The 72,089-nt window shown below is 35.1% G+C and overlaps 4 protein-coding genes and 1 pseudogene across 6 annotated transcripts; 3 read left to right on the top strand and 2 right to left on the bottom strand.

Moving 5' to 3' along the window:
• Positions 1–5,166: 5,166 nt before the first annotated feature.
• On the top strand, positions 5,167–8,967 carry LOC132609706 (uncharacterized). 2 transcript variants are annotated; one of them, XM_060323817.1, is made up of 4 exons: positions 5,167–5,481; positions 6,652–6,789; positions 7,342–7,540; positions 8,518–8,967. In XM_060323817.1, the coding sequence occupies exons 1-4, from the start codon at positions 5,323–5,325 to the stop codon at positions 8,565–8,567; spliced, it is 546 nt and encodes a 181-aa protein (XP_060179800.1). In that variant the 5' UTR covers positions 5,167–5,322; the 3' UTR covers positions 8,568–8,967. The 2 variants fall into 2 exon arrangements, with proteins under 2 accessions (XP_060179800.1, XP_060179799.1); XM_060323816.1 differs by having other exon boundaries at positions 5,167–5,487.
• A 12,118-nt stretch (positions 8,968–21,085) lies between these two features.
• On the top strand, positions 21,086–26,085 carry LOC132609705 (uncharacterized membrane protein At4g09580-like; annotated as a pseudogene).
• A 1,457-nt stretch (positions 26,086–27,542) lies between these two features.
• Positions 27,543–30,360, top strand: LOC132609702 (uncharacterized). 2 transcript variants are annotated; one of them, XM_060323813.1, is made up of 3 exons: positions 27,543–28,304; positions 28,894–28,994; positions 29,988–30,360. In XM_060323813.1, exons 1-2 carry the CDS (start codon positions 27,678–27,680, stop codon positions 28,990–28,992), a joined length of 726 nt encoding a protein of 241 aa, XP_060179796.1. In that variant the 5' UTR covers positions 27,543–27,677; the 3' UTR covers positions 28,993–28,994; positions 29,988–30,360. The 2 variants fall into 2 exon arrangements, with proteins under 2 accessions (XP_060179796.1, XP_060179795.1); XM_060323812.1 differs by lacking the exon at positions 28,894–28,994 and having other exon boundaries at positions 27,563–28,304.
• A 15,974-nt stretch (positions 30,361–46,334) lies between these two features.
• Positions 46,335–62,558, bottom strand: LOC132609701 (uncharacterized). Its single transcript, XM_060323811.1, has 6 exons — positions 62,090–62,558; positions 47,778–47,845; positions 47,637–47,696; positions 47,263–47,403; positions 47,011–47,142; positions 46,335–46,730 (listed from the first exon to the last, which is right to left on the bottom strand). The coding sequence occupies exons 4-6, from the start codon at positions 47,400–47,402 to the stop codon at positions 46,511–46,513; spliced, it is 492 nt and encodes a 163-aa protein (XP_060179794.1). The 5' UTR covers position 47,403; positions 47,637–47,696; positions 47,778–47,845; positions 62,090–62,558; the 3' UTR covers positions 46,335–46,510.
• LOC132612262 (uncharacterized) lies at positions 53,994–57,754 on the bottom strand. The gene is made up of 4 exons (XM_060326565.1): positions 57,583–57,754; positions 56,199–56,848; positions 55,759–56,079; positions 53,994–55,316 (listed from the first exon to the last, which is right to left on the bottom strand). The coding sequence occupies exons 1-4, from the start codon at positions 57,752–57,754 to the stop codon at positions 53,994–53,996; spliced, it is 2,466 nt and encodes an 821-aa protein (XP_060182548.1).
• Positions 62,559–72,089: the final 9,531 nt, after the last annotated feature.

Here is a 72,089-nt window from a genome sequence, read left to right as displayed (position 1 = left end):
GAGAAGAGAGAAAGAGGAAGGGAGCGGCGGAGGAAAAAAAATGAGGGGAACCCTTTTTAGGTTTCCCTTATTTTGATGAAAATATATCGGACCCGGTCCATTTGTGGACCGGGTTTTAAAAGGATGGACTAGTGAATTAAAACATGTACTGGTCTAAAAATTGAGATAAAAAACATGGTCTAGTCCAAAAGATATTAGGAGTTAATCGGACTTTAATTTGGGATTCGGTAAGTCGAAATACGGACTGCGTGTAAGGAACAGTTTGTCTTCCAATATTTAAATAAGAGACTCATTTTGATTAACGATGTACTGAGAATGACATAATATCACATAATACCAAAATGTGTAATTATTAGAACTCGGGTAATAAAATTATATGATGTTATAATAGTCGTGCAATAATATTTTTTAAAAATTCACAGTAAAATAAAATACTATTATTTAATTATGCAAAGATAAATGCGATGCGTGTGCGTAAGCTGGTAAAATACTGAAATGATAAAAATTGTGAATAATAATAATAATAATAATAATAATAATAATATCAATAATAATAATAATAATAAGTAACTGAAATATAATAATGAAGCCCCGATTTTGATAAAAGGCTAATAATCATAGTAAATACAATATATATATATTTTTTAATTTTCCACAAAATGTTAAGAGCATAAATAGGTATTTTGGAAGAGAGGCGGGACAAAATTGGGTGTCAACAATCTAGGTACTCCGAAATCATCCTCTTCATATCTCGGATCTAAACCCGTGTGCTTTAGTTGCTTTTTGGTGTCCTTTTCACCGGTTAAATCTTCTTCCTTTTGATCTGATTTTTTGGGCTGAGGTGTCGCTTCCTCGACCGCGAACATCTCCCTTGCAGCGGGCTGTTCACCTCAGATGATTTTTATCCCCTCCGGGGTCGGGAATTTCAGCAGCTGATGTAATGTCGACGACACGGCCCTCATGCTATGTATCCAAGGTCTACCCAGCAATGCATTATACTTCATATCTCCTTCGATTATATAGAACACCGTTTGCTGGATAGTACCATCAAGGTTAACCGGCAGAGAGAGCTCCCCCTTTGTGGTTTCGCTTGCCATGTTGAACCCGCTGAGCACTCGGGCTACCGGTACGATCTGATCGAGTAGCCTTAGCTGTACGACCACTCTCCACCGGATGTCGTTGGCCGAGCTACCTGGGTCAATCAAAATACGTTTAACTTGCGTTTTAAAAATAAGTATAGAGATTACCAACGCATCATTGTGCGGTTGAATGATGCCTTCTGCATCCTCATTGCTGAAAGAGATGGAACCCTTGGCTAAGTAGTCCCAGCTGCGCTTTTCATGCACAATAGAAACTTTCGTCCGTTTCATCACCGGCCCTCATGGGGTATCGGTACCCCCGATTATCATGTTGATTATATGCTGAGGTTTTACTGGTTCGGCCCGTTTATGAGACTCTCTTTCCTTGTAGTGACCTTTGGCTCGTTCGCTTAGCGATTCTCGGAGATGGCCATTCTTTAGCAACCGAGCCACCTCCTCTCTTAGCTGGCGACAATCCTCAGTTTTGTGCCCATGGGTTCCATGATATTCACACATCACGCTCAGGTCCCGTTGGCTCGGGTCTGACCATAGTGGTCTCGACCATCTTACATCTGCGATACGGCCAATAGCCGAGACGAGGTCTGAAGTGTTGACGTTGAAGTTGTACTTTGATATTCTCGGCAAGTCTTTGTTGTCAGCCGAGCTTCTGGCATCGCTCCTGAATGAGAGACCTGGACTGCTGGACAGGCACTCAGCCCGTTTATCACCTCGCCCGGAGAAATGACTCGGGCCAACCCTAGATTTTTCCAACCTGAAGCTTGGTTTTTCCCAATGAGAGTATGGCTGATACCTTTCCCTCGATGGTCTGGTCTCCGGTTCATAATTCTTTCGCAATCTTTCCGAGCTTTTGTTCATATTTACTGGCCCCGGGGAAGCTCGAGTTGGTCATTCTCTACCCGGATCTTTGACTCGTATCGATTATGGACATCTGCCCAGGTCACAACCTCGTATGCCAGCAAGTTTTCCTTTAGTTTGAATGAGGCCGTCGAGCTCCGAGGATTGAGTCATTTGGTGAAAGCTTGTGCAGCCCATTCCTCCGGAACCGGAGGGAGCTCCATTCATTCCCTTTGGAATCGGTTGACAAATTCACGCAATAGCTCGTCATCCCTTTGGGCTGTATGGAAAATATCCGCCTTACGGGCCTGCACCTTTTTGGCACCGGCGTGTGCTTTTACGAACGCATCGGCGAGCATTTCGAAAGAAGTGATTGAATGCTCAGGCAGATGGTCATACCAAGTCAGTGCTCCCTTTGACAGAGTTTCCCCGAACTTCTTCAGCAACAAGGATTCGATTTCATCTTCTTCCACATCATTACCTTTTATAGCGCAAGTGTATGAAGTCATGTGTTCCTGAGGGTCCGTTGTGCCGCCATATTTCTGGATATCCGGTATCTTGAACCTCTTCGGGATTAATTTCGGGGCCGCACTCGGAGGAAAAGGCCTTTGAATATACCTCTTCGAATCTAGTCCTTTCAGAATAGGCGGAGCCCTCGGGATTTGGTCTACCCGAGAGTTATATGTTTTCACCCTCTTTTCGGTCGAGTCTACCCGCTACGCCAATGTTTCAAGCATTCTCAGAACTTCGGTGGATGAACCAGCTCCGGACCCATTGCTCTCAACCATCCGCGTCTCGTCCCTTCTAGGTTCAGCAACACCTTTCGCCCTTTCCGGGGTCGTCTTATCACTTTTGTTTTGCAACTGGGCTATTGCGATTCCTTGTTCGGCAATCGCTGCTCTCTGTTCCTGCAACATTTCAAAAATTAAACGTAAGTCAATATTATCATTCGGGGTATCCGGTACTTTCCGACCTTGAGTCCGGGACAAAGTAATTGAATTGTGAGTATTTAAAGGATCGGTGGCCGGCGGGACGACATTCTCCTGATTCACGGTGTTTTGTCGGTTGAGGCCCTCCCTCGAATTAATGGGGTTCGGATCAGCGGGGTTTGCTGGTAATCCTCGTGGCCCACTGTCTTCATTTTCGGCCACTATCTCATTGTTGTTGACGTGACCAGATTGTCCATTGTTAGCCATTTGGTCCGTTTTCACAGAGACGAACCAAAGATTTTTTCGATTCTGACAGGTAAGAGATCAGAAGCTAAGATCAAAGACCACTATTATCCTAGCCCCACAGTGGGCGCCAAACTGTTTACCCCGAATTTAGGTAATCAATTGAATTTGTATATGAGGTATAGGATATGTGGTTGGGCTTTAATCTATTTGATTGGGAAAAAATGAATTTAGATTTGTTACGAGCAAGTGAATAATAATCGATGGTTTACACTAAATATATATATATATATTAAATAATGTATTGAGTATTGTTTGATTGAATAAAGCTAAAGAACACAATAAATCCGGACCAAAATCAGAGAATGAGAGGGAGAGATTTTATATATTTTGCTATTACAATGTGCTAGATCTCAAGAAGCCAACCCCTAAAAGTAGGGTAATGGCCCTATTTATAGTTTTGCCTTATGGGCTTCATACAACATAAAGCCCTTTTGAATAAAGAAAAACCCTAAAAAAGGATAAGGTTGGTCGTACGGTCTGACACCCATACGGTTGACAGTACAATATGGCAAAACGGTCTTGACGCGTGGCAATTGTATAACAGATCACCCGGACCAACGGCCACGATCAAATCGGCTATGGAGAAACCGGACCAAACGGTTTCCTTCGCCTTCTTCAGATCAAGCACTCCTCCGGTTCGAATGGAAGTCTTCCTGCTCGTACTTTCTCTTTCTTCCCTCGATCTCTGATCTCATCGGTCTATCACATGTCCGATTTTTACTGTATACATTTATAGGATGAAAAATATTTATTGAAACAAAGGAGTGAAAGAAACAACGATGAAGAAACGTTTTCCCGTCATTACCTGAAATTTGAGGCAACAGTCTTTTATCTGAAGTAAATTAATTCTAAAAATTGAGTGCAAGTTAAATGACAATGCCCAAATAAAGCATGCCATGAAATTTGTAAGGAAAATTTCATAAATAGGTATAGTATACAACGTAATTACCAAACATAGCTACAGTAGTATATTTACGAAATGTAGTTACAATTGTTATATTAGGTAGAAGAGCTGTATCATACGGGTATCAATTCAGCTGTATCAGTTGAAAATCGCGCGAAAGAGTTGTGTCAGCACTAATTTGACAATAGCTATGTTTCGTAAATTTTTAACACTAAAGCTACGTTTTGTTTATACAGTCTATATGTTTGCCATATCACGTAATTTTCCCAATTTTTTTACTATCTTGTACCAGCATATATATTGACAACTAAAGTGGGCATGTGTCAATTGGGCCACTATTTGCATCTGCAGTATTATTATGCGGGCTAACATCACGTGCCACATAAATAATTGAATTCGCAAAAATTTCACACATTTGGGGAAAATAATATATCAAGGCATCTTAAAGAAGTTTGAGAAAATAATAATCAAACAAAAATAGTTTGACATCCCAAATAATAACACCTTCAGATAATTTGAAACGAAAAAAGTACTATGTTTCTATTAAAAATTTGGGTTCAGGCTTCACACGGACCTCTTGCAACTAGTATATAATAGGAAAAATAACATTGTATGTCTATTTGGAGAAGTTATTTACCCGAAATGGCCCTTTTATACATTATTATACACTTTTATACAAAGTTTACACATTGTCTGTAGTAAGTGTATAATATTATATATCGTGTTTATAAGCACTACTGCAAAAAAAAAAAATATTGGCTATCTGGATGTGAATTAAAAATATAGCTACGTGAATGTATTATTTTATGCTGGATTGTATATTATTGAAATTATTATGGACCCGCCTGGCCATGAGAATTTTTTCTTTTTTCACTTTATTTTGAAATCAGCGTTTGACTATGAAAATTAGAAATACAACTTGAATTTGTATATGAAATTTGAAAAATAACTAAACCTTATTTTCACCTTTTTTCACTTTAGTGACTTTCACTACATTCAAACAACCAAATATTCTTTACAAAAACTATAAGCAAACACAACTCCAACTTTAAAATTCCCCAAAAAAAGTGAAAAATATTTGGTTTTCACAGCCAAACGCCTTCACAGCTAAATTGGGCGTGTATCTGCTGCAGTTTTTATTATGTGGGCTAACATCAGATGCCACTTAAATAATTGAATTCGCAGATTGGGGGAAAGCAACAATATTTATAAATTTGGGAAAGCCGCGTTTAGGGTTAGGACTAAAAGGATGGCAGAGGTTGCTCGTCAGGGGAAGCGAAAATTGGAAGAGGAAATTAGTGTGAAGAATAATGTGGAAACAGAAGAGTATGATTCTGATGATGATATGTATGCTGGTAACCAAAGGATGTACGTTATTCCTATCATGTTTCCAGCCCAGGGTGCCAAGGTAGGGGTAAGGTCTGCGTACCTCTTTCCCTCCCCAGACCCCACTTGTGGGACCACACTGGCTATGTTGTTGTGTTTTTGATTTGTCGTGTCTTGTTGGTTTATGCAATTAGGGGATCATTTGGTAGCTGGTTAGAATTATGCATATATTAGTAATACATGATGTAGTTATGCGTGTATGCGGGTATTAGTTATGCATATATTTGTAATATGGGTATTACTTGTTCATGTATAAGTTATGCCCTGCATACAAGAATACATAGGTTTCTTCATAATTTATACATATATTAGTTATGCGGAAAAGAAAAACATTTATATTGATGAGAGCGAGGTAGCTACCTACGTTATTCGTATGGTGCTTTTTGCACTTGTTTTTTTTTTTTTCTTTTTATTTGATTTGTCCTTCTTGTTGGTTTATGCAATTAAGGGTTGTTTGGTTTTGGTTAGAGTTTATGCAGATATCAGTAATATATGATTTCGTTACGCATGTATGCTGTTATTAGTATGTTGCAGAATGGATTTTGAGCTAAAATCTACAACTAAAGTAGTTAAGCTAAGCTATACTAGATATAGGTAATTGATAAAGTTCCAAAAGGGTTACATAGCAGAATATAAGGGAGAAGCCCTAGCTAACTTATGGGTCTATAATGGGGTAATTGCGTTAATAAAGAAACCAAACTTAAGGGATTCAGGTACAACCAATGAAACTTGTGTACTTTTTCTGTAAATCAACTATCCACAGGTGTGAACTACACTAACTGCACTTGGTACAACCATTGCAAGCACCAGCCCATCTTTCTTACGTACTCTATAGGTCCGAAAGTCATTCTGCTTCATTGTAATACAAGTACTAGTTGTTTCATATATTAGTTATTCATGTATTAGTTATTCATGTATAAGTTATTCTATCTTCTAGCCTGCATAAAATAATACATAGGTTTCTACATGATTTATACTTGTATTAGTTATGCGGAAGAGAGAAACATGAATTAAACATTGTATTAGCAATGATATTTTTTACGTGGAAAGACAAAAAACCCACCAAACGTTGTATAACTTATGGTATTGATGAGAGCAAGGTAGCTACCTACATTATTAGTATGATGCTTTTTATAGTTGTATTTTTTTTGTTTGTTTTTGATTTATCTGTCTTGTTGGTTTATGCAATTAGGGTTTTGATATCACTTTGGATGTGGAATTGGGTGTGAGTATTGGAGCTCCAATTATTCCACACCGGGGGGGTGAAGAGCACGACCCAAGGTTTATTGAGATTTCCTGCTTAGCTATTGATGCTTACAATTTGCAGAATGTAAGTGCACTGACTTGTTCTTTTTTGGTTAGGGATAATAGCAGTTTTGGTCCTTTAGTTATTGGTAAATTCTAGTTTTGGTCCTTGTGATATATGACTCGACACATTTAACTTTCAATTATTAAAATGCGTGTTTTTGGTCCATTTGAGGAAGGAAATGTGTTATATTTGAACTATTTAGAAGTATACTGCCCTGAAATATGGTACATTACCATTTTCCAGAAAGAAAAAAAAACATAATGCCCTGAAATATGGAGGAACAATACAAGTTTACATAGCACATGGATAATTTTTTTTGAACAGGACAGCACATGGATAATTAAACACAGAAGGGTTAATAATCCTGAAAATATGTGAATATTCATAAACAAACGGATCAAAAGTGCATGTTTGAAGTAATTGGAGGTTAAATGAGCTTAGTCAAATCTTACAAGGACGGAAAGTAGAATCTACATATAATTGAGGGACCAAAAGCGCTATTAATCCTTTTGGTTATTAGAGAAAAAAAAAAAGTTATCTGCCCTTGTAATTTGGGTTTCTTCTCTTTATTAGAATAAAAGATTCGAATTTGTCGAAAATGTGACTGTGAACACATCACTTGCTGCTGGATATTGGTGTTACAACACCTTTCGAGCCAGGGATTCTGATTCTCCCAACGCTGTAAAGACATTTCAAGCATTGGGGTACTGGGGAATTAGTGGAAAGAGAATTCTTTCATTTTGCAGGCTTAAGAAAACATCCAGTGATGAAGGTAAACTTATTAATTTTCATAACTCCCCTTGTTACTTATATTGCTTATACATGCCTATGCTTAGTATGAACTTCCAATATTTGTGCCCTCTTGGTATTTCCTTGTCTCTTGTGGGGTTTTTCTTGCATTGGCATGTTTTTTTGGGGGGGAGGGATCTATGGTTTTTCTAGCATACAAGTCATGGATTTATGCCTATGCATGATACACAAAAATACAACTGGCCCAACCTGAGGTCCGCTGTATTACTATCCATTTCACTCCGTTGGACCCTTTATATTCCATATGCCAACATTTATTGCTAATGTTTTAAAAATTATGTTACTGCTATTATGTGTCCATTTCACCAAAAAGCTTTGAGCTCAAAATGCTGATCTGCAGTTATTTAGCAACAAGGATTTTGGCTAATTCACTATTAAGAGCATCCCTACCTTTGTGGTTGAGTAAGGTTTATGATGAACAAGGAGCGAACCTCGTATTCAAGTTGTTTAGAAAGCAGAATGTGTCGGATAAAATGTAGCTTTTCAGAAAGAGCATCGAGTTATCTAAATCATTAGAAAAGTTCATGTTTAGTGAAAAGTGTAAAAAGAAGTGGAGAAGTTCCTAATGTCCCTTTGTGAGCCCTTGTTTCCTTTCTTTTCAAATTGTTCAAATGAGAGTCAACGGGGACAATATCCTTCCTAATTAGGTTACTTTGGCAAACACTTTAGTAGGCGGGGTTTTTGTTTCACGTCAAATAATGTTATACCTAAAACATTCAACACCCTTGCCGTTGCAACTTGTCTTTCTTGAGAGCAATTTTTGCATTTTCTGGTTCTAGGTGTTTGCTTTCTGCAGGTTAGAACTGCGAAATTGTTTTATATACATACAAATTATGAGAAATTGATGTTTTAAATTTGTTTTGGGTCACCCCTGTTTTGCTTTTTTTTTTTTTTTTTTTTTTCAAGTGGCTAGAATCATTAACATTTTATTTTTGGCAGGTGATGAGTGCCCTCCCGATTCCAATGTTGACGTGAAAGCTACACAGTGAGCTTGTCATCTCTTTAAGCTCGTCAGTCTTACTCTTGTAGTAGTAATTATTGAAAATGTAGCGTCGCTTGTGCTACTATTAAGACCTGAAAAGATGTGTAGTGATGTGTCTTCTACTCTCCTAGTTGTTTTATTAAGAATGTAGAATTATTTGTGTTATTACTAAGACAAGGAAAAAGGTGCTTTGATGTTACGATGATGAAGCTTTTATCAGAGTAACTTGGGGTTGAGGAATCCTTTGTAGCATTGTGATAGTCATCATACGATCGTGAGGGCTCTCGCTCTTGATGGTCCTCAAGTTGGTTGCCGTTGCCTTTTACTTCTCATTATGGAACATTACATATTGATGGTTTAAAAAACATACTGTCGTTTTCTTTTCAAATTTCATACGCTTTTCATTTCATTTGACACGTCACTATTTTGACTAGATAAATATGCTGTCGGTACGTTGTTTTCTTGCTTTTCCTTTATCTTCCTCTCAATCTACTACTGCAATTTTCTTTTTAATGTATTTTATCACTGTTAGTACTTTAATTTACTACTCGCAGTGTCCAATTTATGTGTCATGCAGTCTGTCCCAAAAAAGAATGTTATTATCATTTTAGAAATAATATAATATTAAACTTTTTATTTTACTGTTAATGAAATAATTTTTAGGCACACAAGTGTCTATGGTATGTTTTAAATTAAAAGTTCAAAAACTCTTGTTTCTTTTTTTAAAAATGTGCCTGGTCACATGCTGCTTACTTAAATTGGGACCGAGGGAGTAATATATGATTTATAACATCAAGGTTTCCGAAATTAACTGTAAGGAAGTTGCATCCGTAATTCTATATCTGGCAAGCAGTGTTTAGTATTGTAATCTACGTTATGTTACGCTATGTACTTTGTTTTATTATAATACTAGATGGCATGTACCTGTGTTACATATAGTGTATCTATATGTATGTAGTTGTGTTTGGGTAGGATAATATATATATTTTATATTACTTAATAAACATAAATAAGTTTGCACTTATATATATATATATATATATATTCAAAACACGGTTAATATAACATTGTAGTTTGTGCTCCGTATCCAAAATTTTATTATATTAGTGTTTGTTACGAATACAAAGTTTGCAAAAATTTATTAATACTTTTTAAAAGAGAAGACTTGTTTAAAAGGAAACTATTTTCCTCTTTTTGAGACAAAACAATAATAATACTTAAGCATGAGTTGATATTTTGAATTTTAATTCGAATAATTTAAAGGTGTAAGATATTCTATTGTTAATGTATGTAGATTGGACCTAAATAATACTTATTATTTTTTATCAAATTTTGATTTGGATAATTCTAGTTCAAATTATTAAATTAATTTTACATGATTAAAACGAAACAAAGTAGAAATTTGATTTTCTATTTAAACGAAGAACTACTATTTTTTAATTTTTGGTGAATGTTCTTGGTTTAACTCATTTTACTTGTCGTGTTGTCCTTTGCACATTTTTTTTAAGGAAGCGTCAATTAGAACTGTAATTTGACTAACTTACCTTATTTATTATTTGATCTCCATTTAATATTATTTTTTCTTTTACGACTTTAATCTTCAGAAATATATATATATATATATATATATATTAGTAAACATAACAAATAAATGACATGACGGAATAACAAATACAACAGTTAAATAGCTAGACTAGATCTCAGGCTAATATAAGAAAAGAAAGGAAATTGTATGGTTTGGCTACCTAATCTTTTGAAGAAAAACATTAATATGGAGTCCACGTTTTTTGCTGTACAATGATTTCATTTGCTCTCACTAATGGGTTGATACGCATATGACAATGAATTCACCATTATTGACTCAATGGGGAATACTTTGGGAACTACATGGATATTGCTTGATTTTTTAATATGGGTTCCACTTTTTTTTTAATGAGTTTGGAGGTTGTGGGGTCCTCCTTTTTTTTAATAAATATATATATATATATATATATATATATATATATATATATATATTAGTAAACATAACAAATAAATGACATGGCGGAATAGCAAATATAACACTTAAAATTTAGATTAGATCTCAAGCTAATATAAGAAAAGAAAGGAAATTGTATGGTTTAGCCACTTAGCCTTTTGAAGAAAAGCAATAATTTGAAGTCCACGTTTTTTGCTGTACAATGATTTCATTTGCTCACACTAATGGGTCGATACGCATGCGACAATGAATTCACCATTATTGACTTAATGGGGATACTTTGGGAATTACATGGATATTACTTGATTTTTTAATATGAGGTCCACGTTTTCTTTTATATTGCTTATTTTTTAAAATGGGGTCCACCTTTCTTTTTCACTACATGGTTTGAAGGTGATGGGGTCCACCTTTTTTAAATTTTTTAAAATAGCATGAGTTGGAGGTGGACGACGAAACCACCTCCCCTCATGTTTCTACATAGTAGTAATTTACAGAACCGATGTTAAGCACACCAAATAGCCATCATCATCAACATAACTCCACGATCTGACTCATGAACTTTGATCTACATTTTTATTTGTCACGTTTCGCTTTTTGAGAGTCAAACTACATGAACTTTGATTTACATTTTAAAATGTATTTTTTCATCATATTAATATGAAAAGATTTGCAACATATAGTATTTCTCGTATAGGTTTTGAACGAAAAATTTTATTTTGTGAGTAACATAACCAACACTATTTATGTGAGTCTAGTTCATTATTTCATAAGTGGACTAGTGGGTCCCACAAGCTTGTATTTAATTATAAAATATAAAAGATATTATTGAAGTCCACATTTTTCCTTATTAGATGCTTAGCTAAAAGGGAATTACAAATTAAAAAGATCTCCAAAATCAAATTTGACGGCATCCGTTCCCCAAACGTCTTTGTTGGGACTTTTAGTTGCTGCAAGGGTGTTTTACTATAATTTTTGGTGAAGCAATTTAGGATTCATAACAATTAAGAAGAAAAGAAACAAAACATACTTTGCACAAAAAGAATATAGAGGGAGTACAGATTGCTGACAATGTGAATTTTGACGATGAAGGCACACTTCAACTTGAGGAGTATGCAATTTACTAATTTCAACTATGCACATTTTTTTAAGAATGAAAAACTTAATTTAATGCTTTTGCTATTTAGGTGTAAATATTTAGATTGTATATTGTAGATCAAAACACTAATGATTAAGATTGTTCCATATTGGGGCATAACGTGTTTGATATTGATAATGATTTTACTTTTAAGATTGGGATGAAATTTGACTCTGAAGAGGAATCATACGAAGCATACAATTCCTTTGCTGTAGCAAAAGGTTTCGGTATTAGAAAGGGAGCAAAAACATATAACCGAAGCAAAGAATTAACAAGGTGCTTATTTCTTTGTTCTTGTGAAAAGAAATCCCCTTTGTATTTTAATTATCAAGAAAGAAAACTTCAAAGGTTAGAATATAGATGTGATTGCATGGCTCATATAAAGTTTAAGATTTCAAATGGGATATGGGAAGTATTTGAATTTTCTGATGAGCATAACCATCTGATGATAGAGAAAATTTGAGGCATTATGTGATTGCATGGCTCGTATAAAGTTTAAGATTTCAAATGGGGTATGGGAAGTATTTGAATTTTCTGATGAGCATAACCATCTGATTATAGAGAAAAATTTGAGGCATTATGTGATTGCATGGCTCGTATAAAGTTTAAGATTTCAAATGGAATATGGGAAGTATTTGAATTTTCTGATGAGCATAACCATCTGATCATAGAGCAAAATTTGAGGCATTTCATATTGTCTGGCCAAAGGCTTATAGGTGCTACTAAAGACATTCTCAGTTCTATGGTTGATGCTAGCATTCACACTAAAAAGGTCATTAGGTATATTCAAAATGAAGCAGGTGGTATTGAAAATGCTGGATTTATTGAACAAGACACTCATAATTTCATACAAGCACGTAAGAGAAGTATGATTAATAGTGGAGATGCTCAAACTCTTCTGAATCGCTTTATGCATATGCAATCAAAGGATTCAAACTTTTTTTACTCTTTTCAAGTAGATGGAGATGGAAGAATGTGCAATTTTTTTTTGGAGATAGTATATCTAAGTTGCACTATGAGTGTTTTGGGGATGTGATGATTTTTCACACTATATATCGTATAAATAGATATGACATGATTTGTGCTCCAGTTGTAGGTGTGAATAATCATTGGAAGAATGTTTTTTTTTTTTGGATGTGCATTCTTATGTGATGAAACAACAAGTTCTTTTGTTTGGTTATTCAATACATTTTTGAACGCCATGGGAGGAAAAGCACCAAAAACCATTTTTACTGATCAAGCTCCTGCAATTGTAGAGGCCATGAAAGAAGTTTTTCGTAATACTTGTCATCGCTTATGTTAATGGCATATTGAAAGAAATGCTCAAAAGAATATACCTCAACTTTACTGGAAACCAGAATTTAGAGAGAAATATTCTAATAAGCTCTTATAGAGGTGCAATCGGAGTCGGAGTTTGAACCTGTATGGCAAGAAATGATTAAAGAAAGGGATTGTGGGAGTAATAATTATTGTTAAGAATAAAATAAAAAATTTAATTAATTCTATTTTAATTTTGTAAATTGATAAGTATTTTGGAGCGAATATTTTTTAGTGCATGACCAACTAATATGGAAGGAGGTAGTATTTTTTTTTAACCTTTTTGAGAAAATGAATATTCTTCTATATATAAGTGGGAATCAAAGAATTTGAAATCCTCATGTAGAACTTTGATCCAATGAAGCTTCCACATGTGGCATTTGTTTTTTCCTTATTCTCATTTTGCCCAGATTCATTTTCTAAGACAATTTTGTGGCCTTTATAATTGGTCACGTGGCTGCATTCCACTTGACCTTTGTAATTGGTTAATATTACAATAACTTTTTGTAAGTTTTTTTTTTTTGCTCCTTATTAAATTATTATTATTATTATTATTTTAAAAAAATTTTATAACTGAAGTATTTATTAGGTACGTATTACAATATCGTTTATCCTTAAACCTCCAATATTTTTCTCCTTTATTTAGCTAATATGTGCTTATAAAGATCTGCCCTAAAATTATTTTCCAATATAATTTTAAAGTCTTATACTTTATTAATATACTTTAATTATTATTTACTAATACTCTTGAGGGATCATTAGTTTAATTTGTGTAAGTATTCTAAACTAAAGTTATAAATATTTTAGTACAGATCTGAAGTTATTTGATTTTTCTTTTGTTGTATTAAATGACTCTAGAAGATGAAATATGATTTTTATTAATGCATTTTGAAAATAAAATACATTATTAAAATCTTAAATGAGTTTCAAATAAGTGCAAAATGAGTTTGAAGCAGGGGAGTTAGAGTGTAGGTGATGGTTTCGATTGAATCTGGTATCTTTGGTTCATAAACTTTGTATTTGTCTATAGATTACTAATTTAGTGTCAACTAACTTAAAAAATTAGAATTCAGAATCTATAAATTCCAGATCATTGCTCTCATCCGAATTGAGTAAATAATTTCATTACCAAAAGTAAAAATGTTAAGAGTTTGGGCCAGGACTTAGCACGGGTCGAATGTAACTAGTAAATAGATTAGTTCAAAACCTCAAACTCATAATAAAATGAGAAAATTTTGACAAAATACAAAGAAAATTATACAATTATAGCAGAGAGAAAGAGAGGGAAATGTAATAACGAAAAATCGTTCATTAAACAAAGAAGGGTTATCCATTGTGTTAGAATTTCCCTTTTTTTTTTTAATTACATAGGGGGTAGGGGAAGGGGAAAAAGGGGAGGGGATTACAACGTGAGGATTTGAACCCTCACCAACAAGGTGAAAAGTTTAGATAGTCAACTAACTGAACTACTAGATCCCTACTTAGAATTTTCCTCCTCTCCCTCTCTCTGTTATTTTTACAAAATATAAATTTGTTGCATAAAATTTCTATAATTTTTCTCTAATTTCTCATTTTTTGTTTAAAATTGTTCAAATTTTGTTGGGTTGTTAGATTATTGGAACTGCTTTTAAATTTCTCATTTCTTGTTAAGAAATCTGTTCAACACTTTTTTTGGCTTGTTAAATTATTACAAATAGGCAGAATAGCTTGGGACCCCCTTGAACTTGTCGATTTTTATTTGGTGTACACCTAAACTATGCGTTGACTTAATTACCCCCCTGAACTTGGTAATATGATAGTCTCGACCCCTCTAAACGCTGACAACCCATGGACGTGTGACACATGCGCTGCCACATGGATTTTTTTGTCCATGTGGCATTTTTTAAGGATAAAATACATATTTTTTTTATCTTTTTAAGTTCTCCAATTATTTAGATCATTTTTTTCGGGCCAAATCTGTAAAAAAAAAAAACTTGAAACAACAATATTTTGACCATACTTTTTTTTATTTGGCTAAAGATAATGATATTCTAATCAAGTTATTTTTATATATTTGACCAGGAAAAGAAGAAATACACAGTTAAAACAAATAATCTTTGTATATAAAAAGAAATAAATAAAATATCAACCAAATATTTTAAGAATTTGACCCCAAAAAAATAATGCAGAGTTGAAAGAAATAGTAATTGCATGAAAAGAAAAAAACACATTTTTTTTTTGTAGAAAATGCACCGTCTAAACTTCATTACTTTTTCTAAACCTTCTTTTTATTGGCTAAAATAAATAGAGTTTGAACTAAGTTATTTAGATTTGGATCCAAAAAAAAAAATAGTTGAAATAAATAATCATTATATCTAAAAAGAAAAAAAATACAATTGGGATAAAATATGCAATGAATATTAAGAAAAACCAAAAAGAAACACAATTGGAAAAAATAAATCATTATATTGATTATATAGCGATTAATAGTTGAAAAATACTCCACTTGGAAGCTGAGTTTTTTATTTTTGACCCTTCCAAGCGCCTAAAAGAGAGTGTGTTCACGCTCTTTGCCACATCAGCGTTTAGGGGGTCGAGACTATCATATTACCAAGTTCAGAGGGGTAATTAAGCCAACTCATAGTTTAAGTGTACATCGAATAAAAATCGACAAGTTCAGGGGGGTCCCAAGCTATTCTGCCTTACAAATATGTCCAAAATTTTAATCTCTGTTTAGAAATTGGTTCAATAATTTGTTGGGTTTGTGAAATTACTTCAAATTTATCAGAAAAATTTAATCTTTGGGTTTGTGAAATTACTTCAAATTTATCAGAAAAATTTAATCTTTGTTGAAGAAATTGATTCAATATTTTGTTGGGTTTGTTAAATAATTACAAATTTGTTGAAAAAATTAATCTTTTTGGTTAAAAACTTTGTTAGGTTTGCTAAATTATTAAAAATTTGTCTAAAAAATTAATATTTTTGGTTCAAGACTTTGTTGGGTCTGTTAAATCATTACAAATTTATCGAAAAAATTAATCTTTTTGGTTAAAACTTTGTTGGGTTTGTTAAATTTTTACAAATTTGTCTAAAATTAATCTTTTTGGTTCAAGCCTTTGTTGGGTTTGTTACATTATTACAAATTTATCTAAAATTTTAATCTTTGTGAAGAAATTGGTTAAATAATTTATTGGATTTCTAAGATAATTGTTGATTTATAGCCTGTTTGGCCAAGCTTCTAAAAACAACTTATTTTAAAAAGTACTTTTTTCAAAAGTATTTTTTTTTAAAAGTACTTTTGGCTAAAAGCTATTTGTGTTTGGCCAATTAATTTAAAAAGTACATTTGAGCAGCCATTAGTGTTTGACCAAGCTTTTAAAAAATGCTTCTATGTGTATTTTTCTTAAAAGTACTTTTCAAAAAAGTGCTTTTGGGCAAAAGCTATTTTTTTTAGCTTATGAAAAACTGCTTCTGCTACTCCCCAAAAGCACTTATTTTCTCCCAAAAGCTTGGCCAAACACCTCACTTTTTTTAAAATAAGCACTTATTGAAAAAATAAGTACTTTTGGGAGGAAAATAAGCTTGGCCAAACAGACTATTAATGGAGGGAGAGCTTGGAACACCATCTACACTGGCAACTACTTCATTGAAAACTGAAATTAATGCTAATGGCCTATTAAGTGTTTATCCATTTTCCATTTTGAATCCAAGATTATGATTAGAAGTCCGACAACTCCATCCAACGCATTATCGTAACTAGTAAATTTGATCGCAGTATATTGTGAATTTGAAAATGATCTTTTGTAAGGTAAGGTAAAACAAATGAGAAGGTAACTAGTAAATTTCATCTTCGTATTGATTTTTGCTCATATTAAAGTGGTTGTTGACCCATGAACGACAAATGAGCAAAAATCAATAAGAAGACGAAAAGGCATAGGTATAAATATGTATTAATTGTTTAGTTTAATTAGAGAATAAAAATGATTATGGTTTTGGAAAGACTTAATTAAGAATTGAAATTAATGAGACTAATTATTCAGGAAAATTTACATTTCCTTTCTTCCGTATTGTTGTCGTAGGTGATGTGTCGTGAAATTACGGCACATTCGACGTCAACTACTTAGTCTTTTGTGAATCTCCAAGTACTTTTGATGTCGTTTCTCGTGTTTTTGTGTCAATTTGTAGGATAACATGGCCCGGAGAGCATAACGGATCAAAATAGAGCAAAAATAGAACAATCAACACTTTCTAGCAATAGCAGATGCTGCAGCATGTTGTGCATGCAGCATCTGCGAGTAGCAGATGGTGCAGCAGGTTGTGCATGCAGCATCTGCGAGTAGTAGATGTTGCAGCATGTTGAACCTGCGAGTAGCAGGTTGTGCAGCAGATGCTGACAGAGAAATTGGCACAACCTGCTATGGTTTTGGCACAACATGCGACTAGCATGTTGCACTTGCGACACAACATGCGAGTAGCATGTTGTGCATGAGGGTATTATTGTCCAGATTTTGTTTCTGTTTTTGGAATGATAAAAATACTCTTTTAGGGTTTGTAATAGACATCTTTGGCACAACACACAAGTTCTTGGAGGCTAGGGTTTCATCTACACCATTGGAGGAGAAGATTGAAAGCACTTTAATGAGATATTTCGTAATCCTTTCTTCAATTCCTTATTTTGTATTGTATATCTAAGTGTGTAGTATTTATTCAATTACTTGAATCTTGTTTATGAAAATATTCTTGATTAAAGTTTGGTTTGAAACTCTTGTTATGCTTATGTATTGAATGATTTTTATTCCTAATGAAGTGGGTTATTGTTTCTTTAATTAATCTCGTTCTTGAATGTTTCCAAAGGGATTAGCTAACCCTAGGACTCACCCATTTACTTTGATTGAGCTCGGAAGAGGAAATCTAGGTTGGGAAAGATTAATTAACAAGAATTTGAGTCATTAAACCCATCTAATAACTTGAGCTCGGAAGAGGATAGTTACTTGAGGTTAAATTGATTGTGCCCAATATCACACTCTAAGGCTTGGAAAAGCTTAGAGTGAAATTCATTGATTTGGTTGGAAGACTTTCAATGAGATTTTAGAAATCATTATCTATTAACATAAACCCGATCTTAGTTGTAAAATTGTAAAATACATTGGATCGTTAATTGAGAGTAATTTCCCTTGTATCCATGCTTGTGGCCATCGATCATTTTACTTGCTTTCTAGGTTAGTTTACACTTTTGCATTAGTTATAATTTTCCAAAAACCAAAATATCATCTATCATTTGGCTTTAGCTTAGTTGGTGAAAGTTCCTTACTTTCTTAATCGCCTAGCATATTGTTCGCTATAGGATCGACCCCGACTCATAGTTGAGTAAATTATATTGCATACGACCGTGTACACTTCTCTTTGAGGAGTGGATTTGGACGTTATCAGTAGCCTTACTTCTTTTTTCTAATGCTTATTCCATACAAATTAAATAACCTAAAAATGAGGAAAGGAAGTAACATTTTTCATAATTAAGGTAATTTAATGTGAGTTATGAAGTAATTAAGAGGAGAAGTTATGAGGATGAAGAGGTGTGAGTTATGGAGATATTTCTTTTATAAAAAAAATTAAGAAAAGGTCAAAAAAAAAAAAAGATAAATAGGATTCTTGGTCAAAGAGAGGTGCCACATCACTTTTTTATTGCCTAGCAGGAAGTAACATTTTTCATAATTAAGGTAATTTAATGTGAGTTATGAAGTAATTAGGAGGAGAAGTTATGAGGATGAAGAGGTGTGAGTTATAAAGATGTTTTTTTTTTTTTAAAAAAAAAAATAATTAAGAAAAAAGAGAAAAAAGATAAATAGGATTCTTGGCCAAAGAAGGTGCCACATCACTCTTTTATTGCCTAGCTTTATATTATATATAGATTACCTAACTCTAATTCGAACGAAGTTGGACAAAGAGTTTAAAACTAGCAGAAACAAATTTAGGATTTAAACTTTATGGATTTTCGATTCTAAGATTTGTGATTTCAAGTGATTCTTCTTTAATTCTTTTTAAAAGTTATATGGAGGGGAAAGAGAAATATGAGGGAATACAATATGGGGAATCAAACTCTCATCATCAAGGTAAATATTCAAATAGCCAGTCAACTAATATATTAAGATTTTCTTCACTTCAAATGTTAATAACCGAATTCTGAATTTAATTTTATACATATTTAACGAATTTTATAACACATATACTCCCTTCGTCTCAATTTATGTGATATAGTTTGACTGAGCACGAAATTTAAGAAATAAAGGAAGACTTTTGAATCCTGTGGCCTAAAATAAGCCAAAAATATTTGTGTGATTATAAATCATCTCGTTAAGCATAAAATGTAAAGTTTAAAGTTAAATTATTGCCAAATAAAGAAATGTATCAAGAAAATGTATCATTCTTTTTGGGACACAATAAAAAGAAAATCGTATCACATAAATTGGGACAGAGGGAGTATATGCTTTATTCTAATGTTAGCGATTTTTGTCAAACACATATCTTAAACTAGTGAATATGTTTGCGCTTCGCGTGGTCATAAAAATTTCGTTGAAATTTACAATCTACTCCATCTAATATAAAATGAAAGCAAATATACTAACAATCATCATGAGCATGAACATAAGAATTAAAAGAGCAATATCGAGCAGAACTAATAACAATAATTTGTACATGGAGACCCTTAAGCTTTTTATCGCTCATACGACAACCTTAGATATGACCTGATTGATGAGAATTGTAATAACATGTAAATAAGAAGAATGCACTCGTTGTGATCTGATTATTTCGAAAATACTTCACTTTCATTTTTTATGGAGAGCAGTGGTCATGAATAATTCTTTTGGTGAATCTTTCCTAGTATAGCCACAACCGCAAATGACCGTATTTTCAATAATAAATGCATGTTAATCACACTAGTAACACATACCGCATTAAAGAATGGTAATAACATATTAAAAGTTTTAGTATAATGAAAATTATATATCTTTAGCACATATCAAAGTATTATTACTTCGTGCACGAAAATTTTGGTGTTTCTAATACAAGGAAATTATAGTTTTGCTAACAATGAATTATGAATTTTTAACATAAGTAGAGTGAAAAGAATGGGGAAATTGAGAAGAAAAAACAACTACCAAATTAATAGTTCTCGAAAAGGGGGAAAAACAATTTGGTCCAAGGAGTAGTCGTTATCACTAACAGATGTACTCTAATTAACCTATTAAATTCTTGTCAAATAGTAATTATATAAAACTAATAAAAATACTTCATCTCTCAACCATTTAAGGATTCTACTCTTCTTTTTTTCATACCCAACAGGCCAAGACCTTGCGACAAAATAAATTGTACATAATATAAGAAAGGAAAACAAAAAAACGATTAAAATACCAAATTGTATGTTTAAATAGAATAACTAATTCAACTGATGCAAACATATGGTCCAATTATCATACTGCATATATGCATAAAGCCTTTCATTTTGTATCAACTTGAGAACCTTACAAATTTCAATACCCAAAATAATAAAAGGTAAAAAAAATTATAACTACAGAATAAAGAAAGTGAGTGTCCGGAAAATGCTTGAATTAACTATAAAATACCGATCTCGATCATTACTATAGAATAAAGAAAGTACATACTAAAAAATACTGAAATTCGACTATAGGAACCTGATGATATAGCACCTCCTGAGCATCCAAAAAACGTAGACCTACTCATTAGCTTTCCAGATCATACCTTGCAATATGTACAAACAAAAATATTCGAAAGCAAGAACATATCAATAAAGATCTACTAAGAAATGGAAAAAAGAACCGATTATTTAAAATAATATCATACAATGATCACAAAAATATTCTCAAAGTTCCAACAAAAAAAAGGGAGAAAACGGAGAATTTACCTCATCATTGCTTTCACGGAAAAGAGAAAATAATGAGTAAAAACAATTCGTAAAGAATGGTATGTAGATAAACATGAATACATGAATGAAAGGATCCCTACCAAAAAAAACAAAAAAAGAATAGAATAGAAGAATAACTAAGGAACTGGAGATGCTGAGGGCAAAACAACTGTTATAGCATAAAAGGTTACCAGTTATCAAATTAAATGAATACCACATCATCCGTATTGGTTTCTAACATCATACAAATTAATGTGATGTTCTTAATTTGTTCTTAAATGCCTTTTTCATTTAATTGAGCAATTAATGTGGACAATTATAGACTTATTGATAGAGTAATTTCCTTCCCTCTCTCTCCATTTTTACAAAATACTTTTTGTTGGGTTCAAGAATTGTTGGGTTTGTACTAATATTGTAAACTGTCTCAAAGTTAACGTTTTTTTTTCCAATAAATTGATTCAACACTTAGTTGGGTTTGTGAAATTATTTTAAATTATGAAGAAATTGCCTCAAAATTTGTTGGGTTTTTGAAATTATTATTAATATGTCGACAAAATTAATCTTTGTTAAGAAATTAGTTCAATAATTTGTTGGGTTTGTGAAAATTGTTACAATTTTTTTTTTGAAAATATTAATCTTTGTGAAGAAATTGGTTAAATAATTTGTTGGGTTTTAAAACTAATTATTGTTTAATGGAGGGAGAGGTTGGAACATCATCTACAATGGCAACTACTAGTTTGAAAACTGAAATTAATGTTAATGGCATTTCTGTAATTAAATCAGCAAAGTTTCCATTGTCATTTTGGGAGATTTGTATAGCAAGTGGTGTCGTTTTGAGTTTCTTATAGCTTTCTTAAGCTTCCTAGAACTCTTCAAGATCTTCAAATACTCAAGTAATTTTTCCCTGTCTCTATTTTAGCCAACTGTTAATGCAATTTTTTTTTTTTTTTTTTTTTTTTGTTATGGTTATTTAGCATGAATTGTTGGTTCTTGTACTTCGATTATCTTATTTATCTGTGGTAGCTAGTGCTCCTTTTTTCAGACTGTTTTATCATGGTCTTTTCCCTTTCGTTATTTCATTTTCATACTGCTTTGAATTGTTGTCCTTATCTGACCCTTTCTTGTCATGCTTTCTCTTGAGCCAATGGTCTTTCGGTAATGGCCTCCCTACTTTCCCGTGTATACTTTACCTTCCCCAGACCTCACATTGTGAGATTTCACTGGGTATGCTGTTGTTGTGTTGTTGTTGGTTATTTTAGCATGAAAAAAAATCATTTTGGATTTGTGTGGTAATAGTATCATCCTGCTTATTGTTGTAGTTTGAAAGTGGTTTTTTTGAGCTAGGGGTGCCAGGGGCGCAAGGCGTTTGTCCAAACTCTTTTGTTGAAAAATTATATTTTATGTATACAATGTCATTGTTGTGTAGGGCTAAGGCTGCGTAGATACCACCCTCCCTAGGCCTGACTTGTGGGATTACACTAGGTATGTTATTGTTGCATGTTACACATTTGGCCGGACGGTCAAAAATATTTACATTCGCTAGTCAAATATACGAAGGGGAGCCTTGGCGTAACTGGTAAAGTTGCTGCCATGTGACTAGGAGGTCACGGGTTCGAGCCGTGGAAACAACCTCTTGCAGAAATGCAAGGTAAGACTGCGTACAATAGACCCTTGTGGTCCGGCCCTTCCCCGGACCCCGCGCATAGCGGGAGCTTAGTGCACCGGGCTGCCCTTTTTTTTTAGTCAAATATACAAAAAATATACACTATTATGTATCAAAAATGTATATTTTTTGTATATTATACATTGATAGTATACATTTGTTGCTATAATTTTAGTGGGCGGCTATTTATGTCAATTTTTTATGTATATATTGTAGATGTCGAATCTCCTTGGCTTCTTTGTGTGTTTGTTTTTTTATATTTTGAATCTCCTTAGTAGTGAAATATCTGGCTTCGTCACTGCGATGAGTTGTTTGAAAGCTTGATGAAATGATAAAGCATTCATATAGCTGACCTTAACTAGTTTGCTATTCATGCCTAATTGTTGGTATTGTGTAAATGGTGCAATCCTCAACATGTTGTCTTTTGGCTCCTTTTTTCTTTTCTTCACCCTCCTTTTTTTAAAGGAAGAGTTGTTTATTGCCTTTTGTTTGCTTATTTTGTACAATGGACATCATCTTGATTTGTAAAAAGCTGGACTTTTACATAAGGTATCTTGTAAGTTCTGGGCCCGAAGCTAGATTGAGCTAAATGCTCAGGTGGAAAAAAAATGCTGCTCAAAATACTGCAATTTCAACCATAGTCTCTTTTCGAGGCTATTAAAAAATGTTTTTGGGTGTTTAGTGTATTAATTTAGCACTGAGATTGGATGTAGGATTAGTTGATAGCTTAGGTTAGAGTAGGAAGACTAAATGTGTTAAGCTATGGTATAACAGTGTGAAGGACAAATTTCGGAGTCAAATGTGACTATGCCTTACTCTCTGTTTTACTTTGCGATGATTGGGGCATCTCAATGATTCCAAGATGCTTATAATTGTTAATAGAATAAGAAATGACTAGAATAAGTTGCTGAAATCCCCTGTCCGTCATGTTTTATGTGAACAGACAGATGCAAAAGACGGACCATTAACATTATTAAGCCGTGCAGATGAGAGCATTTCCAAATGGATGCAAGACATTTATGCATTACCCTCTTCATTTGTTGACATTTTTTTTTCTGTGTATTGTGGAGGTTTTGTTGAGAAATGGAAATAGTAGTAGAGACGAAAGTGAATTTACTCATCACTTTTATTTGTTAGCAAGCGAAAAAGTGAATTTCTCAGGTTTGTAAGGAAAGAAGTCAGTAGAAATGTAGTGCTTAAGCTGTATCCCAAAGATGGCACAATCGTTTAACAACGACTAAATCTTATAAATTTACGGTGATAAAATTTCTCTAATGATCATTTGGAATTTATTCATGAGAATGTATAGTTGAACATGCTAACAAGTCCATCCACATGCATATAAATCTACAAATTTATAGATGTTGGTCCTAATTCCTGGAGATTGGCATCATATAAGTCGTAATTATTTGGCTGTGGATATTCTGTAGGAATCACTTGGAAGACTATACAAGTGACTACACAGTTCAAGTTCTCGTGTGGTACTGTCCGGTCTACTTTTTTATGCAGACTTTTATGATACCCGGAACTATTTTCATGTCGTTGCTTGCTGGTTCTCTCTTTGGAATCTTCAAAGGCGTAGCGCTAGTCGTTTTCACTGCTACTACTGGTGCATCTTCTTGCTATTTTCTATAAATTGATTGGGAGGCCCCTTGTGTTTTCACTCTGGCCTGATAAGTTAACATTCTTCCAGGCTCAGGTGATTTTCAGCTTATTGAGATAATTACAATCCAATGCCTTTCGGTGACCTAATTTACAAAATAGCAACAAATGTACAGGTTTTGTATATTAAGTATGAATATACATCGTAATATACATATAATATAGATAATCAGTGGATAGGTTTTGTATATTTCGGCTACCTTCCATTATTAATTTTGACCAATGGGCCAAAAATGTCAAAAGTCATTCCATCTTTTTTTCATGAACATAACTGTTGTAGTAAAATCTCCGTGGTCCATCAGGTGGCTAAAAGGCGTGAGCGGCTGCCGAACTACATGCTGTTCTTGAGAGTCACACCGACACTGCCAAATACATTTATCAACGTTGCTTCGCCAATTGTGGGTGTGCCTCACCATATATTCCTCTTGGGAACAGTCGTTGGGGTCATTCCTGCCACTTATGTTACTGTCAGGGTATTTATCTCTTGATTTAATTCTTTTTATAGTTGAACTGTATGACCATCTCATCTAAGAGCTGAATTGGTGAAAAGAGCATACGTTTGTTTACTTAATAATGTCTTCGACACGTTTCTTCATATCTGAGTCTGATTCTTTTTTAAGGGCTAAGCACGTGAAAATTCTTTTTTTGTTTGGGTAATGGGGAAAACTCCAACCTAGAACCTCTTCCTCCTCTACGACCATGTTAAATTGTGTGTCAACCTCATAAAGGAGTTTTAAGTGGTCCACATGGGTTTGAGGAAATTAATTTGTCTCCTTGTATTGTCCTAGATAATCACCACCTAATGAGATAGTTTTTGGGCTTGAGTTATTGGGGTTGAGTTAGGACCAGTGTCCATCTTTTTAATGTGGTACGACAATCGGTTGAAGTTTACTCAATGTTGGATCCGCATGTTATATTGCACACACCAAAATTGTAGTTGAGGGCGTGCTGGGAGTGTCAAATCTACCACATTGGTTCTTCTCTCTTTGTTTAGTTTCGGGTGATCCTCAACATGAGCTATCTTTTGCGGTTGATCGGCCCAAGGTTCATCTTCTTAATATAGACTAAGTGCCAATGAAATACATGATTATAGTTCGTTCAGCCCATGTGGGAAGCAAGTTTGGGACACAATTCTAAGTCTAGATTATTCGTGATATTAAATCTTAGCAATTGTCTTTACTAACCAACAACGACGACGACAACATACCCAGTGTGATCCCATAGGTGGGGTGTAGGGAGGGTAGGATGTATGCAAATCTTACCCCTACCTTTATGAGTTAAAGAGGCTGTTTCCGAATTTTCTTTACTAATCAAGGATTAAAAACTGTCCTTTTGCTATTTACAGGCTGGATTGGCTCTTGGTGAGTTACAATCAGTTGGTGATCTTTATGACTTCAACTCTATAGCTACCCTATTCCTTATTGGTCTTGTATCTGTTACCCCCACATTGATTGGCAGCAAGAGCTAATTGAAGCACAGTGAACTGCCTTTTACTTCCATTATTATTTGCAGTGGCGGATCCAGAATACAATCCGCGAGTTCTGCTTCTCACTCAAATCTTATGTATATTTCAAAATCTGCATTTTCAACTTAGAACCTACGACGTCTAAATGCTGGATCCACGTACAGATTAGCATTGGTCAAGTGGACTGTTCCCTTAAATCTTGATCCTCGAAAGTTTGTGGCCTTGGATTCAGCTATTGAATTTAACGTCGATTATTGGATCAACTGTACAGTGAAAAGGAAAAAAAGAATATGAATCAAAGGGTGTTAATTTGTAAGCTTCTATAACGATTGTGTAAAAATCTGTTTGTACAGAGAATTATTTGTTTTACATGTTATTAAATGGAAATGCCATTAGATTTTTTTTTTCTTTCAAAGATTCTTGCTCAGCTGCAGCCCGTTACTGGTCCAATGTATGTGAGTTGAGGTTTTTGACAGAGCAAAAGACACCTCAATATGCAAAGGCATTCAATTAAAGACCCCTTAATATTCATCTTTACAACAACAAACAACGTATCCAATATAATTCACAAGTGGGGTCTGGGGAAGGTGAGGTGTACGCAGATCTTACCCCTACCCTTACCTTTTGTTGGTAGAGAAGCTTTTTTCGGTGGACTCTCAGGCTCAAAAATATTTATATTCATCTTTATTAGTAATTAATTGATTTTTTTGAAAGAGCTTGCAGATGAGAAGTTGTGTCATGTGGTTCGAGTCTGAAGGATTAGCGAAGCAAGATAAAGCAAGGTAGTTATGAATTATGCAGTTGAAACTTGAGGAAAAATTCAACGAGTTTCGATTTTAGGAAAAATATCGATTCTTATCAATTCAAATTCACGGAATTTGAGTTCAACTTTATAAGTTCGAACTCTATGATTTTTGTTAAACTCCATAATAGAGTTCTAGAATTCCAATCGTTTAAATTTGAATTTTCAGTTGTAGATAATTTCTTTTACAGCAAGGCTTGTATGAACTTAGAACAGTGTCCTAGAGTTTAAAAGAGGAACTATAAAATGATGGAGTTTAAAATCCCATTCTAGGAATTTTTCGAACTCCAATACATTTGTTGGAGTTGTTTGGTGTTTTAGACAGAAGTATTTTTATTCAAGTATTATTCTGTCTTTAAAATGTGTTTACTTCTCAATTGTAATTCAAAACACCGGCTAAATACTAACAAGTGGTCCAAAAATTGGCTCGTTCGGGCATTTTTTATCATGAAAAGATTCCTAAATAAATTATATAGAAATAACCTAATTTTTTTTAATTAATCCTCCGTCTCAATTTATTTCATCATGTTTGATTGAATATGGAGTTTAAAACAAACCTTAAATTTTTGTGGGTAATAAATTATATATGTTAAAGTATTTTTAAATAGGAAAGATGATATCTTTTATTAAATAGATTAACAACATAAAGTGTATCATTAAATTATGAGTTAATGGTCAAAAACACACATAAACTACCACTTTTTCGGGAGTTCATGCCTCAACTATTCATTGTTTCATTTACCTACCTAAATTATCACTCTGTTTGTATGGAATCACGTCGTACTGAGTCGACTAGATATTTGTTTCCACCTGAAACTGGTGCGTGGTGACCAACTCAGCATGAAAACGTGTTTTAATAATTAATATAAAGGGAGTGATACTTTAGGTTGGTTAATTGAGGTAAAACTCTAAAAAAGGAATAGTTTAGACGTGTTTTTGAACATTAATCGTTAAAATTCAGTTTAAATATAGAAGGACAATTTTGAGTAACCATGTAAATTGGTAAGAGAAATATGTGTCAAGTACTAGCTGACATCGACAACCGCCGTTTTCCTCAACTGTTTGCGTAACTGCCACGCTAAAAAAAGCTATAAATATCAACCGCCTTTTGAGCTCACTCAAGAACCATTGCACTAATTCCAAATTCGTTACTGAGTCCAACAGTCGTTGTCCAATTGTGCTTTTACTATAAGCCATGTCCAGTTCAAGAGGAGGAAGCCACAAAAAAGGATCAAAATCATCAACTCATAATCATTCTCGTCGTCACTCCGATCATCAAAATTCAGGTAAAAATCAAGAACCCATTTCAGAGTTTAGTCCAAAAGATCAAAAACCTCATCAAGATTCAATTTTTAATCCACAAGGGTCAAAAAATCAAGAACCCAATTCAGAGTTTAGTCCAAAAGATCAAAAACCTCATATATTTAACTCAGAAGGGTCACATAAAAATGAAGACTTTTCGCCTGTAATAGTATCAACTGTAGAAGATGAAGAACCCATTATTCAAAAAGACCAAAAGCCCCCTCATCGAAATCGTAGGAATTCAAAAAGGGTATCCAAGAATCGACGTGCTTATAATGGTAACTTGGAGAAGAAACCAGAAGTGTGTGTTTTGAATTCTTGTGTGGAAGAAAAGTTAAGTGGTGATAGTAGTGTAGAGAAAGTTGTTGAGGGGTCTGTTATATCAAAAGAGAAAGTTGAGGGGTCTGGTTTGCATGATGATGATGTTTGGACAAAGCTGGAAGAACTGCAATTGGGTGCTGAAGAACCCGAGTTATCGCCCGAACAGCTTAGAATCAATGATCAAGCACAGGAGGATGAGGTAAAACCCAATGAGCTTGGACTGAATTTTGTTTGTGTTAAGTTTGACTCGGCACAGAGTTTAAGAAAACAAAAAAGACTTTTGAATTTTTGTGGTCTTAAACTAAAGATGTATAGAATGTACCAAAATGTCCTTTAATTTTGTGGTCATGTTTTTAAACATGCCATGTGAAAACTTGGAATTATAGAGTTTCCAAAAAAGGAAAAGATACATTCTATTTTAAACAGACTAAAAAGAAGAGTAAAACAAACAAATTAAAATGGATGGAGTACAACTTATACTCTCTCTGTTTCATTTGTTTGTGTTAGTTTTGATCGGCATGAAGTTTAAGAAAATAAAGAAAACTCTTGAATCTTGTGGGTCATAAACTAAAGATGTGTGTAATTTATCAAAATGTCCTTTGAATTTTGTGGTCTTAAATATGCCATATATGATGTTGGGTATAACGAGTTGAAACAGACTAAACATAGTAGCTTTGCTTCAAATCCTGAATTTGTCTTAAGGAATCTATTGAATATGTACAAGTTATTAATTTAGAATGCAATAATTTAAAAGAAGTAGATGTGATATTTGAACTTTGATGTGATAGATATATTTCCCTTCCACACGGGACTCCCTGATCACAATGGCCCACTTTCGTCCCGGAGCACAACTAGAGTGTAGTTTACGGATTTGGCTGAACTCGTGATGGTACTTATTTTCCTGCAATTCCTATTGTTGTGACATTCATTAGAGCTAATACATGGGGTATGTGCATAGATAGTTGAAAACCAATTTTGGGATCCCTATTTAAGGTATGTATGGTCGAAGTTTATAAATTTTTGTAAGTTTAGCTATTTCAGAATTAACTTCAGATGCACACAGTCAAAGTTTCAAAAGTCTATGTCTGAAGTTACAAATTTGTTCTCTTAAAAAAGCTCTTTCTCTGAAAGCTCTCGGCGTATGGTAGCTAACCTAGCCGTGGTGGTCAGCTATGGCGAGGGGGAGAGGTTGAGGATGACCTCGGAAAACCCCTATAACACCCATTGTTTCCTTTGGGATCCTGAGTTTGTCTTAAGGAAGCCATATGCACAAATTATTAAGGCAAAAGTCATAGATAGCCCCCTAAACTTTACCAAATTTTCCTCGTGGCTACCTAAACCGGGAGTTGTACCTATTGACTACCTAAACTATCCTGAATTTATACCACATAAGCACTTTTTGCCTACATGGCAGCTCGTATGTGCTGCACGCAAAATGGGTGCGTGAAGGGTTGTGTTGTTACTGATATGACAACTCTAACGTACCCTTCCTTTTTAATAACCCCAAAATCTCTCCTTCTCCTCCATTCTCAGTCGTTTCTCTCTCCCATTTCTCCTCCTTTCTCCCCCGTTTCCCTCTTTTGTTTCAGTTCATTTTTTTTCGTCCTTGTTTCTCGATTTGAAGTTGTTGCTGGCTGTATTGTCTCTTATTTCATAGCAATGTCACAAAATTCAGGGATTGTAGATGAAAATGTTATTTGTAATTGTGGTAATTCTTGTAATGTAAGAACTTCGAGAACAGTTAACAACCCAGGTCGTAGATTCTTTGGTTGCAAGATGCCAAAAGTGAGTACCTATTTTAAAATTTTGATTTTTGGAAATTTCATTTTCGGCCATTTTTTCGGATTTTTTGTGTTCATAATTTTCTTTTACTTTTATGTAGGATAAGGGTGGATGTGGCTATTTTAAATGGATTGATCCATCTCCAGAGGTTGAGCTTTTAAAGGAGAAGCTTAAAGAGGTTGAAGAAGAGAGAGATACATTGAAATATAAAATGAAGGAACTTGGAGGCAAGTATGATTCATTGAAACAAAAATTGAAGGAAATTAAGGAAGAGAGGGACTGTGCAAAAACCAAATTCAACAGACTTGTCGTTGTTGTTCTATGTTTTTTACTTGCAAAAATTATCGTTGGGTAGTCTAATTGTTTCCTAGTTATTGTTTGTAATGTTCCTACAAAGATTTTCTTCTATGTTTGTAGTAATGTTTTGGTTATTAGATTTTGTAAATTACTTGGCTTGTGTTTGGCGTTGTGAATTAGTCGCAAATATGACATGAATATAAATCAGCAAAGAAACATAGCAATTGTTCATTAAAATGCTAGCATCATACATAGAAAAGAAAATAGAGACCTAGTCAACAACTATGACCTCTTCCTCTTTCTTCTTTTGAACATCGAATCCTATGCCCTCCCGGCACTTACACTCGCAGACCCAAATACAGAGTGTATCTCCCTCTGTCAATTGCTCGGATTCCAGAAAGTCTTTCCACCCGAGACAGAGGCGCGCATGTTTTCCAATTTTGTAGGTCATAGTGTAACGTTTTTCTCCATAAGCAACAACGGCATGAGTTTTTGTGGTTGGTAGAACATCAAGAATATTAGTAGGAAGCACCTGCAAAAAAAAACATGAAAAATTACTAAACTATTGCAATAAAAATAGCAAATGAAACATGGATGATAAATTAAACGTACGAAATCATCACTTTCTACGTATGACCGTGTTAATTTCTTCTTGAAATATGCCAACATTTTTGAGGTTGAATGAACTTGTTTTAACAAGTGAATGGGATAATTTGAATGAGATGAAGAGAATGGGGATGGAGTTAGTGGGTTTTATAGATAGTTGAAATGGAAGATTAAGTGGATTAGATTAAGTGGGATGGGGTGAATTCAATGAAGTGAATTGAATTCACCCGATGTGGTGTTTGATTTATGGGCTAATCGGTTGTATTTGACTCTAACCGTCCCATTTATTTGGTTGTTGAGCATTTTGAGGAAATTTATTGTCTTCAAATGGCACAACTGCCACGACTGCCTATACTCCAATGGCACCTATTCCAATCCTATTGATCTGCCCCGTGCATGTTTGACTCAGTGGCATAAATTGAAGAGTAGCATTGGCACAAATTTGATTAGCACTAATCGAAAAGTACCATTGCTAATGTCATTGGCACAACAGTAATGCATAATAATTAGTCTAGCTAGACAGCACTGCTGCAGTTTACATATACTAAAGACATTGTTTTAGAGACTTAAATGTGACAAATTTCCTACATTAACTACTTGTTGGAGCTTCCATCTGCTGAAGATCTGGTTGCTTCTGATCCAGCCTTTTGGTTTCTCTTGTTGGCTCTTAATCGGGATAGTTGTGATGTGGTCATTGCATCTTTTCCTTGCCATTTCAGTCCACGAGCTTTATAACCAATATCAATATTTGTTGGTGAAGCACTCTTCAACTTTGTTGCACCATGTAGAACCCTCTCACTTGTTGTACCAGGCTTCAATTAAAATGTGAAACATTAAAGACAAAGGCAAATCATAAAGTGAATTGTGTTGAACAAAGATAAAGGCAAATCATAAAGTGACCTTACATTAAAGACTTGTGCTCCAGTAACAGGATTAGAGTATACACCAAAACCAGTTGTAGGCCTACTTTTATTTCCAGTAGCTGCAGCAAAACCAGCAGTAGTATATGCCCTTTTGTGGCCTGATAATGGTGGCAATTGACCTGAAGAAGAGTCTTCTCTTGCACTCACAAATGGTACCCCTCTTGCATTTGTGAATTTTTTTCTGCCCCTTCCCCTGCCAGCTCCAACTTGAGCCCTCTTTTGTGGAGCTACTGGCACAGCCCTTGTGTCACCACAAATTGAGCTTGATTGTGAACTAGCAGTTGGATATGCAGGACTCGATTATATTACACAATTAAAAATATAAATGATCCAAAGTGTATAAATTGTACAATTTAAATGAAGATGTAAATAACTTTTACAAGATATACTTACTGCTGGTGTTGGAGCAACAGTTTGGGAATCTCTTGGAACAGATCTTGTGTCACTGCAAACAGAGCTGGATTGAGTTGGTGGAGTTGGTTGAGATTGACCACCTTGCCTTTCAGTTGAGGGTATTGGTTGAGAAGGACCACCCATTCCATGCTACCAAACAGAAACAATGGGATGAAAATTAGAGACTTATATGTAACAAACTAAAGTTAAGAATATGACAAATTCAATTGTACTTACTCTTCTTCCACAGGCAGTCTTGTTATGGCCAACTTGTTTGCACAATGAACAAGTCATCTTCACACACTTCTTTGACAATTTTCCATATTTCTTTGGCTCATCTTTATCCTTCATTCTTTTCTTCTTTGGTCTCCCAGGCATTTTTCTTGGCACTGGAGGCTCTATTGATGGGTTTGTAGTCTTAGGCCACATCCTCATATTGGTAATAGTTTGGATGAAGTGGTTATAAGTCTTAAGAAATGTTTCCTTCCTATACCAATGCTCTACATGTGCATCAGGATCTTGATTCAAGTAATAATAAGCACAATCAGCATGAGGGCAAGGAACACCCCTTAACAGTCGCAGCCTACAGTCACAATATTTCTTATCCAAGTGGACAACAAATGTGAACCCACCATCTCTAATTTCAAAACCATGAACCCCATTCCATTGAACATGACACCTATTAGACAACTCCTTGTTCTCTTCCAATATTCTTCTTGCCATAGGGGCAATATCATCAATCCAAGTTTCAGCAAATTTGATTATGTCTACATGCCTATTCATCATTTTATGCCTAATTTCCTCTAACATGGTGATAATAGATTTATGTCTAGCAGCTAAGATCCAAGAATTAAAAGTCTCACACATGTTATTTTCCACAACATCACACTTGGAATGAAACTTGAAATATGCCCTACAAAAAGTAAAAGGCTCATAATGCATAGAATCCTCCATTATCTTGAGCTTACCCAATTTGGCCATTTTATCCATCTCCTCTTTAAACTTGACTTCAAAGCTAGCCTTAGAGCATCTCCAAAACTGCTTCCTTCTTTCTTCTCCTCTCCACTCTTTGTACTAATTACTCCAAACATGTCTAGCACATCTCCTTGTCTCAGCATTTGGCAGCAGCTCCAATAAGACAGGAATAAGTCCCTTCCAAAAGTGTGCAAAGTACCAAAAAAAAAAAAGAAGTTAAACATACTGAAATGTCCTCTACTAAACTGAAATTTTAATTAAATGGAACAGAAATGGTACCTTTTGCATGTCTGACATTACAGTCAACTCTTCACCATTTCCCAAATTCAGATCAATAATCAAGTACTTTATGAACCAATTCCAGCTATGTTTAGTCTCTGTATCCACCACTGCCCAGGCAATAGGATACATTTGGTTGTTCCCATTCTTGCCCACAGCTACCAATAGCTCACCCTTACAAGCTCATTTCAGAAAACAACCATCGAATCCTATTATTTTTCTGCACCCATCCAATCAGCCTTGCTTAAATGCCTGGAAGCACACATAGAAGTACACAAAAAAAAATTTCCCAGGTTCAGTCTCCTTATCAATTTTAACCCAACAACTACTTCCTGGATTGGTTTGCTTGATCATGTCAGCATAGTCACATAATCTGGAAAATTCCAGATTCCAGTCACCCATATTTTCTATCATAACCCTCTGTTTTTCCATGTGGCAAACAATCCTACCAACATAAAGACCAAGCTTGTCCCTTACCAATTCCTAAATTTCTCATATCCTTATGTAAGGTTGAGAAATAATTTTGTCCTTGAACTTCCTTGCTATTAGCTTAGAAGTGCACATCTTGTTTTTGTTCAAAGGAATACACTTATGAATGGGATGATAGGTAATCACCTGTGTCCTTATCAAGCTTAGCTGCCAACACTCATTTACACTTGGTATTTTTACACTTAGCCCTCACCCTATGGCTATCATTTGGTCTTACCTTCAACTGCCTCCTATATTCTACAGCATAGTCTGCTAGAGCCTTTCTAAATTGTGTTACACCATCAAAAACCATTCCAAGCTCAAAAACAGTCACCTCACAATCTTCATCATACCTAACTTTTTTGCTTTTCCTTCTAGAAGGTAAATCTACCCCCCTTACAGCATCTACATCAAGCTGTTCTTCATTGTCTTCACTCCAACAGTCAGAGCTACCAATATATTCCTCATCTCCACCCAATTTCCCAGCATATTTGTTAGACTTATTTTTCCCAATATCCTCAAACCCTCTATCTATACCACCAGCCTCTCCAACTGAAATTTCTTGAGTTGCAGCAGTTTTTTTTTTCTTTTTTTTTTTGTGTACTTCTTCTTTCTTGTCTAATAGCTCTCAACTCCTCATCTATATCTGACCCATCTTCTGGTGGTATTTCTTCTAGATCTGAATCACTACTCACACAATCAGATATATTAGATGCTTCAGCCCCATATACAAACTCAAGAGTAACCCCAACACCCTCCTGATCTAGGCTATCATAAGCAGACCAAACACCCTCATGATCTAGGTTATCAGCAGAAGTCCCAACACCCTTTTTGTCTAAGTTATCAGCAGCCCCAACCCCTTTTGATGACCTAGTTGGACTAGCAGAAACTTCTGGGCCTTTTAAGAGACCAACAGGCCCATCAGTTTCAGCCAAGGCAGTATCCAATGAATGAAGGACATATACATGAAAGGGGTCCTCATTTTTTAGGTCTTTTATTAGGTCCAGTAGATGTCTGTCAGACTCAATAACATTGAATTCTCTAGTATTTGCATCTTGGTAAAAAAAACCATTAACTGATAAATAGCCTAATTCTCTAGTATAATAAAGCAATTCCATTAGGGAAAAGTAGCTTTCTCAATATACCTGATGATTGGCACTAAAAAGGAATGGTAATTAGGGTCAGGATTTTCTACAAAGGTCCCACCGTAGTGAATGTGTGTAAATATGACCTCCTCCATGGTCAATTAGTAAGGTAAACCTGGAAAAAAATCAATAAATGATTTAATTTAAACAAAATTACCAAAAGGGCACACTTTTAAGGCATATTTTACAGAAATGGATCAGGGAATATTCTCAAACACATAACCCCAAATCTGGAATTAAAAACCTAACTTTCTACAAATATAGTAACGGAAAGGGACGAAATATACTAACTTTCTAATCCCACTCACCACCAGGAAACGACTACTACACTACAAATATGGTAACGGAAAGGGACGGAATACTAAACAAACACCAAAAAAACTAAACTAATCTCAAAAAGTAAAACCCTAGCAACCTTAAACAACCATTATGAACTCGATTAACAACTAATCTAGAGAGATACAAAGGTTTAAGATACTTACACGTAAGATATTATCCTCAAAACACCTTTAATCGACGGTGATACTCACCGTCGATGTTGTCGCGGTGAGAGAGAGACGACTCGGGGAGAGAGAAAAAATGGGAATTAGGTTAGTGGTAGCCCATTTACATTAGGAACCCATTTTTTTTAAAAAAAAAAAACCACGTGGATTTTATTTTCCACGTGGGAGGCATTAAGTGGAGCTAAATTACACGTCATCTGGGCATATATACACGCGCCCAAGTGTAATTAAAAAAAGGCCAAAAGGTGCTTATGTGGTATAAATTCAGGGTAGTTTAGGTAGTCAATAGGTACAACTCCCGATTTAGGTAGTGTCACGCCCCGAACCATGGCCTGGGCGAAACACAATACTCGGTGCCTTACTGCATGTGACCGAGCGAACCACATGGCTTGCTGAATCATCATGAGACATAACATGAGCGGAATGTAACGTGAATGCATGATGAGCCTTTATAAAACGTAATAAGTCATAATACTTAATAAAATACTTGTTTAAACATGAGTGCGGAAATAACATGAATGAGCCAAAAATGGCTATACGACTCTGAATGTCTGACATAACATAACTGACCTGTCTAGTCTATGAAACCTCTATCACGAGTCTGACTGGAAAACATACTTGTTGGGACAAGGCCCCCGGCATACCTTAGATGCATAACTAATCATAAAACAAAAGTTGACTAAACCCCGAATGAGATGGGGCTCACCAATAAGCTGATACGAATGCTGTCTTACTGAGCAGATGTGTCGTCCTGTATATCAGTATCTGCATCGTGAAATGCAGGCCCCCAGGCAATAAAAGGGGACGCCAGTACATTGAATGTACTGGTATGTAAAGCAACTGAAAGAAATAACATGGGACAAGGAATCACATGATAAGAACTGAAACTGAAAACTTGGACATGAACATGAGAATGAGCATGAGTACATATATATATAACATAAGTAAAACATGATAAGTAGGGAGAGCATTTCATAAACCGACATGTGATATCACCACGTGGGTACGTGGAGTCTGGTCCTCGCCGCGACCAGCAGAGCCCTCATACCTTGCCAGGGTATAAGATGGTATCGTGCCTGATGGATCCATTCAGTGTAAAATTAAGGTATCGTCCTATCTGGGCGGAGCGATCCTTGTCCTATGGTGGCTACATAGTTTCAGGCTATCTGAGCCTTCTCGGTAATTCGTGCAACTCCCAAAAACATGAACATAATATAGTTGGCTAAGAAACCCATGATTTTCGTGAATTAACTTGTACTTGTCTTGTAATCATGATTAGGGCTGCATATCGGTCGGTTCGGTTCGAGTTTCAAAATTATCGGTTTAACTTATTGGTTATCGGTTTGTAGACATATTAAACCGTTAAAGAACCGTTAAAATATCGGTTAATGGGTTATCGGTTAATCGGTTGTTGTATGTTATCGGTTCGGTTATCGGTTTAACCGTTAAGATTTCACACAACAAAAAAAAGAAGGGATTATAGAAAGTTCATACAAAATATTACAGTCAGCCATATGGTGGTAAAGAGCTTAAAAGAACTAACATATATTTTATGATGAATAAAAATTGATGAGCTTATGTATTGTTACCTGTGACACATATCATAAACACCCATTGTAATGCCAATAGGCTGCCATGCAACCATGACACGTGATACTGTAATGAACAAATTCACTTCATCAACATCCCTGTAATGAACAAATTCATATCATAAATATAAGTAGATCTGAAAACTTGCTAACAATATATATTCGGTCGTTCAGACATACTTAAATTTTAAGATTGACTGCACTGGACCAAAAATCCCATCCAGTGCAATCAACATATCATCCTGACAATTGTACAATTTGTTACTTATGACAGTATATGGACGTTGATGTTGAAAGTCATGTCCATTAAAGTGAAAATATATGTACCTTAACATTAGAGAAAACTGTGGATATACGGTTAGGCAGCTGATGATATATTCCATCCTTTTCTAAAGTAAAAGCTATAGATTCTGAATATTATATTAATATCCTACAGATATGCTAATAATTATGAAGATATTTTAAAACAAAGAGCATAATATTAGATCAGTTCACATATATCAATTCAATAAACGTGTTTTGAGACTTGTCATCATCATTAGGCTATAAAATTGGAATTATAAATTAAACACACTACAAGCTGGCATCAACAAACTAATATCATATTTGGATCTACAATTTACATCAATGAAACAAAGCTTATTGGATTCTAATTAAAAGAAAAAGGTGACAGTCATGCTATTATAAGCCAAGGGGGCAAACAAAAGTGAATCAGTGGCCAATCCAGTGCAATATACTGGTATCTACTTCCAAATGCAAACTAAAGATAGGTATGAATAGATAGTTCAAGTCATCACTTATCTTACTCATTAGACTTGAATAAGCTACTTAGGTGCATTAAAGAAGAGATTGGAAAATGAAAATTGAATTCATTGAAAGAAGTTCCTAAGACACTACAGTTCAAAAGATATAGTTTAAGTTGAAAGACCTTTTAAAAGGATATCAGGAGAGGGAAAAGAGAATCTGATGATGTAACTAATATCTGTCCATCTTTTCAAAAAGTTGCAGAAGAAAGCAAGTGGTGAGATTTCTTCACACTCTTTTTGAAATAATACTAATAATATCAAATGAGGGATCTTTCAAACCAAAACGATTTCCACCATATGAAGAAGTAAAAGCTGAAAAGCCAAGAATTTGAGATCTTCACACAGAAAGGAATGAAGAAAAATAACTAAAAAGTGTACCTTATCCACATCCATATGACTACAGACTGCAGCACCAGTTGTGGGACCAAAACCAGATATGATATTCAAAACACCTTCAGGCAGTCCTGGAGCATCCTTCTTTACTATGACATTTGCTTCTCTGTAATTGTATGAATATTTCTACTCTGCTTTCCAGTTCTCTTCAACTCCATGAATAAACAAGCTTATGACATTCTAAAAGGAAACATGTAGTAAATTTCTCCTTCCATTTAATCTCATAAAAATGCAGCACCACAACACCAAAAATCTAGCAATGCACAAGTATACAGTCTAATAAGGCTAGGCTGCCATCAACATTTGAAAACATATTAGCACCAAATAAAAGATAAGTTACCATTCCATATTAATAACTTCAAAACTGAAAGTAGCTAATGCAAGTGGTGTTGTAGTTAGCAATAATTTGTCTAGCACCATCAGAATTTCAGAAAATAAAAAACAACAGTTAAATTGTCAAAGAACCTGAAAATTAATCCAAACATAGTCCTAATAGTTCTAGTCAAGTCAACAAAACAAAAACCACAATTAATGCACTGCATGGTGCACCATCCATCATCATTTTCTTCAAGCTTTTCATAGTGATCCCAAACAGGTGATCGAGCTTTAGGACCACAAAATTGAGGCATGGTTAAACCTAATTAACATAGAAACACAGAAAGTATCAGTTGATGGCTTAATGTCTACAACACTGGAAAGATTAAGAAAAAAGTAACATATTCTCTTCCTAAAGAGAAAAGGAACTACAAACAATATCACAAAGTAATATCCAAGATAGGAGTTGAATAATTAACTTACCAAAGTTTCATGTCTTAACAATCTACACTTCTACATGTCATCAACAGAAGGTTCTTTTCCAAGATTGGCCATATCTAAAGAGAATTATATTAACAAGTCAAGCAACAATAATATTAAATAAATTATTTATAATTTTACATCAATACAAGGTTCTTGTCTTACCTTTTTCAAGTTGCTCGAGGGTATCTAAATCTTCCTCAATACTTACGGGCGTTGGTTCACTCCGAATCCAATCTTGAAGGCACACTAGAGCTTGTACCAATTTAGGAGTTAATGAACTCCTAAACGAATCAAGAACGCGCCCTCCAGTACTAAAAGCACATTCGGATGCCACACTTGAAATAGGAATAGCTAACACATCTCGAGCCATCTCAGAAAGAATGGGGAATCTAGGTGAGTTAACTTCCCACCAAAGCAATATTTTAAAATCTTGTCTTCCAATTTCAATATCTTCTGCAAGATATTTTTCTAACTCTGACTTAGAATCTGCACCTCCACTTCCAGATGTATGTCTAAATAATTCCTCATAGAAGTCACCAAATTCTCCTATAGGTTCGAGCCGTGAACTAGAAGTTGCCACTTCTATTGAAGAAAGTTGACTACCTTTATCTTTTGAATCGTTCTTCACATACTCATTAAACAATGAAGTCATGTACTTTAGCACATCTTTTTCTATACCTTGCCCTTTGTCCCCAAACATCTTTTTAAGTCCAAAACTAAGAGAATTAAATTTATAGCGAGGGTCCAAAACACATGATATAAAAATCATCTTATTCATTTTTTCTGGAGCACCCTAATATTTATCAAATTTCAGCTTCATCGTCTTTGCCATTTCACCCAAAACAATATCTTCATGTGATGTCAATTTTGTTAAGTAAACAGCAACTTGGCAAATTTCAAGAAAATGAAAATTTGATGTAACATAAATTGATCCAGAACCTTCTCAGTAAGCTTGAAAAACATTTCAAGAAATTTTGCAATTCTTTTTACACTCTCCCAATCACTATTCAAAAGTGTACCTGCAGGACTTCCATCGATAGTATCAATAAACTCAAGATGATGTGACAAGCCAATATCACGATCGGCATAATCTGAAATTGCACTCTCATATTCAATAGCCCTATTCAACATCAAGTAGGTGGAGTTTCACCTTGTGGGAACATCTAAGCATAAAGATTTCTTAACAAGATTTACATCTTCACAACATTCATGAAACTTCCCCCACCTAGCAGAAGACTGCCTAATGTATCTCACTGTTTGCCTAACTCTTTCAATAGACTCAATTGATTCTTTTATACCATCTTGAACAACAAGATTTATAATATGAGCCATACACCTCACGTGAAGGTGAGTACCAGTCATAAGATTGGTCCCCCATTTAGTTAATTGCTTAGACAACTCTTTCACTGTCACATCATTTGAACTAGCATTGTCAACTGTAACAGTGAAAATCTTTTGTAACCCCCACTCCTGCAAACACTTACTAATAGCCTTTGCCATGTCTTCACCTCTATGACTAGAAATTGGACAAAAATTGATAATCCTTTTATGCAATTTCCACTTACTATCAATTCAGTGAGCTGTAATAGCCATATAATTAATTCTTTGCAAGGAAGTCCAAGTATCAGTAGTAAGACACACTCTCTGTTGTGTTTCCTTAAACTCAATCATCAATTTTTGTTTCTCTTCATCAAAAAAATTAAAACAATCACGAGTGACAGTAGTACGGGAAGGAATCTGGAAAAAAGGTTGTGCCACTTTCATAAGATTTTTGAAACCTTCTTTTTCGACAAATCTAAAAGGAAGTTCATCGATAATTACCATACGACACAAAGCCTTTCTACAGGTTTCTTGATCAAATTTCCATGCTGCAACAACTACATCACCCTTGTCACCCACCTTAACAGGTTTAAACACTAATTGTGCTTGATTAGTATCAACATTACGAGGAATCTTTTTACATTTGGGTATATGACCAAGCATTCCTCCTGTACCATGGTCTTTTGTGTCAGCAAAATATTTTTTTTTACAGAATTTACAGACACCCTTCTCATTTCCATCAGGATCAATAACTCAATCAAAATAAGTCCACGCAACAGACCTTTTTCTCCTTTCTTTCCTGTTTTTGGACTGAACTGTTTGAGTTTGACTTACTTTTGAGTTAGAAGCTCCACTTTCACCAACTACTTTATCAATTATCATATTTTCAGCCATGTGTTTGTATCACTATGAATTATGATTTTTCAAAAAAAAAAAAAAATAATCAAACGGATGACAGCGAGCAAACAAAACATAAAAATCCAAATAGCACAAAACAAAACAAACGTTCGTTATCTCGAATGAAATCCAAAGGAAAAGAAGAGGAGAATCAGAAACTTACCGGAAACTGATTGAATTGTCGAAACTGAGAATGACGATTATATAGAGCTGCACGAGATACAAAATAATCATTAGTTTTTTTGTGATAAAATAGAAGGAAAGGCTTAAATACTTTTATTGCACATTCTTGAAAAAGTAGAAATTTCTGCATATATCCAAAAGAAGACATATATAGAAGCATTCTTACGAGAAAAAAAAAACAAACTACCAAAAGAATAAGATGAAATGGAGCTTAAGTTTTCAGATTCCATTTGGATTTTGTGTAAAAATTCATCTTACATTGTAAAGAAAGAACACAAAAATTAAGTAGAGAATCCTTTTTGCAAGCAATGTTTCAACCAAAAACAGAAATTGCACAAATTATTACCAGGTTTGCAACATTAACAGCAAAAAAAAAAAAAAAAACCCATAACCAAAAACTCAATTTGCAAGCAATACAAGAAGAAATTCCCACTATTTCTCAACCCAACTAAGAAAAGACATTAAATTTACAATTCTAAGGAAGTGATTTCCCTAATTTTCCAACCCCAACAAAAACCCCATAACAGAAGAGTGAGAATTGAAAACGTACCTGTTCGTGAAAGAGGCAGAAATCGTCAAAGAAGAGGCAAGAAAAAGAGGGGTTGGTTTCAGATTATTTGGCTGCTTTGGAGTTGTGCAAAAATGTGAAATGAAATGAAGTAAGAAGAGGCAAGAAAAAGAGGGCTGGTTTCAGATCATTTGGCTGCTTTGGAGTTTGGAGTTGTGCAAAAATCGTGAATGAAATGAAGTAACCCTAATTTCAGTGTAAGTGACTTAATATATATGAAAGGGTAGAAGTGTAATTAATTAAATTGTTATCGGGTTATCGGGTAACCCGTTAACAAAAATGCTCAACCCGCGACCCGACCCAATAAGCCAATATCCCAAAAACATCACCCGGTACCCGAATCGGTAATCCATTAACCCGAACCATTAACCCAATAACCCAATAATCAGTTCGGGTTACCGGTTTAACCGTTAACATGCACAGCCCTAATCATGATTCCACGAAATAACTTGTAACATGGTTTCGTGAATTAACTTGTACTTGTCTTGTAATCACGATTTCACGAAATAACTTGTAAACATGGTTTCATGAAATAACTTGTAAAATAGTTTCATAAGATAACTTGTCACAGTCTTGCAAACATGTTCTTGATTCATGAGTAATAAGAATAGTTCGTAATCATATATATATAATTGACTTGAAAACATGCTTGTAACTTGCTAGATAAAATCATAAAGTTTCATATAAACATAATGAGAACACATGAGGAAGAATTCATGATTCATGGATTAAGCTAGGGTTCTTAATAACCGTAATGGAAGATTAGGAATACAATAACGAATATAGATACAAAATCCATGTACATAAATACATAAATACGGGCTACCAATATGTTGGGTTTAATGCCCTAGGATTTGATCTCATGAATATCAAGAAACAGAGCATGGGGAAGAACGTAGAGATTCCCACATGTGGATGGAAGTTCTACATACCTTAATTGCTCCAAAACTTGAATTAAAGACTTGAATTTTGGAGAAGATTTCCTAAATCTTGATTCTTGAATCTTGAGATGGGTTTTCTTGAAAACCCTAAATTAGGAAGAATGATTTCTTGTTTAGATTACAAGGATATGTATTAGAATTGACTTGGAATAATTAGAGTGGCTTACCTTGGTGTTCTTGATGATGGAGGAGAGTAGGAGGTCGTTCTAGGGGTTGAGGGAATGAAAAATAATGACTTGAACTGGTATAGACAAATATATACTGTCCTGTGAAATTGCAGTTTACGTCCAGAACAGTGCTGGCCATATTTTGAAATACGGACGGTATTTTGATTTACGGTCCGTATTTTGATTTACGGACTACACTGCCTCTCTTCAGTAAAATGGTCATAACTCTTTGCACAGATGTCCGTTTGACCCCCACTATATACCGTTGGAAAGGTATTTCAAAGATCTACAACTTTCATCAAGGAAGTTTTCTCACATTCCAAATACATTTTGAAATACGGGCCGTAAACTGAAATACGGTCCGTATTTAATCATGTGACATCAAAATGCCAAATTCCAGAATGTTTAGAAATTCTTGGTTCCAGTTTACGATCACTGTTCATGGGCGTAAACTGAAATACGGTCACTGTTCATGGGCGTAAACCACCATCTTACAACTGAACAGGGAAATTCTAACTCTCACATTCTTTATCTGATTTTCTAAGTCTAGGATCATGATCAAAGTTTAAGTTAAAGGTACGGGGTGTTACAGGTAGCCACGAGGAAAATGTGGTAAAGTTTAGGGGGCTATCTATGACTTTTGCCAATTATTAATTTAGAACTCATTAATTAAACGAACTATGGATAGCCTATACCGCTGTCTCTCATATGAGTTTCATAATTATAGGAATTAGTTCTCTAACCGATACGGGACTTAATGGAGCCCTTTTACACATAATCTCTCATGGATTTATTGATGCGACACTTTATTTCTTGGCTTGAACGACTTACTCAAGGGTATAACAGGAAGGGTGAAATCTTGCCTTAATGGGGCCTTCTGGAAGTGGGAAAACAACCTTGTTAAAGATATTGGGAGGAAGATTGCCAAAAAATGTAGAATCCCGAACCCATAAGCTTCAAATCCTAGCTCCGCTACGACTTTCGTCTCCGTTGGACCAGTTGGTTTTATGTATTAAACTAACTTTTCAACCATTGAGTTCCGTATAACTTTTGAACCATTTAACTATTAGTACTAAAATGTGTAAGTCATATCAACATTTAAACTCCGTATCCATTAAAATACCATCATAGAGGAAGTGAGACGCGAATCCAGAATTTAAATTTGATGAGTCCGACCTTCAAGGTTTTTAGTACTAAACGCAAGAAGGTACTCTCACCGCATTAAAGTTCAGATTTAAATGTTTATTGAAAGTTTGCGGTTTTTCATATATATTTTTAAACAATGTCAATAATATTGGGTTCATTGAATTCAAAGCCCAATGGATGAATCCATCACTGGAGGAATTACCTTCTTGAATCGCCAGGTAGGTACGTTGTGTATAGGTTTAAGGATTTTAATGCGGAAGGACTTTAAGGCGGTGAGAGTAGTATCTGCTCTGCAAATTTTGTAATCGAGTCATTATTCGATTCGAAATGAGTTAGAAGATGGTATAAAACTGCAATATACATTAGTGCATCCTTGGTTTCTTATGGTTGGGTTAGCTTAAGGACAAATAGCTGATATAATCTTGTATGAATGCGAAATTTTGTTTCCTTTTCCTTTTCATTTTCAATTTAAATGTTTGTAGCGACATTTCTTGGCGTTTTGAGTTTGCAATAGCGTGATCTTTATAGTTGATTTTCATTTTCTTTTTATTGATTTATGTAAAGTACATTTTGACATTGTATATGGTTCTTTGCAGTTACTAGTGCTGGAATCAATTTTTGGTGACAATGTCTTCATTCTTGATAGACGAAATGGTCTACGGTCTTTCCAGGTATTGTAGTGCCTTGATAAACTATGCTTTACTCGGGGAGAAAATGACAAAAATGGTCCCTTATGTTTGGGAGTAGGTTCAACATAGTCCCTACAGTGTGGTTTGAACAATTTGGTCCTTTAAGTTTGCGAAAAGTTAACACTTTTGGTCTTAGTTAAATTTTTAACCAACTTTATTAGTTAGATTTGAGGGGAACTATGAAAAAAAAAAAGGAATTTAGCGGGAACTCACATTTGGAAGTACAAAAGTTACAATTTCTGCTATATTTGGTACCTTTTTAGAGTTTGGTGCATTTTTTTCCGGTGCAATTTCTGCTATTTTTGGTCTACTTTTTGGTGTCTAGTGTTTTGTGTAGTTGTTTCTGGGATTTGATAGGACTTTTTAGTGCTTTTGATTTATATTTTTTTTTCCAGTTCCCGTCAAATCTAACCGACAAAGTTTGTTTGATATTGGATGGAGACCAAAAGTGTTAATTTTTGGCAAACTGAATAGGACCAAAACTGTCCAGAGCATACTTTAGGGACTATTTTGAACCTACTCCCAAACATAAGGGATCATTTTTGTCATTTTCTGTACTTGGGGACAACCAAAGCTCATTTCATGTTTTTCTGCAGATTCACGTACACATTGAAGTTCCTGATGAGCTGACGGTGTCTGTAAATTTGAGTACCTCTGGGGCTCTTGGAATACCAGATGATAGTTCACCTGAGTCCTCATACTCCCTCAAAGTCGAGCATCTACCACCGATCGTATTGACATGTTTATTACCTAAATCATATCCGAGCCACCTTCCTCCTCACTTTACAATCTCTGTCCAGTGGTTAAATTCAGCAAAAATTTCCTCTCTTTGCTCCAGACTTGATTCAATCTGGAAGGAACAATTAGGTCAAGAGGTTTTATACCAGTGGGTGGAGTGGTTGCATGGCTCTTCTCTTTCTCATTTGCAGTTTGATAAAGAAATAAAGTTAGGTTTTGGTGCTGAGAGTCATATTGGAGATCAACGTGCATTTCGGGAACTGTTTCACCCGAAGTTGACATCCCTTCGCTCAAGAGTTATGACGAGGAACAGCGTCATGAGAACTTTAGTAGAAACCTTCATCAGTGCTGCATTTGTTTCAATGAATTTCCTGGTATTCTTCGAATCTTATGCTTTATTTTTTTAGATAATTACAGTCCAATACCTTACAACAACAACCCAGTGAAATCCAATAACGTGGGGTCTTACAGTCCAATACCTTCCGGTGATCTAATTTAGCCAGCAAATGTATAGATTTTGTATATTAAGTATTAGCTAGTATAGCGGATCGCTTCAAAAAAATTTGATCATTAAAAATATTGTGCCCGAATAAAAATAAAGACCCAAAGACTAAAAGATTAAATAAAGATAAAAGAAGAGACGTTTACTTGTTCATAATTTTACAGTTTATCAACAATTCAGTGCTAACAATGTTAACTATGCATAAAAATTGCAGCTTTACATTGTTAAGAAAGAAAACAAATTCCGCAATAATAATAACGTTCTATATGTATAAAAGAAAAATAATGCTGATTGGATCTATGAAGGGGATACACACTTAAGGAAAATGTCTCCATGAGCCCAAGTTAAAGGCTTGCATATGTGCATAAACCACTTACTTTTTATTCCACAAAGAGATGCCAACACAGCCGCGCGCATAAGAATGTAAATCGCCAAATTCTTGTGATGCGTGTTACCAATAAGAAGCATTAATGGCCCTGTAATTGCACCTGCTAGCAATGCTCTCCACTTAGCTGTCCTGAAATTCAAATAAATTTCTGCTTTATCTACTGTTAGGTTAATTACCTCACCAAATCTCAAGCAATATGAAAATTTTCTGATTTTCACACACATACGGACGTACATATAACAGTACACTCATACAACACAATAAATACATACGTATGTACATAGATAACAAATTACGTACCATACCTAGTTGCGCGTCTACATAATTATACTTAACAAACTGAAAACATCCGAATTTAACACACACATATACATACAAATGTGTGTGATCTATATATGTAGTGTTGTACCTTCGATGACCTCCCCAAGAGGATGCGATTTCATCAACTGACACAAATGTACCAGTGAAAGTGCCAAGGAATAGACCCTTTTTTTTTAGTGCAAAAACTACATCTTCGCTGCTTGAGACCATTTGCGCCTTTCTAATACATGAAAACAAAATCAAATGAGCTAAGCATAAGTTGTGAGATCTAGATCTAAAGGCTTTGACGATTCAAAAACAACATTACTTCACAGAGGACAACAATTTTCTAAGTCCTAACCGTGAGAGAACAACGAAGATAGTGAGGCAACCTTTGAGGCCAGCGCCTATATTGAAGTCTTTGACGGAGGCACTATAGATTCTTTCCTTTCCATGTCCAATGAAAAGGAAAGAAGATAATCTTATTTCTACCGTCCACATCCTAACAGGTAGAAAAAGTATATAACATAATTACTTTCTGTCTATAGGCCAACGGCACATGAATAGTTGAGCTTCAAAAGGACGATCTTGCATACTACTATAAATCTTAGCTTTTAAACTCACAATTCTCACATAAGAACCTTAAAAATATAGTTAACCTCAAAATTAATAAATGTAAGCACATATAAACAAAAGTGTCGTCATGAAATAACAGTAAATGGTGTAGTTACCTACTTGCAACAGTAGACCGTCAATAGCTGAATCGGATTTTGGAATGATGGAGCTCAAACTCCTCTGTAATTAATATCTAATTATTAGAACTGATTATACCAGAAAGTATGTCCCCAGGCAGAAGAAACTGAAGAGACAACTTACCAATTAAAAGTTCCTTTCGCCCTTTAGTAACAAAGTTAAAATTGCAAGCAGGATGAAATTTGTACCTCCTGTGTGATGAAGATGAGAAACAGACGGATATTAATAGACAAACGCCGCATACAACTTTCAAAATACATAAACAGTAGCTTTCCATAAAATAAATACAGCAGCAAGCTTCTCCTATAGCAGCAGTAAGTCAGTAACCCAAAAACAACACATTTGTTTTTTTTTTTTTTTTTTTTTGTGCAGATTCTTTCAACAAAATACAGCCACACTTCAACTTCGTTCATCTTTAAAAACAATACATCAGCCCAACAGCTTAAGTGCCAAACAGGGGAGTTTGCTTAACCAATCACAAAACTTCCAATGATAAGCAGGACACGAAAGAAAACAACATGTACAAATTTATAGCTAAGTACATAACCTTAACAGGACACAAAAAAAAAGGCTCTCTTCTCATTAACAAATCAGTGAACTGTGAATTCTTATTAACATAACCGGTAATACAAATATCGTAGTAGAGTCTCTAACAGAGCTATGTAATCCAACCTCCATGACAATTGATAACTTTGTCACAAATTTTACGAAAAATAGCCACTCATGTACTCGATAACAGAAAAGGTTTCAGTTCCAATCATCTGTCGTACAGTGAAATAAAAATGTATTTCTACTCTTTCTTTTGGTGCAATATGACTTTGAGTAGAAGCCATGATTGAATTTTTTAGCACATTACACAACCTGTAATGGTGCTATATATCCTCAAGCATTCACGTGATGCTGGTAATCAATACACTGATCCTACCGTTAAAAAAAAAAAAGGAAATCTTTGAACCAATGTTCATAACAACTAAACTAAGAAAATTAACACCCGCAAAGCGTTATCAAGAAATGGAAGCATCACACTGTCAAGATCGGAGCCGGCTCCCCTCCAGTACACGAACTGTCCAGTTCATTCAGTGCATGGCTGATCAGCTTACACATGTCCAATTAGATATCTAAGGGTCATTAATTATTTAACCAAAAAAGCCTCTTAAACCATGGTTAAATCCAGACAAAAGAGGTATCCGAGAATCCCGCTTCAAAATTTTCTGAGCCGGTTGTAAAATATCTGAAAAATTATTGTAGGAATTTCCTTCTGTTGGATTTTTTTTTTTCTTACCATGAAAAATATATTCCCAAGAGAAGAGACGATGCAAGACTCAACAAGCAGAGAAAATTAAATCATTTGCAAGGCACAGCAACAGAAGATCCGAAAGGGAAAAAAACCAGTTGATGAACAACTTTTTTTCTTGAGAAGAAGTGACGACACAAAAGCAGGTTATTCATTGCTCTTACACTCCTCTTCTTGTTGCAATTGTCGATGTGCAAACCTTTTACTTCTTGTTGGTGCAATTGTCAATGTGAAAAAGTGTGTCTACAATATGTTTGATAAAATATCTCAACTGGAACCTTTAGAGAATATTAGTAAAAATGAATAACAAAAATGTGGGAATTGTTTGAAGTGACATGTTACTGGTGCTATATATATATATATATTGATAATGAACTAGTAAGACTTTCTGTACATTACTCTGGATATTTTTCTTTGTTGGGTTCACTCCATCCAACAGCGAAGCAACAACATATAACGTTGAAACTGCATTCAGCCATTAACAATCTTTTGGTTTGATTACTAATTTCATCAACTAGTAAAATTCCCTGTTCAAGTTTTCAGTCTATTTTGGTTGCTTGTTCCTGGAGGTACTCTGAGCTACTACTAGTAAAGAAAGAGAAGCTAAAAAGCAAGTCAACCATCTATGTCTTTTTCACCAACACAAGGTCCAAAAAAGACTTCATCTCATAAATACAAAGAGAATCACTAGAGCAATAAAACTCCTTTTTTCCTCTGTAATTTTGTCTTCAACTTTCTTTTCATAATTTATTTCATTCATAGCCAAGTCGGGTTAAACAATGACAGCCCAGATCATTAAAACGTTTCAATCTTTTATCTGCAAATTTTTTGTCACTTGAAAATTAAAATCATTGTATTCTCATCTCATGTATTATTCCCCCACTATGTTAGGTAATTCTTATTCGAACTTGTTTTATAATGAATTATCTAAAATTTAAGATTACATTTTTTTTAAAACTTTAAGATTACTGATTAGTTATCTTATTTATATTCTTTGTCTTTTAGATTTATGGAGATTGGATCTAGTCAGTCTCAAAGTGGATGTAATGTGCTCATGAAATTCGGGATGGAATTTGATTGGGATGAGCATGCATATTAATATTGCGATGAATATGTTGGTGTAATTGGTTTTAGCTATAACACCCCGTACCTTTAACCTAAGCTTTGACCATAATCATAGACTTAGAAAACCAGATAAAGAATGTGGGAATTGGAAATTTCCTCTTCAGTTGTAAGATGGTGGTTTACGCCCATGAACAGTGACCGTATTTCAGTATACGGGCCGTAATTCAAGTCGTAAACTGGTACCAAGGATTTTTGAGCATTCTGGAATTTGACATTTGGATGTCAAATGGTTAAATACGGACCGTATTTCAAAATACGGCCCGTATTTCAAAACGTATTTGGAATTTGGGAAAACTTCCTTGATGAAGGTTTTAGAGCTTTGAAATACCTTTCCAACGGTATATTATGGGGGTCAAACAGACATCTGTGCAAAGAGTTATGACCATTTTACTGAAGAGACGCAGTGCAGTCCGTATTTCAAAATACGACCAGTATTTAACTGGGCCGAAAATCTAATTTTTTCAGAACAGTATATATTCGTCCGTATCAGTTCACATCATTATTTTTCATTCCTTCAAGCCCTAGAACGACCTCCTACCCTCCTCCATCATCAAGAACACCCAGGTAAGCTCACTCTAATTATTCCAAGTCAATTCTAACATATACTCTAATAATCTAAGCAAGAAATTATTGTTCCTAATCTAGGGTTTTCAAGAAAACCCATCTCAAGGTTCAAGAATCAAGATTTAGGAAATCTTCTTCAAAACTCAAGTCTTTAATTCAAGTTTTGGAGCAATTAAGATATGTATAACTTCCATCCACATGTGGGAATCTCTACGTTCTTCCCCATGCTCCGTTTCTTGATATCCATGAAGTTCAACTCCTAGGGCATTAAACCCAACATATTGGTAGCCCGTATTTATGTACATGAATTTTGTATCTATACTCATTATTGTATTCCTAATCTTCCATTACGGTTGTTAGGAACCCTAGCTTAATCCATGAATCATGAATTCTTCCTCATGTGTTCTCATTATGTTTATATGAAACTTTATGATTTTATGTAGCAAGTTACAAGCATGTTTTCAAGTCAATTATATATATATATATATAATTATGAACTATTGTTATTACTCATGAATCAAGAACATGTTTGCAAGACTATGACAACTTATCTCATGAAACCATATTACAAGATATTTCATGAAACCATGTTACAAGTTATTTTGTGAAATCATGATTACAAGTTATTTCACGAAAATCATGGGCTTCTTAGCCAACTATATCATGTTCATGTTTTTGGGAATTGCTTAGTTAACCGAGAAGGCTCAGATAGCGTGAAACTACGTTGCCACCGTAGGATAAGGGTTGTCAGCAAGGAGGCAACACTTTCATTATGCAGTTTGGATCCTTACATGCTTATTATTACTTAAATCTCATATCCCTGGCAAGGTGTGAGTGTTCTCCTGGTAGGACGCAAGTACCAGATCATGTTGGCGGTTATACTATAGAGTTCCCCACGTTACAAACAGTTTTATATACATATATTTCCATTGATTTACTGTTTTCAGACTTTACTCACGTTTCATGCTCATGTTCAAGTTACATTCAGTTTCAGTTCATGTCCTATACCTATGTTGTGTCATGTTCTTCATATCAGCAGGTTTTACATACTAGTACTATTCACCATGTACTAACGTCCCTTTTGCCCGGGGGCCTGCACTTCACGGTGCAGATACCGATTTTCAGGAGCATACACCTGCGCAGTAGGATCACTTCAGTTATCAGCTTATTGGTGAGCCCCACTCCTCTCGGGGTTCAACATGGAGTTTGCATTAGTATTCAGTTATGGTAGTCCAGGGCCATGTCCTGGTAGTTAGTATTCAGATATGTTTTAGAGGTTGCATAGACAGATGTTAGTTCACAGAGTCAGTTATGCTTTCATGTTTGCAGACTATTATGTTTTCATGATTTTTCACGCTATGAGATAATTTCAAGACTTTATTCCGCAAATTACATTTTCACGATTCATTTAAATTGCATCATATATAGTATATTGTTTTGATGCCCGTGTTGACAAGCAAGCCATGAGGTTCACTCGGTCACATGCAGTAAGGCACCGAGTGCCGTGTTTCGCCCAGGCCATGGTTCAGGGCGTGACATTAGCGTGAGGAAAGATATGCTAAAAAAAAACAAAGTCCTCGGGTATGTGACTTCAAGAAAATTGGTATGTTTTAAAGAAGGTTATAGAGACAAACACAAACGAGATACGATGATTCAAAAACATAGAAATGAAACTAGGACGGGGTGCTTAGCTCATGTTACTGTTAGTCGTCAATCAAATGGAATGTTTCGCATTTCTTCATTTGAAGAAAAACATAATCATCCTCATGTTAATATTAGCCTCTGTGAATTGAGCTTTTTTTTTTTTTTTTTTCGTGTCAAGGCTGTAACTATCTCAGCTCTGGTGAAAATTTTAAACTTGAATTATGCTTCATTCACTTGTTTATTTTTCAATGGAGAGTAATTAAAAAAGGAAAATTTCCAGCGGATGAGCTATTCTGCAAGTTATGTATGGAGTTGTTCTGCAGGATCGCTGTGCATAGCCAGACAAGGACACACTGTCCATAATTCTAATTTGACACGGTCACACTTATTAAACATGTTGGATTAATGTAGTCATCGGCTGGTTCTCAGTTAGGATGACTTCGTGCCTAAAATCAATGTATTCTTCAATCAAGCTCATATTAATTCAATTCATGCAACTTGATACCTATGTTTATGTGTGATTGTTGCTTTGTGGATTATCCAATTCTGTTATATCCCTGCCTGTTTGCTTCTATGCTGTTTTGCCATGCTAAGTTGATTATGTCTAGAAGTTTAGCATTTTGCCTCATTTCTGCTAATCTGAATCCTTTGGCAAAAGAATAATAAGGACGCATGCCTAAATCTTTGAATATTCAAGTCTGCAATAGTTCCTTCTTGAACTTAGCTGCCATTGCATGAAAATTAATTTGAAACACTGATTGCAAAGTTGGTTTGAAATCTCACATGTATTCTTGATAAATGGCCACTCATTTAATCATCAGAACCTAAGGCTTGATGCCTGATTGGTTACACTCACGCTCCAAATACTCATGTCGACTTACCTTTGCATATTCCCTCTCTGATTTTCTGTTTGTGGTATGATATACCTCGAAGTATACATAGTATATGAGCCTTAGTATACACCAAGTGTATACAAGAGCCGCGTATCAGTGTATACCTTTCAGGTATACCAGGTATACTCTGAATACTGTGCATATATTAGTCATTACATGTGTCTGAACTTTGCAAACGTCTAATGCATAATAGATGTTATACGGTTTGATTCAGTTGTGTTTGGTTGTTGCCTTGTTTATACGTGGTAAGTGTGTGGTGGCTGAATTGTGTATACGTGAGGTATATTTAAAATATACACAGAATATACAATCTGTGAATTTGTTTTTGAATTCATATTTCGTATGTTTAACATTATTCACTGCTCATTTCCTAATCCTTTTCCTTTTTTTTATGCATGACATCTCGTATACGAGTCCAAGCGACTCGTCATCTTCCGCATTTGGCATTTGGCCAAAAGCCCAACACAACTCCTCTCGAGTCAGCCCCATATAGTAGCAGGCAATCTGCAGCCAAACAAGGAAATAAAAATCTGGGCCGAAGCCCAATAATAACCAGGGCCGCAGCAGCCTTAATAAATGGGCCTAACCCATTCACTCTTTACACTCTTCCTTATTTTATTGTTGTGTATTTTATTTGCCTTGTATCACTAACATTTTATTTTGTCTTATTAGATTAGATGAACCGTAGTGAAGTTAGTGGGGTTTAGTTTTTCTTAGTAATGGGTAGTTAATTTCAAGAAAAACCAACAATTAATTGCATAAGTTTCATTCTTCTTATTTTCTGTTAAATATTTATAATATCTAGAATATGTATCTTTCTTAGAATAATTGACATTCGGAAAAATTACTAAGACTGATAGGTCTTACTTCTGAAAAAGTAGTAGGGGGATTCACTTTAGGGATTAGAGCTAAACAAGTATGAGTAAAATATCTTGAGATAGGACTGCCCTTGAAAAATTCTTGGACAAATTCAATAACTTCCCTTTTGATGATTTGCCAGCATTTTTGATAAAACCTTCCTGTGTATCCATCTGGTCCTGCTGAACTAGTGGGGCTCATGCTAAAGATAGCTTTTTGAATTTCCTCTTCCTCTGGTAAAATATTAAGCATCTCATTGTCATTTTCAGTGATGATTCTTGGTATCACATTAAGCAGCTCATTATCCACATTCCTCTTCTGATTGCAAAACAGCCTCTCAAAATGTCTCACGGCAGAGTTTCCAATCTTGCCTTCACTGTGCATCCATTTACCTTTACTGTTCTTGATTCTATGGATATGCAGTCTTCGTCTTTTCTCTCTGACTACACTATGGAAGTATCTAGTATTACCATCACCTTCTTCAAACCACTTCATTTGGGACTTTTGTTTGAGTAATGAATCTTGCATGAATTGCCATCTAATGTATTCAGCATGAGTCCTGTTTAAGTCTTTTCTTACTTGGTCACTATTATCAATCAATTCCAGGTCTTCTAAGGCTTGTAATTTTTCTTCCCATTCCTTAGTCTGGTCATGAACATTGCCAATAGTGATCCTAGACCAGTCTATGAGTCTTTTACTAAGCAACTTTAATTTTTGATGCAGCCTCCACATAGCATTACCAGGAATATTCTCATCCCACACATTCTGGACCACCTCCAAGAAATCTTCCTGTTCTGTCCAAAAATTTAGGAATCTAAAATAGCTAATAAAATTATTAGAAGTATCCTGACACTTTAGTAACAAGGGTCTATGGTCAGAACCAGTTCTGGCCAAGTGCTTAACCATATTTTTCTGAAATTTCTGTTCCCATTGATCATTCACTAAAATTCTATCTAATCTTTTTCGAATTTTGTATCTAGGCTCCCAGTTGTTGCACCAAGTATACTTAGAACCCACAAAACCAATATCAGTTACCCCACATTGATCCATACAGCTAATAAAGTCAATACTTTTATAGGCTCTGTGAGGTAAACCACCCATCTTTTCATTAGAGTCCATTATAACATTAAAATCACCACCAATGCACCAAGGTGCATCAATATTAGCACTAACAGTGGCTAGGCTATCCCATAAATCTTTCCTTTCAGTAGAAGTGCACTTGGCATAGACAGCAGTGATGTACACAAACTGATCTCTAATATTATGATTAAATTTGAGGGTAATCTGTTGTTCATCATGGATGTTATCAACCACTTCTAGATTTTGCTCCAAAAACACCAAAGCTTGCCATTCTCAATAGTGATACATTCATTAAAACCCAAGTATCTCTTATAACCTTCAATCTTGTTTTTGTTGACCAATGGCTCCATAATGGCAACAAAGTCACTGTTGTTGATTCGAATAAGATTTTTCAATCTATGAATAGATTTTTTGGATCTAACACCCCTTATATTCCAAAATATTGCACTGATCATGGAAAATATGAGGGTGAGATTATTTAGAACTCTTTCCCCTTTTCAAGGGGAATAGTTTTTGCTCGAGCATCTTTAAGCTTCTTGTTTTTTCCTCTATGTTTGCTTCTTCCCCTTTTTACTGGAGACAATCCTTGCTTTTCAATCACTTCTTTCAAGTGACTTTCAGTTGTACCTTCCTAATCTTTATCTACTTCCTTTTCTTCCTTGTTATGGATAGTATTTGGTGCAAAAAATTGAATTAGGCTTTCAACCACTTCGTCATCAGAGTTGCCTTCAAAATCATCTTCCTGTTTATCATTTTCACAGTTTAGATCTACCACCAGGTTTATGCCCTCACAATCTTTGAATCTGGAACTTAAGCTAGTCGAGATTTCCTCCTCTTCTTCTTTGTTATCAGTCCCATTTCTTTCTTGAGATCTTTGATCACTGCTGTCAATCTCATCTTTATTATCCTTCACCTTACTTTCTTGAGACATTTGTTTTCCATTTCCCTTTCCTTCATGAGTGTCTTCCTGCAGCCTTCGGTCACTGTTGTTCTCAGTATTGTCTTTATCATTTTTGTTTCGACTTGGTTTGTTATTTTCAACCATATCTTTGTTTCTATTTTCATTTTCCTTCTCCTGCTCTTTGCCTTGATATTCTTCTTCCTTTTGTTGCTCTTCCTTTCAGTGTCCTCCTCCTCATTATCAGTAGTAATATCCTCTTTTCCATTCTCTTCTTTGTTATTCCCCTGCTCCTTTTTATGGGATCTCCCACTAATGTTTTTGAAATGCACCTTATTTTTCTTCTTCTTGGTTTTGATCCTTTCATTAATGGTAAGAGCTTCCTCCCTCTCCTTTGCCTGTTGTTCATTCTCAGTGATTTCTTTCTTTTGATTTTTGTTTTCCACCTCTTTCCTTCCATCATTTTTCACCTGTGCTTCGTCCTTGCTACTGTCCTTGGACTGTTGGATCTCACTGTGACTATCATTCTCTTTTTCCCCTGCCTCTTTTACCTCTTCAGTTTTTTGATTATCTTTAGCCTCAGCTTTCTTTTTTTCAGCATGTCTACATTGCAAAATAGTATGACCAATTAATTTGCAGTGTCTACAGAACTTCGGTACATTCTCATACTCAAATTTTTGAGTAAAACCTTTCAACGGACAATCTTCATCTTCTATACCAATCCAAACAGAGTCAATTTTTGGCTTATTTAGATCAACTTCCACTCTAACCTTTGCCATACTAGGTCTAGTCCTGTTTTCAGTGGCCATATCCATAGAAAGAGGGGTACCAACATCTCCTACAATTTGCTTGACATAGTGCCAAGAATGACAATGTATAGGTAGAGCTGGTAGTAAAACCCACACCGGGACTGTTGACACCCAATTTTGTCCCTCCTTTATTTAATTTTATTTACTCAGGCTTCTAAATTTACTGACGAGCTAAGTACTTTATTTTCACTATTATTTTACTGCTACTACTGTTAATATCATTACTTCACTACTTTACTATCGACATTACTAGCATTACTTTATCACAAATTTTAAATGGTTCGTCATCATTTCATTTTTAGGATTCGTACTCGTTAAATTAATTTTACTTTACACATACTACTTACTATTTGGCTTCACATAATATATGTTGTACTGGTTGTTAAGTTAAAAGCCCAAGAATAATTAAAATGAAGGAGGAATTATCACAATTTCAACCAATTCACATTATTTTAAGCTCAGCAGCCCATTACCCATACTCACCCGTCTGGCCCAAACATTTCACCCAATCCAGCCCACTATTTCACCCGACCCGGTCCACTTCCTCTCCTTTTCATCCCTAACCTAATGATCCGCTCCTCTCTTTCTTTTTCTCCCTCAGCTCATCTCTCTCTCTTTCTCTTCCTCTTTCAGCCGCAACTCACTCCCTCTCTACCCTCTCTCTTCCCTTCCCTTCTCTCCCACGCTCCTCACCCGCTCCTCCCCACTCAACACCGACGACCCCACTCCTCCACTTCAGCCGCCTCCCTCCTCTCTACCCTACCTCTCTTTCTCTTTCCCCTTTTTATCATCACCACCGCACCCCAACGTCTCATTATCTCTACCCTACCTCTCTTTCTCTCTTCTCCTTTCCATCTCACACCGCCGCTACCCCACTCTCCACTCACCGCCGCTCCCCTACGCTCCTCTTCCTCCGCTCCACTATGCTCCTCCATTTTTCCCATAAAAAGGGGAATCGAGAACAAAGTTAGGGGGGATTTTTGATGAATGAAAAAAAAAAAACCAAAATCTGGAACCCGAAATCAACTCAGAAAAGGGGAGGATCTCCACTCTTTGTTTTCTTATTATCGATCCATCATAAAGAAGAGATCAAAAAGATCCTTAGCATTTTGTTAACTGGCATTCTAAACTTTAAGATTGGTAAAAACATCTCGTTCTGTCTCGGTGAACTTTAGCCGCGACTAAGATATTCGGTTTACCCAACTTTAGTTTCGAAATCGCTTTGTCGAGTTCAGGCATAGATTCGATGACTTCGACACCCCAGTTCATTGCACACAAAAGAGGTAAACTTCGATACATTCATTACTCATGGTCTTTAGTTTCTGTTTTGGTTAAGATTTTTAGTTTATTCTCATATATGTTTAGTGATTATGTAGTTTCTTTGTCGTCGCGTTATTTGTTTGGATGTTTTGGAGCTGTTAGGATAGGATATTAATCGTTAATTGAATTTGAAAGATGTCTAGTGTAGTTCGGATGCTTAAGACTGAATTTCCAGGACTTAGGACACATTTAAAATCGAATACACATAGGATATACAGTGGGTTATCAAGATAAGAAGAATATATACATTCGATATACATCTGATATACACACCGTGGTGTGTATATCTTAGGTATATTGTGTATGTGATTAAAACAAATCGGCACTAAACCATCTCCATAATTATCTTTCATCCGTAAGTTTAAGTTTTCTGTTTTTACTTAATGCTAATATGAGACAGTGACAGTGAGTATTGGTTGTTTGTTCTTCTGTGATTTAAAGGTTGCTACTGCATATGTTTTGTACCAATCAGGTCCTGGGATTGCATTAAAACACTGAAAGCATAATTCAGTCCTGTCTGTTATGTTTATATGCCCATCGAAGTATTAATTTGACATCGTGACCTGAGTATGAGGTTAAGGCATCAGTTTGTAACTTGATTTGGTATGTCTAGTAATTCATTGGATCTGTGTTCGTTTCCTACTCTTCATAGCATTACACTGTCACTCTTTCCTTTGATGTTGCCATTAAACCCCCTTATATATCCCTCTAAGATCAGATATGCATATATTCTCCTGTTTGTTAGTATAAAAAAAATGAAAGCTTAAAGTTGTGGTCATTATTTCTGTATGAACAGGATGTCTATTAAGGTTTGCGTATGTTGTTCTGTTCATGCATGGTCGATATCCAAGTTATGATTGTTGTGTTTAAAGATAGGAGGCTAGGAATCTTTGTATTAGACCAATCACAGTTGTGCAATAGAATGTGTCAAAATAGAAGTTGTGAAATAGGCCCTGCCCATTTTGAGTGTGAGCATGCCCTCTAAAATGAGTAGTCTCTTCTAGTTATGTTAAGCAACGTTGTTACTTTAATTTACTGTGCTGTTTTGTTTCTTTTATTCTTTATGTTGTTTGGTAGGCTGTTTATGTGATAGTATATGCTCCATGGTTTGTTTAACTAGGACAATGATGTTGTAGCCTTAATTATGGGATTGTTTAAGTATTTTTCATGCAGTCTTAAATTGCTATTGGCATGATATGGCCTGTTGATTCTATGAGTGTATGGTTAGCTGAAAATTACTGCTATCTCAGTCTATTGAGCATGATCAGCTTAGTAATCTTTATGTGTTGTTGAAACTGGTCCTGTTATCAGTCTAAAATACTTGACAATGTAGCAGGTTCTCCTATACTTATTTATTTAGTTTAAGCAGTGTTTTTGTCTTAGTTTGTTAACTTATCAGATGTGCTGAAATCCTTTCTTAAAACAGAAAACTATACTACTGATGCCTTGATGAAACTTGTCACATTTGACTGCTATAATATGATGTCAATACTATAAGTGAACCACTAGTTTTAAAAGGAAACATATGCTTTCATTTGATGAGAACGTAGTGTTAAGCCTAGGGCTGTTCACAGTTTTGGTTAAAACCAAAACCAAACCGAAAATTTAACCAAACCGAATAAAATAACCGACATTTGGTTTGGTTTGGTTTTAAATTTGAAAAACCGATAATATTTGGTTTGGTTATGGTTATAGTAAAAAATAACCGAATAAATAACCGAACCAAACCGATAATTATATACATAAAATTTATAATTATTTATATGTATAATATTAGCTTTTCATAAATAATTAAAGATATTTTATACCTTTTAATTATTAATTTAATTTTGGTCTACTTACTTTTAAGGCCCATGTCTTAAAAGAATATGCCCAACAATCCAAGCCCAACTCTAATAAGTCGTAAGCATAAGGGTTGCTTGTATTTTGAAACCTCTGTTTGACTTGTTCTTTTGAATCTAAACTGCGTTGCAAGTTTGGTCCGCCTGATTTGCCAACAGCGTGTCTTTCCCTCAATATGCAGCAAAGTTCACCCTTGTGGGCCGTGAGGAAAAAAGAGCTTCATAAGAAATTTGAAGAACGTAGAGAGAGAATATTTGAATTGTCACGGCTAGTCATAAACCGAAAAACCGAACCAAACCGACAATAACCAAACTGGTGGTTATTATTTTACTTGGTTTGGTTATGGTTTTAGACATTTAAAAACCGACTAAATTGGTTTGGTTATGGTTTTAACCAATAACCGACCCAAACCGAACCATGAACACCCCTAGTTAAGCCTAGCTGCTACTGTTTCAAAATACCTATAAAATTGAGTTTTCTGTGTTTAAGCATAATCAGCTGGTTAGAATATTTTCAATGCACCTACAATCGCTTCAATTTTGTTAAGGCAGTGAGGTGGTATACCTATGTATACATAAGGTATACTTCAAATATACATAGAATATATACGCTCTGCTGATTTGTTTGAGTTTATATCTTACATGTTTAACATTATCCATTGATCGTATACTAACCGTTTTCTCTTCATTTTTATGCATGACATCCCGCACACGAGTCCAAGCGACTCGTCATCTTCCTCGCATTTTGACGTTGGGCCAAAAGCCCAACACAATTCCTCCCGAGTCAGCCCATATAGTAGCAGCCGATCCGCAGCCAAACAAGGAAATAAAATCTGGGCCAAAGCCCAATAGGCGTGACAACAGCAACAACACATATAGAAATTTACTGGGCCGAAGCCCAACCGCAAACAGACCACAGCAGTCCAAATGGGCCAAGCCCATTTATGTTATATCTGCCCCTCTATTTTTTATTTTTTTTGTGTATTTAACATGTATTGCATGACTAACATTTGTTTGCTAATTTAGATAAACCTCAATGGCATTAAGAGTTTTAGTTTAATAATGGGTAGTTAATATCACAAATTACATTCACTTCTATTTTCTAAACTATTTATAGTATCTATAACATTTGTTAGAACAATTGACATTCAAAATAGTATGACTACACATATTTTGGCTAAAGGAATCATAATTTATGCTTACTATCTTATAATTTCAAAACGTCACTAACATACAAAATAAGAATCCGATTAGACTTTATAAACATTTTCAAGATTTATTCAATTATACATTTTTTAGTTGAATATGGTTAAGTAAGAATTAATAAAAAGAGAAAGAAATTCACTCATTTTATTTTACATCCCATTTACAAAAAAAAACAAGTCTAGATCTTTTACATCACACTATTCATACAATATCATCTTTACCTAAAATTCGCGTTTGTTGAATCTCCTCTACAAGTATTATTTTAAACAACACTATTATACTTTCGTTTAAAGCTTTAATAACATTGTATAAGTCATATTTTTAAATAGTATCGGAAATACTCTTTTATATAAATTTATTACTTTCTACAAATCCTGTTTTCAAACAATATTCCTATATATATCTGTAACTTTAGTTATATTTATAAAACTATTTTCTTTTTATAATATTATATTTACACTTAGCCTAATCAATTGTAAGTCCGGTCGGTTAACTATTGTTAATGGGTCTTAAAGGATGCCTAATACCTTCCCTATAGACTAATTGAACCCTTACCTAGAATCTTAAGTTTCGCAGACTTTTAAAACAGAGTTAACTTTAAAATAACTTTAATAAATTTAGGTGTCCTAATTCACCATAAATAATTAGGTGGTGACTCCTTAAACAAAATAAAATAGGAATCACCAATATGTTGTACTTTACTTTAACCCGGTTAAAAATGGGGTACGACAGGGACAATGGGGGAATCCACATCCGGTCTAAAATCCGGAGACCACTTTTCAAGCCACATCACTTGTCCATGAATTTCTATGGACCTTCTGAACTAAGTGTTTTTAAAATCATCTTCGTTATTAAAATCAAGCATAACAGTTCTGTAATCATAAACTCCTATTTTACAAGTACCTCTTATTGTGATTTTTTCTGCGAATTTGGATCTGATTCTCTCAATTTGTGGTCGTGTCTTTAGGAATTTGCCGACTAGGGTTAGTCGGTAATCTTCCGCCATCACTCCATAAAAATCCTTTTTCTTGAAAATCACCGCCGGAATTCCGTTATGGTTGGATCGTCTGGCTTTGACTTCAGGGTTCCCATATCGTATAGGATTAGGGGTGGGGGTAGGATTTGGATTTGTCGGGGATTTCACCGCTAAAGAGTAGGTAAAATTCGGTTGAATGTTATCGCCAGTATCAGTTTTCCCAAGAGAATTGCTATTTTCTATGTGAGGCACCGGAAGTATAGCCGTCGGCGTCCCCATCAGCGAGAGCCGGAGCTCCGATCTCCCAGATTCACAATGAAAAAGTGAACGTTATGTTGTCAACGGTTTTTTGTACGGAGAGTGTTTTTTAGAGAGAGAAATTAGCTGGGCAGGTCATGTTTGTCTTGATTCACGTTAGTGCTGCTCGCACTTGTTCTTTATTTTCTGGCACAATTATGCAGTATGGTTTCGGGACATTGGGATCGTTGAACCTAGCATTGTGTATCGATGATTCAAGGATAGATTGGTAGCTTTGTGACAATTTAGTATGAACAATGTTGTCAATGTGTGATTGATTGCCATATTCATAGGAGAGGCAGCAATAGAAGTTGGCATTGGCATCATCAAGGTGACGATGATGTATAGAGGTGACTAAGTAAGGAAGAAAAAATACAGCAAAAATTATTGAAGTTGAACCAAGAGTGACCATTTTCTGGTCACTTTAATTGATTTCTTAAGTTTTATAAAATTGTTCCTCGTTTCCTATTTAAATTAGAAATTTATTCACATCGTGTAACTGATAAGTTACCTACACAAAATTAATTCATTGAATCTAATTCCATTACCATTAATAGACTTATTAATTCAAACAAGTTCTTTGTTAACATTAATGTTGGTCTTTTTTTATGCTTTTGATTTGGTGTAACAATAAAAGAACCTTCAATTCCGTTAATTTACTTGTGTGTTGCATGCATGAATGAATTAATAGTAGCTTGTTAAAGGAGAACCAATCAATCAATGTACAACCGACGTTATATCACACATATAGTTCTTTTTTTATGTTTATTTTACTTTGAAAAAATTAAAACTTAATTCTTTTGACTACTGAACATATAGAATTTTCATAAGAAACTATCATTTTTTTCCTGTTTTTTGGGTGCTGGAAGAGTCTGCTAGAACTTTATTTTTGACATCACTAAAGGATTTAACTTTTATTCATTGACAACATACAAAATTTCTAGTGTAATTTAGCATATCTGTCACGCCCCGAACCATGGCATGGACGTAACACGGCACTCGGTGCCTGACTGCATGTGACCGGGCGAACCACATGGCTTGCTGAATCATCATGATACATAACATAAGCGGAATATAACGTGAATGCATGATGAGCCTTTATAAAACGTAGTAAGTCATAATACTTAATAAAAATACTTGTTTAAACATGAGTGCGACATATAACATGAATGAGCCAAAATGGCTATACGACTCCGAATGTCTGACATGACATAACTGACTTGTCTAGTCTATGAAACCTCTATTATGAGTCTGACTGGAAACCATACTTACTGGGACAAGGCCCCCAACATACCTTAGATGCATGACTAATCATAAAACAAAAGTTGACTAAACCCTGAATGAGATGGGGCTCACCAATAAGTTGATACGGATGCTGTCCTACTGAGCAGATGTGTCGTCCTGTATATCAGTACCTGCATCGTGAAATGCAGGCCCCCGGGCAATAAAAAGGGGACGTCAGCACATTGCATGTACTGGTATGTAAAGCAACTGAAAGAAATAACATGGAACGTGAAATAACAAGATAAGAACTGAAACTGAAAACCTGGACATGAACCTGAGCATGAGCATGAATACATATATATATATATATATAAAACATGGTAAAAATATCATAAGTAGGGAGAGAAATAACTTATAACCGATCCATGGTCTGGTGCTTGTGTCCCGCCAGCAGAATACTCAGTCCTTGCCAGGGAACATGAGATTTAATAAAAATGATGGGATCCAGTCATTATGAGAGATCGTTCGGAACATGGGTGGAGCGATCCTCATCCTACGGTAGCTGCGTAGTTTCAGGATATCTGAAGCCCTCCTCGGTAATTAATGCAACTCCCAAAAACATGAACATGTAAAATAGTGGCACTTGCTGCCCATGGTATATCATGAATCATAACTTGCTTGTACATAGTTTTCATGAATCATAGCTTGCTTGCACATGGTTTTCATAAATCATATAACTTGTAAATATAGTTTCATAAGATAACTTGTCATAGTCTTGCAAAACATGTTCTTGATTCATTAGTAATAACAATAGTTCGTAATCATAAATATATAATTGATTTGAAAATATGCTTGTAACTTGCTAGATAAAATCATAAAGTTTGATATAAACATAATGAGAACACATGAGGAAGAATTCATGATTCATGGATTAAGCTTGAGTTCCTAATAACCGTAATGGAAGATTAGGAATACAATAACGAATATAGATACAAAATTCATGTACATAAATACATAAATACGGACTACCAATATGTTGAGTTTAATGCCCTAGGATTTGAACTTCATGGATATCAAGAAACGGAGCATGGGGAAGAACGTAGAGATTCCCACATGTGGATGGAAGTTCTACATACCTTGACTTCCTGCTTTTGAGCGTGTCATAATGTCTTTCAATCCCTTCAACTTTAATCTATAACAATACAGGTCATAGGGATTCTATATTAGAAACAATATCCATGCTTTCATCATCTAAGCATTTTATCAAACACTTGGTGGGCATGAAGCTCCACAACCTTCATTAATGGTGTTTTCTTCACCCCATCCCCACTCTATTACTTCTAGCTGATTCTACAATCTCAACTAGGTGTAATTAACATCATTCTTCATCACCCACATGAATACAACAATCCCAAGTCAACAATCCAAAACTCTAGCATAGTTCATATAATCCTCTTTATCAAACCCATTTACTATTCTCCCAAGAACTCATCAATTCACAACTATAAATGTTTAGAGAGTAGAAACATTACCTTTTTGAAGTCCAATCCTCTTGAATTCGGGTTCTAGGGTTTCCACATCCAACAATAATGTTCTAATCCTAACTCTATGGATTAGAAGAGTTTACTCAAGTTAGAAAGGGATTAGGGATTTAAATTCAACCTAGAATCATGATAAAAACTTACCTTGGAAGATCTTGAGGTTTGGGACTTGTTCTCTATGAGTTTAGAGAGAATTTTCGTGAATGGGGGGGCTGGGGAAATAAACCCCAAGTCCTAAATATAGCTTAAAATGCGTAAACCCGACTTTTGACTCGAAACTGACCCTGTTATGCGATGGTCGCCCGACGCACATGCAGAGCACGACCATACTCAGATCATTATTCAGAGTAGGGGTTTTTGTGCGATCGGCGTGCGGCGCGGAGCCATTGCACGCGCCCTCACAAGCGGCAGGTGTCGGTTCTGCACAGTGTTCGGTAAAATAGGCATAACTCTTTGTACAAAGCTCTGTTCAAGACCCATAATATACCGTTGGAAATCTATTTCAAAGGGATACACCTTTCATCAAGGAAGTTTTCCCAAATTCCAAATTAATAGAGGGGTTATGGTCGTTGGACGTAAGACCTTCTATAAACTCACTTGCAAACATGCCCCGTAGAGTGGCTTCCAACTTTTCTTTGCCCAAAGACATTTCTTATGACTTAATTGGTTTTCAAAACACTTCCTATAACCCTCATATTGGTTCCATTATATTATCATCTTATGAGTCAAACTTTCGCCCGAAGCTACGAAGTGTTACAATATCTTCCCCTTGGGATCATTCGTCCTCGAATGGTGGGTCATGGTTAAGAATATGGCTGAACATGGCTTGACTACATGAACGTGAAGGAAACATGATATGAAACGTGGAGACTGAACTAACATGACATGGTTACATAGAAACGTGAATACTGAGACATAACATGACATGGGGCATGGAAACTGACATGACATAGTTTCATGAAACATCAGTGCCCAAGCATGAGACATAAATAGCGAATACATGAACTTGAACGTGAAACGTGAGGCATGAATACATAAGGGACATTATAACTCTTCTCCAAAATGTCGTTAAGCCATCATTAATTCGATACTCGAAATTCTTGCCCGACACATAACATATACCTTTCTCTCCTTAACAACTTTCGTCTCCTACCTCAAATTCCTTTGAAATCTCACTTAGAATCATTAAATATTACTTCTCACTTGTCAAAATGTCGTACACATCGTACCCTTCGTGGGTCTATTCGCGGTACGCTAACGGGGAAATTTCCAAGGTGTAACAATATCATACTCGGTTGTGTGCCTTATTTTTCAGATTTTTTATTCCACTAATAATAGGTAGTTTGTTACATTTATCCTTAATTAACCTAATAGTGAGAGAGTACGTTTCCATTGTCAGTATATAAATGTTAAACTCATCAATAAAGTACATTAGAGATTAAGATAGCAACTGAGAGAAAAAGGTAATAGGGAAATTGTTCTTTTCAATTTACATTCCTTGAAACATTGTCATTATATCTGACTCATAATTCTTTACCACCATAATTGCACATGAGTCTTCAAATAAAATAAACGTATAAATAAATATGCAAATCAGTTGTCTAATTTCATACTACGTGTCAAGTAATTGTATGAATTATTTCATCATGAAGCTCTACTCCAAGCTTAGGCCTAACAATGTTAATGAATAATTGAGCCAACCAATAGCTCTACATTGGCCAGGACCCATTCTTATGCTTAGCCAATGACTGAATCTGTCATGACTCAACCCGTCGTGATGGCACTCACACTAACCCCACTGGTGAGCGAACCTAAGGGTCGGCCATAACGGTCCCGATTCTAACCTAAATTAGATTGTTCTTAAGGGGTCGGACTGTGGGCTGATTTGTTTGGATAGGGAGAGTAGAATTTGTTTGACCCAACTCCCTTACCCGGTTAATATAAGATATTAAAAAAATAGAGAGATGATTAGCAGAAACACCAAAAACATAAAAACAAAGAAAATGTTTCAGTTTATCCGCGAAAATGTAAAGATTTTCAAGCATACAAAATTACACAGGTCTTGAAAGAAAAGAAAAAGATTGAGAGAAAGGGAAGCTACAAGTTGGAGAAGAACAACAAAATTTGAACATGAAAAAACACTAAGTGAAGAGACCTTCAAAAAAAACAAAAATATTAACCCAAACCAAACACAACATACATAAAATGATAGAAAAAAAAATGAAAAACACACACCAAGAAATATACATACAATCTTTTGAAGCAACAAATAAATTTTTCATTGATCCACCTCTACATATTGAAAGAAAAGCATCCTAGACAACAATGTTATTGTTAGGGTTTGGAGAGTTTTGATAAAAAAATTCATCCATAGTACTTATTCATCACCATCTTGAATGTATTCACCATTTGAATTTTCTGTCATGGTATTTTGAGAGAAGTAGAAATTGCAGATTTGAGATAGGTAGAAATAACAGAATAGACAAGTACGCTTTTCTTGAGTGTTTCAGTTAGATTTGAACGTTATAATATGAATAATGAAGACTTGTACCTTTATTTTATATTTTCTTGGAATCTTTGTAGTAAAATTAATTATTTTTATTTTTTAATAAGAAGTTGGACTTGGATAATGTACACGTACTTTATTAGAAATGGATTTGGAGAATGTCTTTCGTAATTGAACTTTTTTATAGTTGATCTTCCAGAATCTTTATTTTGAAATTCTACCAAATTCCAACTAAATGAAGGAATACCTTAAAATAATATTAATTAAAGTCTAATTTGAATGTATTCATGGAAAGGCATGCCAATATATCCATTTGAATTTTTTGCCATGATAATTTGAGATAAGTAGAAATTGCAGATTTGAGAGAAGTAGAAATTCAGAGTAACTATTACGCTCTTCTTGAGTGTTTTAATTGGATTTGAATGTCGTAATAAGAATAGTGAAGACTAGTACTTTTATATTTTGATAATCCAAGAATATAATTTCCAGGAAGTAGATATGTTTCCCTTGATCATGTCGACAATGATTTTCGAGTCCATCTCCAGAACATTAATATTTGTAATATTATTTTCGATGCACTATTCATTTCTTTCATTGTGTGGGTTGTTTGTTCTCATTTTTCTTTTGTAGTCGCCATGGCAATTGAACATGTAGATTTTGAGTTTAGTTCGAAAGATAAGTCTACTCCTATACTTATCCCGTACGTTCAAGACCAGGGTCCCATGAGCAAGTATGAGAATATATGCATATATATAAAATATCGATTATGTTATACCTTTTTAATAGGGTGTACTAACATATGATAATTTGACTATATTTTTTGTTTCAATTTTAAAGCGGTGTGCTACGCGTATAGTACGACAGAAGCCGTACCGGATTTATTTGCAATAAAATATTATGAACCACCTGTGAAACTCTCTATACAACAAACTGCTAACCAAGTGCCAAGAAACTTTAACTATGCACAAAATGGCCAAAAAATAGATAATGTTCTTGAGTGTTATTATGGTTCTCATATTGATGCTCTACACTATGCAAAGAACTTTGGTTGAAGACAGTGACTATCCCAAAATATCAATAGTTCTTTGTCTACTCCTATACTTCTCTCGTACGTTCAAGACCAGGGTCTCATTAGTAAGTATGAGTATATATGCATATACATAATATCTATTATGTTATACCTTTTTAACAGGGTGTACTAACATATGATAATTTACCTGTATTTTCTATTTCAATTTTAAGGCGGTGTATAGTACGACAGAAGCCGTATCGGCTTTATTTGCAATAAAATATTATGAACCACCTGTGGAACTCTCTATACAACAAACTGCTGACCAAGTGCCAAGAAACTTTCATTATGCACAAATGGCCAATTAAGAGATAATGTTCTTGAGAGTTATTATTGTTGTGAGATAGAAGACTCATGCACGGATATGAAGTCTTCCATCTATGAGATAACCTAGTTGACTTACAATAGGTTTTCCTAGCTTAAGTGTACATGCAGTTGTATACATATTAGGAGTGTATTTCTATATTTCCTAGTTGTTTACTACTTAGGACTCTACAATTACTATGTGTATAAATAGAGTTAATCGTACATGATCAATTCATCAATAATACTCAACCTTCTCTCATCTCCACGGCTGTGTATTTCTACATGGTATCAGAGCATTAAACACACATCTACGCTGCAAAAACCTGTTATCAGTAAACACAATAATGGCCTCAAACTCTGCCTCCTCTTACTTGTCCCTCTCTGCTTCCTCACTGCATCACCTTATGGCTGCTTGTCCTATCAAGCTAAAGCCTACAAACTACCTTATTTGGAGAACTCAAATCATGCAGTTGATGCAAGTCATGAAAGTGACAAAAATAGTCCATGAAAACAAGCCTGAGACATGTTCATCTGAGGACAAAGATGATACTGGAAAGGCTGCTGATGAAAAACAGAAGGAGAAGATCTCTGAGAGCAGTTGGGATGAACAAGATGTTCTTGTGAGGACTTGGATATCAGGAACAATGACTGAGGAAAGTATGTACCTCATTGTTGGATGCAACACTGCCAAAGAGATGTGGGAGTGCTTGGAGGAAGCCTACCTTCAAGCAACAAAGGATAAAGAGTTCCAACTTAAGCAACAACTGCAAAACATTAAGTTAGGGACAAAGAAACTTGATGAGTATTTGAAATAATTCAAGGGCATATGTGATGGCCTTGCTGCTATACACAAGCCAGTCGCTGAAGATAGCAAAGTCATTAACTTTTCCAGAAGTCTAGGTTCAAAGTATAAGACCTTTAAGACTGTCATGTTGGGCAAAGCTCCATATCCCACACTGAATGAATTTGTCAACTCTCTTAGAGGTTTTGACATGAGGGAAGAAGGGGAGGAGATGCCACAACAGAACTACAATATGGCTTTCACTACACGAAGAGGTAGGGGAAAGGAAACTATAATCAGAGAAGAGGAAACTCCAACTACAATTCAAGAGGAAGGGGTTTCAGACCTGCAGGACAGGCTACCACAAACCAAAACACTCAGAATAACCAAGGCATGCAGGGTTCAAATAATGGAAAAGGAAAAACTAGTACTGAGGCCTGTCAAATTTGTGGAAGAAACAATCATTCAGCCTTGAAGTGCTTTTACAGATGGGACTACTCGTATCAGGCTGAAGAAGATCTTCCTCAGGCCTTAGCTTCTGTCAACCTGCAGAATCCTACAGGTGAGGATGAAGCCATGTATATGGACTCAGGTGCCACTACACACATAACAAATACAACAGGTAATCTGTCTGATCTCCACACTTATAAAGGAACTGATAAAATAATTGTTGGGAATGGTGCACAGTTTGATATTACACACGTTGGCAATACAAAGAAATCAGGACTGCATATTAAAGATATACTTGTAGTTCCTAACATTGCAAAAAAGCTTCTGTCAGTTAGTAAAATTGCAAAGGATAATTGTGCAAAACTTGAGTTTGATGAGTTTGGTTTTTCTGTTAAGGACAAGAAGTCAAGGACACTACTGGCCAAGGGACCTAATACAAAAGGACTATATCAACTGGAAGATAACAACCTCTATGCCTTAGCAGCAACACAGGATTGGAAGAAGTCAGAGAGTATTTGGCACTCTAGATTAGGTCATCTTAGTTTGAAGTCTTTAAAATTATTGAGTAGTAGCAAGAATATTGATGTTAGAAGTTGGAATAAAGTGCCTACTGTCTGTACTAGCTGTCAATTAGGGAAAAGTTGTAAACTTCCTTTTGATTCAAGAAATAAAATTGAGAAGTTTCCTTTACATAAGATACATTGTGATCTCTGGGGTCCAGCACCAGTTGTGTCCTCTCAACATATGAAGTACTATGTGGTTTTTGTGGATGATCATACAAGATATACATGGCTTTATCCCTTAAGAAAGAAATCTGAGTTTTATGAAGTGTTTCTTAAATTCAAAAAGATGGTTGAAAAACAGTTTTCTAACACTATTAAGATATTCCAATGTGATGGAGGTGGTGAATTCATTCAGACTGATTTTGTCAAGCACTCGGAAAATTGTGGTATTATCAGGCATATATCTTGTCTAGACACCCCAGAACAAAATGGCATATCTGAAAGAAAACACAGACATATAGTAGAGACTGGATTGACACTTTTGTTTCATGCTAGATTGCCTCAGTTTCTGTGGGTTGAAGCCTTTTTGACAGCTGTGTTTTTGATAAATAGGATGCCATCTTCAGTTCTAAAGAATGAAGTTCCTTTTGTGAAGTTGCATGGTGTTGAACCAGACTATAACAGCCTGAAAGTCTTTGGTTGTAGGTGTTATCCTTATATAAAGGGACAAAACAAATTTTCACCTAAAACATACCATTGTGTGTACATTGGCTATAGCAGTCTACACAAGGGATATAGATGCTATCATCCACAGACTAGGAAAGTCTATGTGTCTAGACATGTTATTTTTGATGAGCTTACTCTACCCTATGTTCAAACAGATCAACCAAGTGCCACAGTGTCCTCACCTCACCTAGCTACTTTCCATGAGTTCTTTCCTAATATGCAGGAACAGGCTGAGCTTTCAGGTCACAGTAACATCTCAGGGGAAGTGTTGTTAGAATCTAATAACAATGCTGAGACAAGAGATGATGTGAGCCTTGTGGAAGAACTGCAGACGACTAACACAAACACTGAGTTTGTGCATGAGCTTTCTCAAGCTGCTGCCCATGATGTGGAAGGAAATGTGACACAAGATGATAATCCTAACAGCAGTGAAGATGACACAAACAGTGTCACAAGTGATGATAATGCTCATGCAGGTGATGTTCATACAGGCGGTGATAATGCTCATACACAAGAAAATGGAG

This window comes from Lycium barbarum, chromosome 9 (genome assembly GCF_019175385.1).
Source record: "Lycium barbarum isolate Lr01 chromosome 9, ASM1917538v2, whole genome shotgun sequence".
Taxonomy (NCBI): domain Eukaryota; kingdom Viridiplantae; phylum Streptophyta; class Magnoliopsida; order Solanales; family Solanaceae; genus Lycium; species Lycium barbarum.
The sequence above is the reverse complement of the archived record's forward strand: the minus strand, read 5'-3'. Positions and strand labels throughout refer to the sequence as shown.

Bases quoted from the DNA above. Each gene is read 5' to 3' on its own strand.
- LOC132609706 (XM_060323816.1), top strand. From the start codon at position 5,323: ATGGCAGAGGTTGCTCGTCAGGGGAAGCGAAAATTGGAAGAGGAAATT. The intron at 6,790-7,341 runs GTAAGTGCACTG...TCTCTTTATTAG, and splicing joins ATGCTTACAATTTGCAGAAT to AATAAAAGATTCGAATTTGT. The intron at 7,541-8,517 runs GTAAACTTATTA...TATTTTTGGCAG, and splicing joins GAAAACATCCAGTGATGAAG to GTGATGAGTGCCCTCCCGAT.
- LOC132609702 (XM_060323812.1), top strand. From the start codon at position 27,678: ATGTCCAGTTCAAGAGGAGGAAGCCACAAAAAAGGATCAAAATCATCA. The intron at 28,305-29,987 runs GTAAAACCCAAT...ACTTTTATGTAG, and splicing joins ATCAAGCACAGGAGGATGAG to GATAAGGGTGGATGTGGCTA.
- LOC132609701 (XM_060323811.1), bottom strand. From the start codon at position 47,402: ATGTGGACGGTAGAAATAAGATTATCTTCTTTCCTTTTCATTGGACAT. The intron at 47,143-47,262 runs GTTAGGACTTAG...TTCATGTATTAG, and splicing joins ATCTTCGTTGTTCTCTCACG to AAAGGCGCAAATGGTCTCAA. The intron at 46,731-47,010 runs GTACAACACTAC...TTTGAATTTCAG, and splicing joins TCTTGGGGAGGTCATCGAAG to GACAGCTAAGTGGAGAGCAT.
- LOC132612262 (XM_060326565.1), bottom strand. From the start codon at position 57,754: ATGGAGGAGCATAGTGGAGCGGAGGAAGAGGAGCGTAGGGGAGCGGCG. The intron at 56,849-57,582 runs GTAGGGTAGAGA...AGCAAATTGTAG, and splicing joins AAGGGGAAAGAGAAAGAGAG to GAGATGTTGGTACCCCTCTT. The intron at 55,317-55,758 runs GTAGATAAAGAT...GATGAACAACAG, and splicing joins ATAACAAGGAAGAAAAGGAA to ATTACCCTCAAATTTAATCA.